Raw genomic sequence first — 72,089 nt, 5'->3', positions numbered from 1 at the left:
CAGACTGAGCATCTGTGAGTTGAGAGAGAAAGACAAGAGCTCAACCCTCCTACCTGGGCTATTTGAGAGTCCCTCTACCCGGCCTAGCTCAGTGAGAGACCCAGAACAGGGTTGCATTTTGGTCTCTTGGGGTCTCTGTCCAGCTTCTGAGCTTTGGATGTGCCCCACTGAGGCCAGCTTGTCCCCCAGCTCTTCTGCCAGCAGTTCACCCAAGGGCACCAGGTACTTGCTTAAGTGATGCTCCCTTGCCCACCTATGCAGGAGAAAGTGGCCTGGAGAGAAAGGGCAGCTGCATGGTTGTGGCCAGAGAAATAGCTGGTCTTGACTATATTGCCAGAAACCACCCAAGAGGGCAGAGGGACCCAGCAGCAGTGTCCTGGTGGCAACCTCGCCGAGCTATGTCTCTCATAGCAGGGAATGGTGTGGTCCCTTCTTCCCTACCTCCTCCCACACCACCAACTGGGAGGGTCTCAAAACTAAGTGAAGGAAGTAGGCCAGCATAAAATTCCGACTTAGATGTGAGAATGAGATTTTAAATTGGACTAACTAAAGGTTATTATCTGAAAATGACAAGAGAATAAAGGAATCTCCCCATAATCTGCTAAGTGGAAAGCATTTTGTTTTTGTTTGTTAGGAGCAAATCAAATTGGAAGGTAGTGATTGGAAAAAGTAAAGCCATTTTCTGTTTATGCTCCACAGAGTCGAGATTTCTCAGTAAATAATTCCACAGTCATAAGCAGTAAGGGGCCTATGAAGTTTGAACTCAATGAGCTTCCAGATCCTGTCCCTGTCTGCGATGCTGGATTTGATCTCAGCAGGCATCCATTCAAAAGAGGGCTGTGTCGCAGCCGGTGGAGATTCAGTTGCATGTGGGCTTGGAAGGTGGTGAGATGAGTGGCCCTGGGCCCCTGTCTGAGTCCTGAGGGGAAGATGGGAAGAAATACCAAAAGTAAAAGTAAAAGCTAAAGGAACTGCTTCTATTAAAACTGAGTAAAACAATGATGTTAAAACATTGGTCTAAAGTCACATGTATTTTAGTGCAAACTCTCCAGTCAAGAGAAAAGTTTTTGTTTGCCAACCACTGAATCTACAACTGTGTTATACAAGATGGAAGACAATAGTCACATGTGACTACCTAAATATAATTTAAAATTTCAAACCTAATGTCACACTAGTTACATTTCAAGTGCTCATTCGTAATATGTATAGCAGCTACTGCATTGAAAAGTGAAAATATAAAGCATTTCCATCTTCACAGAAAAATTCTATTAGCTCTATCAGAAAGAAAAGGCTATATGTTCCAATGATGGAAGAGAAAATGACCAAGTTGGACTTCCAAGACATCAAGAGTATGTACAAAATATATTCCAGCCAGGGATTTAGCTCAGTGGTTTTGCTGCCTGCTGTGAAAGCACAAGGACCAGAGTTCGATCCCTGGTACCAAAAGAAAGATTCAAAATCTATTCCAAACTTCACATGCTAGCCAAAGATTAAAGCTTTATAACAGAAGGAGGAAGAGAAGCCGTTCCATTACTGCAGAGGATCTATTAGGCATGAACTCTGCTTTGGGAACTTGGGGTTGCTTTGAAGGAGGTTTCAAGGGCAGGGGCTCTCCAGTCACTTGGCAGAGATGCTAACCCCTTAGGAAGAGAAGGCAGGACCTAGAGCGGTGATGGCAATATTCAGGGGAGGTGATGGCAAGGCTAAGAGGGATCCATCCCATGATGATAATCTGCCTCCCTCTGGAAACTCTCAGAAAGTGAGACTTGGAGGGACAAGAGCCTGGGAAGTGTGCATGATAATACCCTGTTTTCCCACCAGGGAGAGGATGAGATGTAGCAGAAGCTCCAGGCTTGTATCTCCAGTTTAAAAGGAGATTCTTTCCTGTTAGCACCAACAAATATCCTACTAGGGCTTTCACTGGCTAGAAGATTCATCTCTAAGCAAATCACCATGATCCTTTTAGGATATGTTGCTCTGATTGACCAGGCTGAAATTACATGCCTGACTCTGGACAGGAGTTCTGTTACCAAAAGAAGGATGAATGGTGGTAAACTGGCAAAATCAACTATTGTTCATGACAAAAGCACTTCCTTATCTGTTTGGTTTCATAGCATGGTATTACATTCATCACCCCATGATAAAGATGGTCAGTGCCAAACTTAGAACCCAGAAACACATCAGTCTTTTCCATTACCCTTCTTACAGAGCAAGAAGTAAATTTATTCCTCTGTGAAATTTGTTTTACACAGCCAAGAATAGAGATTTTTCCTGGGTAGACATGCATCTGTTATCTCCATATCTGGCTGGTCTCCAAGGAAATGTGGCTTTGGTTTATATTGTGATATCACTTACAATGTCCTCTACAGTGTCTCACCCAGGAGGTAGAAAGAATAACTTCCCAGCGAGACCTTACTGATATGTGATTAAAAGTACTTTATTAAAGTGGAACATGACTGTGTATATGCAGGGAGCAATAAGTACAGTAATAGCTCACTCACCTGGACTCTGCAGGGCTGGTTTATACTTTCAACTCTTTAAAACACAGACTCCAGCCTGGGTGAGGGAAAGGTCAGATAAGACAGCTATATATTTAACTGCTTACTTGGACTTGCACTGGTTCAAGTTGAGCACATGTAAACGTATAGTTCTAGACATGTTTAATTTTCTAGCTCCCTTGTCCATGGTACACAAGAAACAGGAGTCTGAGTAGGGGTCAGGCAGGGCACTGTTGGAGAAAGTCATTGTCCTACCAGCAGAGAAAGTATCTGAGTTTGACTTGCTAAGGCAGCAACACTGCTGTTATTTATTTAACACTGACATTGGATAAGGTGGTAAGCTGAGCACATTTACATGCTGTGTCTCCTTTGATCTTGACAACTTTTTAAAAATCAAGCATATTGTCTTCTCAGTTTACAGATGAGGAAACTGAAGTTCAAACATGACATCCAGGTGTTAAGAAAGGGATGACTTATATTAAGCACATTTTAATAGAAAGGTTAGTACATTACAGTTTAGAAATGCTTCCTTGAACAGAGAAGCTCCAGGCTTCTGTATTAGTCAGCCTTCCTATTACTGGTATACAACACCAGACACCCCCAAATTAAAGGAGGAGAGGTTTAATTTGGCTCAGTGTTTCAGGGGATTTAGTTCATGGTCTGCAGGCTCTAAGAGAGGAACATCATGGTGGAAGGGTATGGCAAAGGTGCTTAGTTCATGGCAGCCAGGAAGCAGAGCAGAGAAGCAGCATTAGAGAGGAAGAGGTGAGGGATTAGATATAGTATCCACATCTCCATGACTCACTCAGTCAGTCAGACATGTATTCTACCAATCCCCTGGGCAGCTCCTAAGCTGATCAAGTTGACACAATTGAGTTTAACCTTCACATTACTAGAGACTTTTGGGAGCTTAAAGAAATACATGGAAAGTTCACTTACAAGATCTATCTCATCCTATGACCAGACACAATAAGGTGACTTTGAGGGGTCTTCTAGATCCAAGATCCATATTCTTTAGAGGCCTCTAAGGTCATATAAATGGTACTGAAGAGGTTGTCTATTAAAATAGCTACTGTCTCTATTGGATGTTGTGATAGTTAATTGTGGTGTCAACTTGAATAAGAAATACCTAGCAGGTTGGTTTAGCACAGTTCTGGGTATGTCAGGATGATTGACTTACTGAAAGGGTAAGAGGCAGCCGGGATGTGGGTGGCACCAACCAAAAGGCTTGTGGCCTGAATGGAATAAGAAGAGAGAGAAGAATAAAGGCTTTTGCTTCTCAGAGGAGCTCCAGTCTCCACCATTACCTTTGGATGGTCCTGCACAGACCCTTCAGCCTTCCAGAGCAGACTCTTCCGCTTCCTGATATGGACTCGAACAGGACTCTGCGGTGACTTCCAGGCCTTTGACTTCTGACTGGATCCTTTGGGTCTCCAGCACACAGATGGCCCCTTTACATTCTTCCACACTTGACTCTGCAGGTAGCCACTGTAAGCCCTCCTTGTAAATTCTATATGTATCATTCATATATATATATGAACATATACTCATATATATGAATATATATTGTATTAAATCTGATCCTCTAGTGAACCTTAACTGATACACATGTCCTCAGAGTCCCTTCAGGCCCCAGGAGGGAAGTCTGTGACAAAGGTTAACTTCAGTCTCTTCTCAGAGTGATTGCCGATAATGCAACCCTGGGCATGTCTGATTCCTACAGGTGCATTTTCCTAGTCATCCTGGATGGAGGGACATAGATCACTCCCACTCTGAGTACCCATAGGCCTCAGCACCCTCATCCCTTGTCTCCAGAGTACAGAGACACACAAAGTACCCTTTAGATAAAGGCGTCATCTTTGGAATTGAGGTCAATGGAGACCTCATTTACTCTCCCTTGGTCCTTGAGGCTTGATTCTACTGGATGAGGGAAGAACCCACTGGCTTGAGTGTTTTTTTGGCCTTGATAAGCAAAAACTGGAGAAAAAATTGATATATGCTTTCTGCAATAGTGATGTAATAAGAGAGACCCTTCTGCCACCCTCTCAGTAGGGCTGATATAATATTGAGAAGAATAGAACATTCATAAAGGCTGTCGAGAGTCACCTAGATTGTGTGGTTATTATAGGTAGGCTGTGTAAGAGGGGTATGTAGAGTGATGGTTCATTTGTCGATTTTCACCACCCAGTGTATTCCCCAGAAGGCCTGAAATAAAGGTGAAATAATTCATCTTTTCCTGAATGCCAGTGTCCACAAAGAACTCTGGAATATGATGGTTTTCTGGAACTCAGACGCACAATGTGAAATGCTTCTGTTTCTGACCCTTGGCAGTTTGGATACATTCATTGTTCTTCCTGGCCGGGGACTGACTCTCACTTCCATTCAGCAAACACCAGGCGGGGCAAGGGAGAGGCAGCCAGGAAGAAAATCTGTATATCAGAATTGGCCTTTGAAAAATAGAATTGATTACTAGATTCAAATCCTCCACAGGAATGGAGGGCATGATGTTCTCTTTCAAAAAAATGTATTTCATTTTCAGACTTTATAATATGTAAAGATCAAATACATACTCATAAGTGTGTGATGCTGGCTGGTCCTGGAAGAAACTGGGAAGGAACGAACACTGGATCTTCCACCCTCCACTTCTGCAACCTTTGCCACACCACATTTAGTGACTCACCTGCAGCAGATGTTCCATACACTTAAAATATCCTCCCCCAATAGGGAAAAAAGCCTGGAATAAATCTAAAGAGGAAGAAGCAGGATTGTGTTGTAATGTTTATGCCACCCAGAGGCAGAATATTATAAAAGACAGTCTCTAAAGAGGGAAACTCTTTGGAGGAGGAAGTTGCTTTTTTGGACAGGGTATATAGGAGCCAGCAAATCGAGAAGAACTGGAGAATTTTCTAAATTTTCCTACCCATGAGAATTGCCTGAGGGTAAAACTTGGCTTTCCTTAGCCTTAACCCCACCTGATCTTTTTGTTGTTTATTGAGACAAGGTCTCATTATGTAGTTCAGACTTGCCTTGAACTCACTATGTAAACTCAGGCTGGCTTTGAACTTAAGGTGATCCTCCTGCCTCAGCCTCCTAGAATGCTGCGATTATAGGCCCATCCTTGTGTGCTTTTTAGCAGAGGAACCTAGCAGTCTGTGTTTGGTGTCATTTTTATGACCAGCTGAACTCAGGAATCATTGGTCTAGGTGACCACCCATTCTGGAGAGCTGAAGGGAGTGTGAGGTTGTGCTTCTCAAGGAAGGAGATCTGGGTTCCATCTTTTGCGGGGGAGTGACATTGAGGATTGAACCCAGAGCCTTTGCACAGAGCTACATTGCCAGCCCTTTTTAAATTTTATTTTTTCTTTTGAGACAGGGTGTCACTAAGTCGCTAAGTTGCCCAGGCTGGACTTGAACTTGTAATCCTTTGGCCTCAACTTCCCAGAGTGCTGGGGTTACAGGTGTGAGCCACCGTGCCCAAGCTTCCATTCTTGACCTTCTTATAAGACAAGTGACTTGAGCTAATTATTTAGCCTCCACTGAGTCTGACCTGTTGATTGGATTAATTATCCTGATATTTCAGGGTTGCTTTGAGTCCAAGAAACCATTCCTGGCACATAGAATATCCTCCACACTCTTGGTTAATGATCATTCTTAATAGTAGCTGAGTAAGGATGATAATTCTTAATACTAGTCAAGTTGAATAAAGGAATTGTCTTTCTATCATTTTAAGTGGATGTTCAGAATCTTTTTAAAGCATTTATTTTAATGCTTTTAAACATACATAAAAGTATAGAAAATAGTATAATAGTCCTCCACATACTTATTACCTCACTTCCAGAAACAGAGAGGAACATATTGCCCTGCCTTCTTGTAATTCTGTTCAATTTATTTAAGTGGTAAGAAATGTAATGATCCTTGTGGTAACTTATGCTTGGTATTTTTTAAAATTCTGAGAGATGATGCTAACTTTTTGTGGGTGAGAGGAAGGGAAAAAATCTTCAGGAAAGGCCAAGATAAGTCAGCACCTTGACTATGGGTACAGTGATTAACATCCTGATGACATTCTGCCTGTTCAAAATATCTCTGTTTCAGGGCCTTAAGCCTATTCATTGTGTTCACAAACAGGCCCACTGCCTGGACCAGACAGCTGTGATAATGTGGCATCAGTGGCACTGTGGGGTCAACTACAACTGTGACAGATGCGTTTTCAAAGAGAGCAGAAGAGCCCTGCTAGTCTGAGCCCAGCACAGTGACATAACTAGAAAACTAACCAGTGGTTTCCAGCCCACTGCATATCACGTGCAGAGACCTGGGCGTCTTTTGGAGTGAAGGACATCTTGAGGAGGCTGGAACTCCGGGCCCGGTGTGCTAGGTGATGAGGCTTCCCCTGGGAGTGCGAAGGGCATGCATTCATGACTGCTTCCTTCCCAGCAGACCTTGTGCTCATTACCACGTTGACAGTCTTTGCCGCTTCTAGTGCTCTTTGTTCATAAATCATTCCTCTCATGTACTAACAACTCCAGTGAGAACTCAGAGCTCCTCATGTTTATTATTCCTAAGTTAACCATTGCATGGAAAACAGATCAGCCTAATAAAGAATGACCCCCAGTCCAAACAAAATATGAAGAAAAAGAAGCAACCACCAGTGTAGTTAGAGTTCAGCTCTGCTGACTGTACAGAATAGAAATGAGGATTCGTCCGGCAACTAGTTTTTATGTTATGAATCTAGGGCAAAGGCAGCTCCTGGGGTGGGGAGGGAGGTGCGCTGCGGGGAACGGCGTGCTGGGGGCGGGGTAGGGCGCTGAGACACCACATGGGCGGGGGGAGCGCCTGGGACCCACAGAAAGAAGGCCCAAGGCCCGAGCTAATGGCAGCAGAGTGTTGTTGTTAATTTGTTCTTGCCCTGCGACCCCCGGGAATTCACCAGGAACTTCTGAGGACGGGTCACAAGAGGTCCGCGCAGCACCTGACCCCGTCGTGACTGCCGGTGCCTCCCAGGCCTTCCAGAAAGGGCAGCTCTCCCTCCACGGAAGGCTGCTTATTGTGAAACTGACCCAGAGCCCTGCTGTCACTTGCTCACTCGCATTCCTGCTGGGTCACTTGCATTCTCGCTGACTCCCTCCCTGGATGTCGATAATCCCTGAAACATGCCCTGTGACTGCAAAGTGGCGAGACTTATCTCTAGGGCCAGAACTGGAACTCAGTCTTGTTACTTTTCAGTCATCCTGGGCATGTGACACACTGGGAGCACCTAGGAGGAAAGAGAGAAGTCAGAAAGGTGTCAGTTTCTTAAACAACCCAAACCTGTTCGTTGTGGTTGGAAGCAGGGAAGGGGAAGAGAGGAGAGGAAGAAAGAAGGGAGGAAGGGTGAGCAGTCACAAATTAGCAAGAGGTCTGGCTCTTAATGTATCATTTGCTTAAACCAAAAGACTTGCTCCTTTGCCAGGATATCTTACCTTTCTTAGAATAAGCTTTTCATTCCTCCTGAGATGAGGAGGGATAACAAGTTGCCTAAAAAAGAATTTTCCTTTAAATTGTGGAAAGTCTTGAAGAAAGCATTGCTTAGCAACATTACATCTTGCCCTGACAGTCTTTGAAACTATGTTTTAACCTTAGAGTTTGCCTTTGCATTTTTGTTACTGTAATGACAACATGGCTTTTTCTCACTCCTTCAACTTTACAGTTGTTTTATTTATTATAAATCATGTTTTCCAAATATCTAGTATTTTCTTGAGTAAAGAAAAACACTGGGCTAAATGGGAGATAGGAATGTAACCATTAAATTCTATCTTCCCCCAACTTTCAGCAGCCACCAGGATGAAATCCAGTGTATCTTCCATAGCCTGCTTGGTACAATGAATTGCATCACCATATTACATAATGTGCTGGGGGTAATTCAGGTTTCTACCTAAAGTACCTGGCCAAGTGCCTGCAGCCACTGGGTACCCGTGGCTTCTCAGAAAATAAACACCCCCAGGGGTAACTTTTTGTTTCCTTTTGTATGAGTGAAACTCACTAATCCTGGAAACTTCCCACACTTGCCTGGTCCTACAGGGATCTGAGTAAGGTAGCAGGGAAAAGGGCACCTTCTCTCCTAAAGCCTGCCAGTTGTGTCATTCCTGGCCACCTGGATCCCCTCAGCCTTGTACCTTTGCACAGCTGGTATTGACATCAAGTTAATTACACGGTCCTGTGTTTACATGCAGGTCTCTTGAAAGGCTAGCAGTAAATTAGCTGCATGGAGGCAGGCTATACATCTCATTTCATCTACTTCCCCTTTCCCCTGAAATAGACTTTCTAAACACTGGCTGGTGGGGTTTCACATACACCCAGACCCATAGTATCATCCCTGTTTGTCAATGAAGAAATGGGCCAGGGTGGGGCTGCTGGTCTAGGGCCACACACAATTGTCTTAGCCTCAGGGCCAAATAGTACTCTTAAGGTTATGCTCACGTTCCTCTGCTCTCATGGTGGGTAGCTCTGCCAACACATATTCTTGCATACTTGATAAAGGAAGAAAAAACATTAATGCACATTTAAAAATGCAACAATGGATAGGAAAGAAGGGAAAGAAAAAATGAGAAAAGGAAGAAATGGAAACAAAGCTTTTGTAAATAAGGAGGGGTGAAGGGGTTGAAGGGAGGGAAGAGGAATGGGAAAAAATAAGAACCAAGATATATCATGTAAAGGTACAAATTCTCTATGACGAATGTGATCATAATGCATACCTAAAATGTACCAATAACCTTAATTAATAAAAATTGTTTTTTAAATGTTTCAGTGGTTGAGTGCTTGCATGTTAGCTTTCCAAAGGCCTCTGGCTCGCTATGTATAAGAATTATGGCGAACTAGCTTTTTGGTGCAATATGCAAATGAAGCATCATGAAGGCAAGGAGCGTAGATGTTTCTTGGTTGTTATATCTCCAGTGCCTGAAGCAGTGTAGATGAATGGTAATTAAATCTTGACTGCATTCTGTGTAGCTTTTGGGGTTGCACTTCTTGTACCTACCTCAGTGATCAAGGGCATTTCAATAGGCTTTTGATTTCTTCTCTGATGAAATCAAAGATGATCAGATCTGTAATGGCCTCTACGGGACAGGCAAGAAATCACAAACATAGAGATCAGATGATTTGTTGACATTCCCTCAGCTGGGGCAAAACCTCAAATCTCCTGACTTAATAACCCACACTGGCTTTTCTAATGCAGCTTTGCCTCAGGGCACGGCTTCAGTCACAGTTCAGCTGCTTGTCCACAGGTCTTGGACAGAACAGTTTACATAGAAGTCTTGGAAACTCAAAAGACCTCTGTATCCTCGCCTTTAAGAGCTGATAGCCAAGTTCCTTTGAGGTATTCATTTGAAGGGCAGACATTGTTAAGACTCTAAGCCAAGCAGGGCAAAACCAGCCTTTCTAAGGGTCAGCTCTTTTAATTAGAGGACGTTTTGTTTCAGAAACAATCTTGGCGGATCATATGAATGGGAATCATAACAGAACTCCCCATTCCACATTCTAGGAAGTATGTGTTCCTCTCTACCTTGCCTCCTGGGGTACTTAAATTACTTTGGGTAAATTCTTAGGCACATTCCAAAGCAGGCACATAACCTATAAGAAAATATGTGGAGAAATCTTAAGTGGAACATAATTCTAGTATTACCTCTTTTCAAAATCTTGTACATTTCTTTAAAAAAAAAACATGTAGTGCATTTTTCTTTACAGAGTATTTTTTAAATGTCTAGAAAATATTTTATGAAAAGCAGCAGCATCTGGAAGCCTTTAGATTCATTTTGATCTTTATATCTTTGATACTAGGTCATTCAAACAAACCCTGATGCCTGTGATCATCCTCAGTTCTGGACTGAATTTTATTTCCAGTTTTAGAGAAGGCACCTGCTCAAGTGTGCAAGTCTAGAGGAGCCAGAGCTTTGCACATCCCCTAAGTGAAGGTCCTTCCGTTTTGCTCAGTGTTAATATTTGGAAGTTTCTACTTGCAGAGTCTGGGCCTAAGAAAGAACCACTTGGCAGGCTCTGAGAGGTTCTCTTGAGGTAGGTGCTGCTGGTCTGTCCCACACAGGGCCACCCAGTCCCCCTATATTCTTACAGAGTCAGAAGCTCACTGAGGCCCCTGGGGCCCACGGGATGCTGAGGGAGCCCTAAGAAAGGGCAGGAAGATGAATTCCCTGGGATGATGTCTGACCGGGAAGAAGCTGAGAGCTGACAAATAAAAGTTGATTACACAGGGCCGGGGATTTAGCTCAGTGGTTTTGCCGCCTGCCTTGTGAGCGCAAGCACCCAAGTTCGATCCCCGGTACCAAGAAAAAAGTTGATTACACAGACAGCCCTGTGATGGCTGCTTTCTCCCGGGTCATCACATTCTGGATGACTATGCCCAGGGATGGAGTGATAATTTCTCAGTAAGGGTATTTAGAGTAAGCAGCCTGGCTGGAAGTGGGGGCTAGCAAAACTTTGAAGATGCTTGAGAAATCAGTAATTGTCCATATTAAAGAATTGGGTAAGGTGACCCTAATGAGGATAAGAGCTCTAAGGTCCCAAAAGCCACCCTTTGGCATGGCGCTGATGCATGAAAGCCTACATGGAATTTCTTTTTTTCTTTGGTACTGGGGATCGAACTTGTGTCCTTGCGCTTGCGAGGTAGGCGGCAGAACCACTGAGCTAAATCCCCAGCCCAACCTACATGGAATTTCTAAATAAGTAACTGAACAATGGACTTCTGAGAAATGCACATTCTTTGGAAATAAAGAGGAGCCTTCTTCATATATTTAATTAATCAAGACTGAGAAATATTTTCCAATGGGAAAACTCTGTTGGTGTCCTCTGTATCTTCTAGATATATAACATCTAGAAAGCTCAAATGACATTTTCATGTCTTCCTGGTGCCAAGTCAGTGAATTGGTGGCATGAAATGTTTATACCAGCAGCCATTACTAAAGTTTCCCACATGGCTGGACCCAATTAATTAGGTCTAGCCAGACTTGTGAGCCATACCTGGGACCCAGCCAAATAACCCTTAGAGGATTTAGGAATACCCCTTCAACAAACACTCATTTAAACTACCTGCATTCAGTGAATCACCCTGTAGCAGATCCTGCCTGACAGAACTTCCTCAAAGCAAAGCCCTCAGAGATGCAGTCCAAGATCTCCACTTTGTTTTTCATTTAGAAATGTTATTCTTCAAACCACCTTACAAATATTAATTTCTATTTCACTTTGCCCTTATAATTTGCTCTGAGCCAAAGACAATGAAATTTATTTGTCTTCAGATTCAAATAAAAGGACTGGATATTTTCTGGCAGCCCCATTTGTCTCCCTGAGGTTGATATGAACCTCATTTTCTCCCTAAACCCAGAATATTCCAGAATGTTTTAGAAATTCCTCTGAACACCTAAATTTGTCTTTTGTAGCAATGTCTGGAGCATTATTCCAGAGCAAACTCATATTCTTGGATATCTAAAGTCTGTCTAGATACAGCATTTCATTCGATACACGTTTATTGAATACTGATTAATGCTCAGTATTCTTCAAAGTGCTGGGTGGTGAAAAGTATTGATGGCTGTGTTTCCTTTCTCAAGGTTTACCTTCCTGTGGGGATAGATGACCAGGGGAAGAAATAAACAAAGAAGTAAGGTGATTTCTGATAGTGTCAAGGGATATTAAGACAACATATTGGGTCAGGGATTTAGCTCAGTGGTTCCACCGCCTGTCTGGCAAGACCAAGGACCCAAGTTCAATCCCTGGTACCAAAAAAAAAAAAAAAAAAAAAAAATATTGAACTACAGAGTGAATTAGAGTGTGTGTTGAGGTAATTGGGGAAATTTTGCTGAGGGAATAGATCGGAATAATGATATTGTGCTGTGTCACATTCTGTTAGCTATACTTACTTATTCATTTGTGCTTTTTTAAATATTTAACTATTTAACTTTTACATTTTTTTATTTTTGCAGTGCTAGGTATCAAACCCAAGGCTTTGCACATGCTAGGGAAGTGCTGTACCACAGAGCTACATCCCTAGCCCCATACTTGTCTATTGACTCCACAAAGTCATAAACTCAAGTAGAACAAAAAAGACTGATTAGAAGATCACTGTCCTCTCAAAGTAGTGGGGAAAGCTGAAAAATTTGTTTAATCTCTGAGGGCAACATTGCAGTACACATCCAAATTAAAAATGTACTATCCTTCAGCTCAACAACCCCAATCCTAGGAATTTAATCTATATAAGTAATGGTACATGTGCATGAAGATATATATATATAGAATCATAGATATAGATATTCACCACAGCATAGTTTGTAGTAGCAATACACTGTGTGAACAACCCAAAAGCTCAATAGGAGATTAGTTAATTATGGAACATTCATATGAGGGAATATTTTGTAGCAGTTACAAACAATGAAGTTGAGCTTCAGGATAAATTGCCTAGTGGGGGAAAAAAAGGGTTCAAGAACTGTATGTTTAATGCTATTGTCTTTGAAGTGTACATATTATCTTTGTAAGGATATATAAGAAACGTAACAGTTTTTGTCTTGGGAGGGAAACTATACATATTTTTGGATAATGTTTGCATTCTTATTTATCATTAGCTATTTAAAGAAAGATTTTGAAAAAGAAAGCATAATCTAAATAATTATATATGTAACTCTCATGCAAAGTTCTTTTCTTATGAACTCACACATTACAGTTTCAGAAGGAATGAATTTTAAATGTTAATAGTGGACAAGCTCCTATAACCATTTGTGTAGTCCCCTTTGGAATGGCCTAATAAATGAGTACTTCTCAGCTAGGGTTGAGTATGGTCTCTGAAAGATCAAGTTTAGAAAATATTTTGGGAAAGGCATTTTCTTTTAGATTGGACATCTTTTTTGGAAGACAGTGCCCTCATCTTTAATCTCTTCAGAATTTTTAACTACTACCATGACCCATGTTCACGTAGAAAATTGAAAAACAAAAGGCTTTTCTTGAAAAATACTTTCTAAGACGCATATGCTATTATAATCTCCCCCTTCTATGTTGGAACAGGCCTTGGTTTCTAACAATGAACCTGTTCAGACAAGAATGTTTTTCTCAGCTCTCACAGCTACTTCATCGCTGGACCACTTATGATGATAGACTGATAAGAGCCTTCAGCCACCAGTAAAATGTGAAGAAATAGGATGGAAGTCAAATGTTTTTCAGATCTCTGTGTTCTGAGCACAACCTTTATGGTTTCCTGCATTGCTGTCCCAAGGAAGGACAGCAAATAATGCTTATAACTCCTACTCTTCATGGGAATAAAATCTGTTCCATGTTAAATAAAACATGCATGCATATATAAAAGTTTTATTTAAAAGAAAATTTGCTATCAATAGTCTGAAATAGCCTTGGAAAAGACTTGCAGCATCTATTTTTAAAATGCATTAAATATGTATCTAGTGGAGTTGTGAGAAATTAACTTGCTATTAGGCAAACTTTCCATGAGCTGCAGGGTGGCTGTGAGAATTCACATGGGGAGAGCTTGGGGAATTGGCAGAGCAGCCTATGGTTTGAGTCTCATGGGGCCTGCAGGAAGGAGAAATGGCTCATTAGAAAATGCTGCGGTATCACCCCAAGAGCAGCTGCATGTGAAGCTGAGTCAGAATTCACAACCTGACCATGGAGGGTGATGAGGAAAGAAACTGCTCACTGTCAACACGTGTACAGCAGTGGCGCTTGCTCCACTTAGGAGCTGAATGTCATTAAGTCTGCTCACTCTGCGAAGCCTGATGTGGATGAAAGGTGTTGCTGGATGGTTGTTCACAGGTCACTGGTCTTGCTCTGTAGCCTGAACCCCAGGGGAGAAAGCCAGAGTCAATATTTCAGGAAGCCTTTCCAGGCTTATTATATGTACCAACAAAACCTGACCACAGAGGAGGAAGTTAGGAAAAAGTGGGTCACTGGAGATGGCTGGGCTAACTATGCATAAGGGTCCCTCGTCAAGATAGAGCAGAGAGGGCCAAGGATTTAGCTCAGTGGTTTTGCCGCCTGCTGCACAAGCGCAAGGACCCGAGTTCGATCCCCGGTACCAAAAACAACAACAAAAAAACCAACAAAAAAAGATAGAGCAGAGAGAGAGAAAATTCGGATAGAATCTAGAACTAAAGACTCTGAAAGTGATATACCCTGAGAGGGAATGCTCTATTATAGGCAGCAAATATGTTTGAAATATGCCTGAGAGTCCTACAGAGATTTCAGTGACAAATGAATTTTGACTTGTATTTTCCATCTTCTCTTTCTTAAGATCTTTCTTTGGAGTCACTCAACCTAGAATCAGTTGATTTTCTTCATGAAGTTTATTTCTTTAAGTTTCTAAGGCCTGTATTATTAATGATTCAACTTATCAATTTACTTTTTCTTAATTTGTCTTAGAATCATGGAGTTGGGATGGTAGAGATCTGAGCCACACATTTTACAGATGAAAAAACTGAGGTCTAGAAGGGTTAACTTGATTGACCCTCTCAGGAAATCAAGCTTTCTTTGTCCAGAGTTCTTCACTGCTTGAGGAGTAACGTTAATTTTCTACTTTTACATGCTACTCATGCTTCCATTCACTGTTTCAAACTGTGTACACCATTTTCCTGTTCCCAAAAGAACTGAATATGTTGATTTAGAAGGGAGAGAGAGAGAGAGAGGGAAAGAGATCCAAGCCTATATATATATAAGGGCCTGTGAAGCTGAATGTGATTAAAGGAATCTTAATTGACAAATAATGTCCAGATTTAATAAGACTTGAGATGTATAAATTGACCTCAGCTCAGACAAATGAAATAAGATAGGGTCAGTCTTTGTCTTCAGGGGAAGTGGTGCCTGCTAAGGACTATTCGCCATCAGCTGGCTATTGTCTTGATGTGGTTTGGGATTCTGAACTTAGTCATTTTAGGTAACACTTATGTGGTGCCAAGTGAAAAGGAATTTGCCATTTTCTACTTAAGTCTTTTCAAACTATGTAATTTGACATCAAGTGCGTTGTGTCTCACCAGAATTTTCTAGTTTGACAGTCAACCTTCATCAAATCAAACAAATTATTGCCACTCTGGCTACCTTCATAAAAACATAATTTAAAAATTTGGTACCCATGTATTGCCCCACATACCAAAACTCCTACCGCTGATGGCAGATCCCATTTGTGTGAGCAAGAGGAATTTCCTCTGTCCCTCACTTGGGTTGGGCCTACAGTGACACTGTAGGGCCATATATTGCCTTATATTTTTAGTTGCCTATCTTAATCTTAAATTAACCTTAGGTTAACCAATGGGTTTCAAATCACTTGCACCTTACCTGGCTTCCGCAGTCATCCAGTCAAGGAATCTTATTGTTTCAGACACACGGTTTCTAAAGTGATCAAGTCTACAATGGTACCTTTAGGCCACTGGCTATTCTGAAACAGAGAACTTCAAAGTCTGAACAGTTTTCTATCCACTTGGCACCCTGGTAAGAGACTGACCTTCACCACTCTTGGTGCCTGTCTCACCTACTCTGCCTCCTGATGGGAACAGCAGGGATAGGATTGCCTTTCATCTGGAGGCTGTGTCCATGCGGAGGTAAGCACCTGCTCACAGTACTCTCTTGATCCACCTCTGCCTTCAGAGTGGAAAATACAACACCGAGGCATGACTTCCCAGATAACACTGGCTGCAAAGGCTGAGCCTTCTTAAAGGATTCCAATTTTCTTTTTGAAAGTAGTCTAAGATAGGACATAGAAGGAAAGGAAATCAGGTTTTAAAAACAATGCTCTCTGGTAGAACTAGAAACAAAAATCTGAAACAATGCCTGGACATCTCAACTAACAAATGAAATAAACTAACTTTTGGTTCAGTTTTCTACATTGAATGAAAGTGGCATTATGTACATAGTATAGGTGACAGGAGGCTATAGTGAGTATAAGAACAACTTCTAGAACCAAACAGCCACTGGCAGTCTTCTCCCTTAGAATTGCACACGATCTTTTAGATTTTCAACAAGCATTGGAAGATTTTTACATTAGAAGTGCTCTTTTGAATTATTAATTTACATTAGAGTTAATTCCTGATAATTCTCTATATAATTACTATTCTTACTCTTTGCTTTAGCTTCCTATTGCTGTTGTTATAAGTTATCGTAAATTTAGCAACAACACAAATTTATTATCTTATAGTTTTGGAGGTCACCGTTCTAAAATCAAGATGTTGGCGAACTGTATTCTTTTTGGAGGCTCAAGTGGGAAATTTATTTCCTTTGCGTTCCTGGCTTCTAGAGGCCACCTGTCAACCTCTGTCTTTGAAGCTTGCAATATAGCACCTTCCACTCTCTTTCTCTCTCTGACTTTTATCTCCTTATAAACATCCTTGTGGGCCGGGGATTTAGCTCAGTGGTTCCCCCGCCTGCCTCACAAGCAGAAGGACCTGAGTTCAATCCCTGGTACCAAAAAATAAAATAAAATAAATTAAAATAAAATAAGCCATCCTCCTGATTATGTTGGGCCCAAAGGATAATCTCTTGCTCTAATTCCAGTAAGGCTTGTCCTTAGTAGAACTCAAGCTGACTTGGTCACTGACTGTGGCAGTGTTAGGTGGTGGGGCCTGATTCGGGGTGTGTAGATCATGGGGCCAGAGCTGTATGAATGTTTGCTTATCTCGCAGGAATGGGTTATCATGGAGTTTGGCCCTTTCTCTATTTGCACATGTTCACTTACTCTTCTCTTTCCCACCATACACTAATGACATAACATGAAGCCCTTGCCAGATGTAGCTTTCCAGCCCTGAACTTCCCAGCCACCAGAATCTTGCTTGAGTGAAATAAACCTTTTCTTTAAAAACATTGTCTCATGTATTGTACAACAACAAAAATAGACCAAGACATCTTCCATCTTAAGTTCCTTAATCAAATGTGTAAGTTACAAGTGTAAACTTTTTTCCTTATAAATCATATTGACAGGCTCCTGGGATTAGGATTTGGACACCTCAGTGGCCATAGTCAGTTTAATATCCACTATTCTTACTGTTGGTATCATTATTGCTATTACTAAAACTGTATAAAATGTGATTGTATACCATGAGCCAGACACTGCTAACCTGCTTTACATTATCTCAATTTACCCTCATGCCAAATATTAAAATTGTATAAAAAATTTAGTGAGACCCTGTCTCAAATATTTAAAAAAAGGGCTGGGGGTGTAGTTCTCTGGTAGACCATGTGCCTTGAATGTGCGAAGCCCTGAGTTCAATTCCCAGTACTGTAAAACAAAACGAAACTTTCTTGTACAGGCTTGTAAGTAAGCCATTACTTTCTGATAGTAATTTATCATATAATTGAGTAATAATTCACAAAAATTTACATTCCCACAGTTGTCTAGCACTGACTTACATTATGTCTACAAGTTAATTTTAAGACTGCAAAAGTTGTAATTTTAGGAAAATGTAGTCATACATCTACATCATATGGGTAGAAATCTACATTTAGGAGGAATCCAGCTATATTTATAAATGACTAGAGCTGAAGTTTATAGAGAACTGGGTTCAATTAGCTTAACTCCTTGAGACCAATACTAATTAGATTTATGGTTGTTACCCGTAAATAGAAGTTAACTGCCCCTAGCTTAGAAAGTATGATTTAAACCCCTGAACAAGACACTATAAAATGCCTAAACTTCAAGTGGAATTTTTTTGTCAGAAATGTCTCAGTTAATAACCAAAATCCATCACTACTACTCAAAACAATTTATAAATTAATGGTTGTGCAAGAATTTATAGTGGAGTACATTAGCATGTAGGCAGGTGGCACCTCTATAGCTAGCATATTCTTGCCACTACTTCTTTAAAAGATAGCCCTTAATGATCTGTGAAACATTTGGAAATGTAATTCTGCCGTATCTAACATAGGACCTATTAAATGATAATTCAGCAACTAAGAATTGTTAAGCATTAGAAGGGTTAGACTTGGTTGAACCTGTTGGGTAATTTACAGCTATTTTAAAATTGGATATAATTAAGGAACTATATCTAGTTATAAATTATTTGAACTTGAATATAGAAAGTCTAGTCTGGTGGTTCTCAGCCTAACTAGACCCCAGCAGCATACGAGAATTACCACAGGAGTCCATTAACCCATTTGAGCACCAAATGCCTGTATCCCACAAAGCAAATGTAAACATACATGGTTGTGATGAGTAATATAATTTTGCTTTAAAAATCATTGAATTCATAGTAGCTTTTGGTCATTCTTCACTTCATTACTTAGTTACTTAAGCACAAGTAAGTACTGTTATTAAGATCTGTGAAATTCTGACATACTTAAAATGGTTGGACAGTGTTCCATTAGCTTGAAGAATTTAGCAAGAATTCACAGAACATTTTTTTTTCTTGGTATCAGGGATTGAACTCGGGACCTTGCACTTGTGAGGCAGGCGCTGGAACCACTGAGCTAAATCTCTGGCCCTCACAGAACATTTCTAACAAACATTTTGATTCACATACAATTAACTACTTGAATATCTTCTGGGGTATTTGTGTTGAATTATCAGATAATAGCTCTTTGAAAGCTTTAACCAATAAAATACAATCAACAAGTATGCTGATGAACTGGATGTGGTGGAACATGCCTGTATTCCCAGCACTCAGGAGGCTGAGGCAGGAGGACTGATGGGAGTTCAAGGCCAGTCTGAGCTACGTAGCGAGACCCTGTCTCAAAAAAACAAAACCAAACCAACAAAAACAATGCTGATGAAACCTTTCAATAATGACAGCCTAAGAGTAAGTATGGTTAGCAAGCTAAAGAAGGTAAAAAGCAAGCACTGTTTCACTTCTTTAAATGAACTTACCTGCAGTGAGTATGTAAACCAATAAACTGGATGTACCTATTATTTACTTTTCTTGTTTTTTAGTTTTGTGAGACATGGTCTTGCTTTGTAGCCTTGGCTGGCCTTGAACTCATAGCAATACTCCTGCCTCAGCCTCCCAACTGCTGGGATTACAGGCCTGCACCACCTCAGCCGATGGGACCTATTATTAAAACCAACACTATCCAAAGGAAAATGTATCTGGGTTTTAATTTGTAAATAAATGCTATCAGGTGTTTGCATAAAACTTTACAAAATTTTTTTGCATTGTAGGGTCTCAAAGTTGGAACATAAAAATAAAAGTCTACTTCAAAGATGAGAAAACTATGTGGAAGGTGATGTTCAAGAGCATAGTTCAGTTATCAGCGTTAAATTATTTTAAAAATAATAGTAATAGCAAAGATTAGTGTGGGGTACATTCTATACAAGTGCCATGCAGAATGTTCTTTGTTGGATTCCAGTTAAGGAAAAGAAGAAACATTTTATAGCCATCTTACTATGCTTAAATGAAACTCACCTTTTTACAATATACTATTGAACTGATGGCATGGAAGTGGGTATTGAGTGTATTTTTCGTCATTTTCAAATGATGTAAAATAAAAATTTCTCTTTAAAAGTATTTCAGTACCTAATGACTATTTTTATAACTAAATAATTTAAACAGGTAACGGGGATGGATTTTTGACCCATAATTGTAATGGGTTCAGAATCTGTAAACTCTGCACACATTAAAACAAAAACTTGCTGAGTGTAGGATTCTATAACCCTGAAGTAGCTCAGAGTTTGCAGACTTTTCCTAGAAATCTTAACCAAGTTTAAATGAAGAATAAGTTCCAGCTTTCTGAAACTACAGAATTTTTTGAATTACAGCTGTGGTGGTAGGAAGTACCAAATGCCTTTTAGTATGTTTTAAATCCATGGAACCATTATAAAATTTAGCCTAACTTCATAGTTATTCTCACTTAGAAACGTACCGTTACAGGAATTTAGAGGTCATTACATTAGGGGAAAGATCCTCACATGTACTAGTCAGATGACTTTTAGTTTGCCAAACTCTAAGGTGACTGAAAGAATACAATTCCTTTTAAAATTTCCTTCATGTGGTTGAAGGGGACACATTGGGTCATACTTTTTTCTACCATTGAGTCCCTTTCCCCCAAATATGTAGCTAATAAAAATATTCTTCCTTGTGACTTACAGTTGACTGCTGCAATACATACTTTCTGTAGATTCCCAGAGCAGAAAAGTTTAAGCAACACATTTCTGATAGGTCTGTTCATTCCATCACATACACATTCAACCAACCAAACAACACAGCCACCCACTCACCCACTGTCAGCCTACCTGCCTACCAGCCAACATTTACAGCTCAACTATATGGTAAACTGTTACTGTAAATGGAAACAAAACACCACCAAGTTTTAAAGAATTACCATAACTTTTATTTTTGCTTAGTTTTATTAAAAAAATAAATATGTCATAAAGCTTTTGTTTCCTTTAGGGAGAAAAAATGGAACAACTTTCATAAAATCAAATAAGCAATGGTAAGGTGTCTTAACTTGAAAAGATTGGAAATCACTGGTTTACAAGTTGTAACTGAATGAAAGAACAACTGCCACAGTTGCCCGTTTCATGCCAATGGCAGCAAACAACAGGATGAACTAAGGCAAAAATAAATAACTGTGGAAGCCCTGGTAAGTGCTTAAACAGACGGATTCACTGACACACCAGTATAGCTCTATCTTGCCTTAAACAACACAGAAATTCCTGAAAAGTTTTGGGTAAATGACATAACCACAAACATACTAGGAGACTTGATATCTGAAGGAATTCTGTGGTAAACAACCACTTCCACTTTAGTAAATCCAGGTATTTGCTTTGTTTAAGTGAGGGATATCCAGCTACTACCTCTATGAACTGAGGCAATATAGCACATTCACCTAACAGAGCTCCAGCTGGGTCAGTGGCACAATTTCTAGTTTGTGTTTCTATTAAGTAGTGTAAGGTACAGAATCAGCCAGGGAACCCAGCTGCATCCGGAAAAGCAGGCATAAGGGGTGGGATTACCACCTTTAACAATAATTTCAACCCAACAATTACTTTTGAGAATCTGCTTTGTGCAAAGCATGTAATAAACCTTATAAATTTGGTTGAAGATGTATTTCCTTTCTCTAAAACTGTCAGGGCTAGGTCTAGCACCCTGAAAGAAAGTAATACTGTACTTCTAATCCTGATGACTGGCTTTAACCAAATTATCTGCCCAATTCCTTCAAACTAAGGTGGATGATAATGGAAGAGACTAAGTTTCCCAAGGCCAAAGTTTAACAATATAAGAATCATGTTTCATATGACTGGTAAGTGGAGGATTTTGTTGCTGACAAAAATTTTTCAAAAAATTTTCTAAATCCTTAAAGCTTTGTCTAACAGAACATTGAATTCCCAAGCAAATTGCAAAACAGTTAAAGTCACTGATGTTCTCTCATTAAGTGATATATTTCAGTTCTGCTGGTAGAAATAAAAATTTCTTTGTACCTACCAAAATTTCATGAATTTATACTACATCAAAGCAGTGATGCTCTGAGTAGGAAATAAGCGTGGTAGTGTCAGATCCAGTCAGTTTCATCAATGTAAGGAAACAGAATCCCCACTTTGCTGATAGCCTCTATTTGATTTGGCCAAACTTCTAACAGACCCAAAAAACCATTAAATTCAGTTACGCTGTTAAGTTTTTCTTGCTTTTTTCTCAAATGCTTCTAACATTGCTGCCTATATGTACAAGTGTGAATGAAGAGTATGCAAACTTTAGTCTTTCCCACACTGAGTACACTAACAACAATTAGTAAATAATTAAAGAATCATTTTAAAACCTGCTTTTCTTAAAAAAAATTACACTTTCTAGCATTTAAAAAAATGGGTCTGAAAAGTGACCTATCTCTGTCCATTGCTGTTCCCCACACAGTCCCACCCATTCAAAACCTGCTACAAAAGCTGGCTTGTGTTTATACCAAATAATTTAGCAGTACCAAGACTTTTCAAATGGAAACAGTGTTACTGACTTCTTCATACTGGATAACAAAATAAGGGTAACTCTGGTCATCATTAAAAATGACAAAAATCTGAGGCTCAAAGAAATTATCCACACAAGAGTCATATAGGTCACTGGTGACACTGCCAGGATTGACAGGAGGGGGCCTTCTCATGCCATGACTGCCCATTGTGTATCTGCCAGTCAGCACTTTGGCCAAAAACATGAAATGGACTCCTTTGGAGGACTTCTTAGAAAAGTTATGAGAGTAGCTTGCTTTCTTTGCAAAATAACTGCCTTGTCCAAACATTGTAGCATGCTTTCCACAGACTCGAGGATCAAAGTTGTGCTTGCAGATTCCGTCTACCACATCCTGGGATGTTCCATGAAATAAATGTCTCTCATTGATTATTCTGTCACGGCCAAACATTTTCCTGTTCATATATTCCTTTTTCCTAAAGCAAAAGCAAACAGGGGCCAATTTAATAAGCATGTTATAGTCATCTCTTCATGGTTGGGGGCAATATTAAGGTAGGTGTCAAGGGAAAAATGCCATCAAAGATCATACTAAAAGTTTACATTTATCCTTTTCATTCCACAAGAACCTTTTTTCTTCCTTCTCCACCACTACTTACCTTATCTTTCATTACAAATCTAGTTCTCATATTCACCTTCCTCAGGATCCCCCTTCTCCTTGTCCAATTTCTCCGATCTAAATATTCTTTAATTCTGAGCTTCCTCAAATCTGAACTTCCCTTTGTGCTACATTAATCTGTGCATTTGAAGGGCAGCACAGTGGAGTGATTAAGAGCAAGAGGTCTGGTGCCACACTGCCTAGGTTCAAAGTCCAGCACCTTATCTTATTAGCAGCATGACTTACGGCAAGTTACCAAACTGTTCTATGACTCAGTTTCTTCTTTGAAAAATGTAAATTGTTATAATCCTACTCACAGGTCTGTTGTGTATGTGAATTAATATGAACATATTAAACTTTATACAAGCATTTATTATGTTTTGCATTTGACATTAGCTACATTAAGAAAAGCTCTTTTGAACTTTTCACATCTGACTCACCTTTTATATTTCTCCCAAAGAAACTGGTTTTGGACTCTCAATATTTGTAAAATTCTGTATTTAAACTCAGGCACAGTCTTATGAAAAAGATTGTAAATGATTCGGTAACTTTTGTCCTCTGCAGAAACAGGCACTTGAATAAAGTCCTGAGATGGATGCATATAAACCCAAGTTTCAGGATAAAAGTTTGCTGAGGTGACGCCATCTGGGCAGATAATTTGTGATGATGTAGTTGCTTCAAGAGGTGGAGGAGCCTGAGTGGGAACCCCACCAAGTGTCCTTAAAATGGAGAAGGAACATCAATGTAAAACAGTCAGAAATAAGTACATTTCATGTTATAATTCTCTATCAAAGTGTCCAATATAACTTGTATAGTTTGAATGCGTTTAAAAATTAAGATAAAAAAATCTTAGCGCAAATACTGCCTGTACACAAACAACCTATTATTAGCTTTCTAGCCTCCTCCCTGTGGAGAAAACTCTGGAATGTATTGCTGCAAGGCAAATAAAGAAGAAGCAATTTATAAATATCTTTACTTTTGAATCCACCTAGAGCCCTCTTTGCCTATATAGTTCAAAAAGCTATTTCAAGGGAGCAATAATAATTTATATACTTTCTTCAAACTCTTGCTGATCCTAAGCAGAAAAGATATTATCACTAAAGGCTGTGTGGTATGGAAAAGTAGGGCAGGTGGTAAAGGGGAGTTTACAGGGAGAAATAAAAAACCTTTATTTCTGTATAAAAAGAAACAAAAATCATTAAGCAGGGACTGAAAGCAGACAAATATTTATTTACTTCACTTTCCATGGCCAAAATATTAATACAACTCAAATTTTACAGATTTGGGTGTGATTGAGATAGAGCTGATTAGTATAAACTCTGGACAACTGAATGCATATAACTAAACTTTTAAACTCAGGAGTGTTACTTTTGAAGGATGAATTTAGATAAGCAACAGCTTTGATAAATTATTTGTTCCAGCCTGATTAAATAATTTTTTCTTATCTAATTTTATTCAAATAAGAGTAAAAGAGAAGGATAAAGAATAGAAATCCTGAAACTCAGACCCAGAATCAGGGTCAGAATACTGTACCACTCACTGCCACAGTGGTCACAAGGAAGCAATGATGTCTGCCAAAATGGATTAGGAAACTGAAATTTTCAAAAAGAGCTTGGTGACACAGAGGTTATAACTGTGTGTGTTCATCCATCTAATCTCTAAAAAGCATATCCCACGATCAACCTCTTTAGAACCACGGTCATCTAATATTCAACACATACCATGAACCAGGCATTTTACAGTGTTGCTAACTATCACCATTAACATTGCAAGATGGTTTAGTTATCCCCACTTTTCAAATAAAGAAACCAAAGTTCAGAAAGGTTAAATAACTTGACCCAACACAGTTAGCAAAGAGCATAGATAGAATTTGAATCTAGGACCACATATAGTTTCTAAATTCATACTCTTTCCATTTCCATATATTTTACAGTTTGTACAAATGAAACAAAACATTACAAAGTGATAGATGGAAGTCTAGAATCCTAACTTGAGTTTACCTGACTCTTATTACTACCACTACTACTATTACTACTCCTACTTCTAATATTATTATACTTTCAAGAGATGGCTTGTTAAGAAGGTAAAAGCTACAGAGGCACAATTGTCTTCTCTACCCTTTGCCTCCTTCAACTAAGTGGTTGTGCCCTCAATTTAATGAATATCAAAGTCCTATGTGAGACAGAGTTCTGAGTGAGTACATCCCCCAGATCTTTGAAGTTCAGGAGTAGATTCAAAATGATCATTTTTCCAGCCTTCATGACCAAAGGCATATAGTTCTTGTCTTCTGGAGCATTTTCTGAGTCCTGACAAACTCCTTTGGAGGCTCATTACAGGTGTATTTTTCTGGTATAATGGTACATTTTTCTGAAGAGAAGTTCCATTGCTTTCATCAGATTCCCAAAGATCTGTAACCCTTTAAAAAGCCACCATAATTCTGAAGGAATGGCAGGAAAGCACAGAATATAAATCCTTTATTTTTAGTTCCTTCTTTTTTTCCTCTCTGCAAACTCTCAGTCTACCAGGTTTCCATTATTATTGGGAACTGAAGTTAGCAATAAAGGTTTCTGGGTTGAGGAAGGGTAATGAATCTGGCTAAGATTCTCCCCTACACACTTTGCTCAAGACAGATTTTGGACTGTCTTAGCCTGTACTGAAAATTTTACACTAACAATGGAAAGAGAATCTGCTCCTTTTCTTCCTGATAACTTGTTCCCATTTCACAAATATATTCTTTCTTTTTGGAGGGGATGGAAGTGTGTTACTTACTCATACAAGCTGAAGATGAGCCTGGAAAAATAAATCCTATTAATCCTAAAATATTAAATTGGATTCTATGGATGACTAGCATCCATTCCCAGTCACAGATGCTTACTTTTAAATCAACATTCTAATTGGGCTGAATCATAGATGCACATAGACATGTCTGATAAACTTCTACATTCTTGTGAGGCAGGTGGTAGAACCACTGAGCTAAATCCCCAGCCCTACTTCTACATTCTTGTTGCCATGGAATTTGAAAAAAATATATATTCCAAAGTTACAAATGTGCCTTTATTTTCTGAAAATGCTGAGTTTTTATTCAGCTCATGGTATTCCAATAACATAGGCTTACAAGCCTATTTCCCACTGCTGTGCCTGTCTTCTCCAGAGAGGCAAAGTGGAAAGGTTATCAGGCTTGTACAAGGACCTCTGAAGAATGGGTTTTCAGAATCCAAAGTCACTTTTTATCATTCTCTTTTTCTCCCTTTACCATTCTGAAAGATATTTCCTAAACCAACTTCAGTAATGAAAAAATTAGTTCATTTTACCCTTCTGGGGAAGGATTCAAAGAAACGATGTTAAATCTTTTCATGACTGTGAGGTGACTGTACAGGACAGATGTCCTTTCAGCTGCAAGAAATGGACCTCCCCATTTGAGATTTGCTGCTTATGTGACCTCGACTCAAGTATTTTAAGACTATTTTTTTAAAAGCCCCCTTTTTATTAGCTCCATTAAAAAGGGAAAACCTTTTTAAAACACACAGGTTTGTAGGAAATTTATGAATTAAGTCAGCCCCCAACCCCCACCCCACTCCCTGCCACCATTCCCAATTTTTAGACATCTCTGATTCCTTGACAATTGCGGCCTCTTTCATACTTATATTTTTCTTTGATCCTTTGCATTTGATAACACTTAAAGAAGCAAACAAAACTTTCTCTCTGGCTAAGGTCATGGTGTCTGGTCATGATCATTTATTTATTTTTTTTCTTTTATTAGACAAGGTCTCATTTTGTAATTCAGGCTGGCCTTGAACTCATGGCGATCCTCCTGGCTCAGCCTCTGGAGTGCTGGGATTATAGACATGCATCATTACACCTGGCTTTGTAATCTTCTGAAATCTGCTTTTTGAGACTATTCACCCTCTTCCCCCCCATTAGGCTGGTTTGAGGGTCCTATAGGCCCAGACTTGAGGGAAGACAGGACTGCTGCATCTACCCATTCCACCCTGGTGAATGAACCTGCTGTTTCTCTGCTCTTTTTCAGCTGAAGTATCTGCTTTACTCCCTTTGGTTTGCTGACCTCTTACTATATACATTAGTATTATTTCAGACAGGAAGACTAAAATCTGAAATTTTTAAAATAAAAAGAGTAAAGTAACTATTTCTCTGTAAGCCTATATTATAAATGTAGTAAAGTCATTTTGTTGCACTGATTTTACTATTGCTTATTTTTGTAGTTTATACTTTTTTAAAATCTAACTTTTAAAAAAGGAAGTATTACATAATTATGTCTTAGGATTGAAACACATTGATTTTCACCATTTACTAAACCCACCCACTAATACAGCAATTGAATGTACATTCTCACATAGATGTTATATCTTGCTTGATTGGCTCAGAATGCCAAGTTGCTGGTCTCAATGATAAGTTCCACTGTCTCACCAGGACAATATGTTCCTAACTACTGGATGCTGACACTAGCTCCAGCTGTGTGCTAGTGAAATCCCAAAAGGGGCATTTTTATTAATTCTAAAACAAAACAAAACAGAACAACCCACAAAAGGTAAAAATGCCCACATTTTGACTTGGAAGAAGAGCAGATATATATTTCTAAAATCAGCCTTAATACAAAATTTCTTTTGAGTACTGATCTTATCAGGAAATGGTGGTGGAAGGGGGTGTAGAACCCAGGGCCCTTGAGTATGCTAGCCAAATGATTTAACACTGAGCTATAGCCCCAAATTTTTTAACTTTGTTTTGAGATAGGGTTTTGCTGTGTTGCTTAGGCTGAGGTGGAATTTGTGATCCTCCTACCTCAATCTCCCAAAGAGTGGGATTAAAGACGTGTGCCATCACGCCTGGCTTGTATTTTGTTTTTAATGTTCCCCTTACAATTCCAGAACTAAGATTAAGATTCTGTCATAACAACTTGAGGAAACTACAGTTTGAGCTTGAAATAAAAATATTAGGAATATAAAAACAACATCTGTAACCTCAAAGATCAGGAAACCAGTATTATTTTAGACCCCATGTTCATAAAATCAAGTAAACTTAGAGCTTTTTAAAAAGTCAAGCTCTATAAATGGCATATCTAACTGGAGGATAGCCATACTAATGGTAATGTGCCCCACCTTTTAGAATCTATGAAGCTAAGATGTGTCAGTGGGCTGTCTAGAGGGGAGAAAGAAATGGCACTTGGAAAAAATGGAAGAAAATCTTACCTACAATGCAAAAGGGTGAGTTCAGACTTACCCTTTTATTAAGAAACTGTATTCTTAGGAAATATGATACATACTTTTTTGTGAGTATCCCAAGAAAATATGCCTTACTTAGCAAATGACAATGTAGATTTGAAAAGGTGAATTTTTCCAATTCAAATTCACTCAAGGAAGAATAGAGTATCACTTTGTGGGATTCCACTCAATTGCCAGGGCAGCTTATCTGGGCTGAGAAGTCTGATAACATGGAAAGGTCTCACCTCTGAAGCAGATCTTCATGGAAAGGAAAACTCAATCTTCCATGAAGGAAACAAATGCAAATTCTGCACCTCATTCCAAATATAATTCCTTTCAGTTTTGGAAAAATGTTAACTTTTACTTTGCATCTCACTTCAAATAATCCAATAGGATAATACTCTCTTAGTATTGTGTTAATTGTAGCTTACTGTAACTCAATTTATTGAAGAACTAAATCCAAAGAATAATTCAGAATTCCACATTCTAGAGGTAATAGCCAAGATAGTGTCTTAATTTAAAATCTTTTTCTCTCTAGCATTCAGTAGTGCACTCACATAAAATGAGAGTAAAGACAAAATCTTCCCCTGGACACTTACTGTAAATATGGGAGTAGTATAAAACAAGAGCGGAAGAGAGGTCTCCTTTTTATTTCTCTGCTGAAAAATGAGTTGTGGAGGATGTAGTGGTTATTCCACATCATAAATCGGACCTCTGTCAGACCCCGAGAATTGGCTTCTTCAATCAATCGAATAACAGACTACAGAATGGAAAGTAAAGGAGAAAAGCAGGTTAATAAACAATCATAAAATGCAAAAATGTAACTAAAGGCAAAAATAGCAAACCTCACTAAAACTTGCATAACATCAGAGGAATTTCAATAAAGTACAGTGAGTCACATTAATTCCTTTTATATGTACCATTCCCCCGCCCCAAAGATGTTTCCTATTCAGATCATGGATATCCACCTTATGAAACACGTGAGGCTCAGAATTACTATATTCTATTTTCAATCTTAACAATGTCCTGGAGATTTTTTTGGTTTACATTTCTTAGCTTTTTTTGGTACTGGGAATTCAACTCAGGATGTTGTGCTTGCAAGGCAGGTGCGGTGCCACTGAGCTAAATCCCTGGCCCTGGTTTATATTTCTTAAAGGGAGTCTTCAGAATGGAAATAAAGGTGAGAGTGAACAAAGTTAAACAGCAACAGAAAAACCAAGTTCTGTACCTGAGAAACCTCTGAGAGGATAAAGTGATAGTCTAAATTTTCTGAGAATACATTTTAAACAGTTTCTTATTTGTTTGGAAAGTAGATACTAGTGATTACTTAAGAGAAAATTGGGTCTGATGAGGTATGCTTCTTATCCCAGCTACTTGGGACACTTAGAACTGTCTGCCTGGGCAACTTGGTGAGACTGGCTCAAAAAAGTAAAAAGCCTTGGGGGTGTTGCTCAGTGGTACAGCACTTGCCTAACATGCTCAAGGTCCTGGGTTCAATCTCCAGTACCACCTTCACTGAAAGGGGAGGTATTTAACATTGTATTTTATAGCAGTTAAGATACGAGGTCACATTCTTTCTTGCTAATGCCTTTAAAAATAACAAGGTAGAAAAGCTCTCCCTTTTGGAATGCTAGAAATGAATTTAATCATATTGAAGAAGTCAAGTTTTTGAAATGTGAAATTAATCTTGAAAGTCCATTTCAGGGTGTTTAATTTGACTAAGGACTGCCATTTGGAAACAAAGTAAACCATCATTTTAAAACTTTACTTTGCAACAGAAGAGCTATTCTCAACATTTCAGAATAAGGATACATGGGTACATATGACAAAATCCTAAATAAATGATTTGCCTAACCACATCTTAATAAACATTTTCAAGGACTTCTGGAGATGAGTGATTCTATTACACTTCTGAAATGGTTAAGCGTAACATATACACAGGACCAAATCTCCATAAGCCCAAGGAGCCAGGCATCGACAAAAGTTAAACCAGTTCTCATCTTCGTAAAATTATGCCAAAGATGGGCCAGGGATTTAGCTCAGTTGTTCTGCCGCTTGCCTTGCAAGTGCAAAGACCCGAGTTTGATCCCCAGTACAAAAAAAAAAGAAGTAAAATTATTCCAAAGGCAAAGGCTGGGGCTATAGCTCAGAGGTAGAGTACTTGCCTAGCATGTGCCAGGCCCTGGGTTTGATCCCCAGCACCACATAAAAAAAGTTAAATTAGAAAATTATTCCAAAAGCAGAGTTAATCCTAAGCACTTTACCTCTACAGTGTAAGAGTTTCAGGAAGACATTTTAGTTCTCAAATAATAGTGGTATTCTGTTAATAGATTTTATATTAATGGAAAAAATCATTTTCAGAAAAATGGAAAAAGTTTTACCTGTATCAATTTTACATCTTGTAAGCTCTTTGTGATATGCAGTTCTGCCTAGTCATTGTCAAAAGGGAAGAATGCACAGCGATATAAGCACACCCATGTTCATAGCAGCCCAGTTTGTAATAGCTAAATCTTGGAAATAGCCCAAATACCCCATCAACTGGTGACTGGATAAAGATGTGGTTTTTTAAAATAAAATAGAGTACTACTCAGCTATAAAGAATGAGAAACTAGAGACATTTAAAGCTAAATGGATGCACACTGAGGTGATACTCTTAATTGAAATAAATAGGATACACGTGTAAATACTGAATAGTTTCTCTGGTGTGAGAAACTAAAAGTGTAAATGGGGATCAAAATGTACAATAGAAAAAAATGTATAATAGATAATGTGAAACAGAAAGAAAAGGTCCAAAGGGGAAGGGGAAAGGAAAAAATATGAGAAAAGGAAAAAATGGAAACAAAGTCTCTGTATACAGGGAGGAGTGGAAAGGTTGAAGGGAGGGCAGGGGAATGGAGAAAAAAATTAGAGCCAAGATATATCATGTAAAGGTACAAACTCTCAATAATGAATGTCATCAAGTTGTATATCTAAAATGTAACAATAAACAGTGAATTAAAAAAAAGGAAGAATGACAGAACACAGAAAGACAAAAACTTTAAACGTACTTAAAAAAAAGGAATGTGTAAATACCTCAGGATACTCTCTCCATCCAAAGTGCTCTCTACAGAAGAATTTCCAAACTGTATGGTAAATAGAGTTGACATTGCTAGAGGGTGGAGTGGATAGCCTTCGTAATTGATCAAATTCAGTTGTCTCGAACACATTCATGGCATTCAAATCTGCCCAAAATTCTTGTCCTCTAAAAAGATCAAAGAAAAAAATTGGTAAATGAATATATCTAAATATCATACATTAAAAGTATCTACAGGCTGGGGATATAGCTCAGTGGTTCTGCCGCCTGCCTCACAAGCACAAGGTCCCGAGTTCAATCCCTGCTACCAAAAAAGAAAAAAGAAAAGAAAAAGTATCTAGTATTGCCTGTTATAGAATTTTCAAAGCTTACTTTACTTGGAATAAAAGGTCATTATTGATTGATTGCCCTGCACCCATTCCTTTTCTTAAAAAGACCAAAATTCTCAGGTCATGGAGTTATGGCAGAAATAGTACAAACTCACACCATCCCTGGTCTAAGTCAATCAATGTAATCCACTTTTCCCTCTCCACTGGGATAAGGCAAATCCTGGCTCAGCCAATCAGGAGGTCAGACTGAGGATGAAGCTGATATATAAATCAGCCATAGAGAGAAAAGAACTTTCTCTTTATATTTGCCCTTTCTTCAGAGGCATCAAGTTACCTGGGCCAATAGAGGAAAATACAATTACCCCAACTGAAGCCAGTATAGCTAATTCACCCCACATCATGTTTTACACTGGGAGTGGAAAAATGTTGGCAAAACATGAAGAGGAAAAATAATTTGGATTTAAGAGTGTCAGTTATGAGAATATTTTGTCATTTTGTTATCTGGTCTACTGCTGCTCAATCAGCCCTTTCCAGAGTTTTTGGGGGGAGTCTCACTATATGAAGCAGACTCACTTAAAAATTCATTGAATAAAGTGTGGTCTAATTAAAACGTGTATATTTCCTTTTCAGTGAAACTTTATCATCAAATGCTATCAAATGTTTGAAACATTTGAAGCACTGGTTTAAATAACTGAAAATGTCCATCATATTCTTTTTTATGTCTGAAAATTTCCTTGAGAAAATATAAAAATAAAACATGACATATTAGCAGAAAACCAAGCCCCTCAATTTTTTCCTGCATACTTCTTCCTACTTCCAGTGCAGATTTCTAAATGGATGTCTACAAGACATGAGATATTCCAGATATAGTGACACTCACAATAATCAGTACTCTGAAACTAAAGTGTTAGGACAGAGTTTCCCAATAACTAACTTATTTCCTTGCCATAAATTAGGATTTTGAAAAGGGTGTTAACTTTTACCTATTTGTTGGTTAGTACATTTTCTTAAACTCTGCTCTTGATATACTTGTTTCAAGGACTGTTAACAGATATTTTGTACAGCAAGAACTATGGTCAAATGTTTGAAAAATACGTGATTACACAAATTAAATTACTTACTGCAGCTTCCTCTTAGTCCTTTAACCTGCTAAGGAAGATACTGAAGTACTATAGGAAGTTTATAAAATCTCTCTCCAAACCTATGGCAATGCTCTCTCACTTTTGCTCATGAGTGCCTATTCATATCTTTCAAATTCAAGGTTTCTACCTCTCACCCTCCATCCTGATGTTATTAACTTGTGAATTAGGTTCCACTCTATGAAAAAAACTCTAGTCATATACCCAACTGATGCTGACAAAAAGTGCATAATTTGTAAAATCAGTTTGTTCCTTTAAAAATTCCTAAAGTTTTACCCCTAGCCCCAAACTTCTTGATTAGAAAGAGTGTAACAGTCTTAAAAAATAAGATATAATTTATTTTAATTAGGCATGAAATGGAAATAAAATAAAATGTAGCTTACAATCACTTTTGGTCACTTGTCTTAAAAGATGTAAGATAAAAAGTAATATTTAATTTTTTTTTTGTTTTTTTGGTACCAGGGATGGAACTCGGGTCCTTGCAGTAATATTTAATTTAAAAGGAAAACTGGGCCAGGGATTTAGCTCAGTGGTTTCGCAGCCTGTTGCACAAGCACAAGGACCAGAGTTCGATCCCTGGTACCAAAAAAAAAAGTATGTAAAAGGAAAACTGTCCAGAAAATCCTAAAATAAAGATAAAAATCCCTGGAAACTGGAACTCTTCTGCCTAAATTAAACTGCGTATCAAATTGCTTTAAACAATTTTTATTTAACTTTAGGAGAATCTAACATTATATTTGAGAAGAAAAATACAAATCTTTCCCCCACTTAAGACCATTTCAAGTTTCTAATTTCCCCTTTAAGCTTACTTCCCAGTTATGAATTAACAAAACGTTAGTTATTTTCTTTAAGGAGATTTTATTTTATTTTATTTTATTTTTTTGGTACCAGGGATTGAACTCGGGTCCTTATGCTTGCGCAGCAGGTGGCAAAACCACTGAGCTAAATCCCTGGCCCTTTAAGGAGTTTTTAGAAGAGCAGACATTAAGACATTATGCTAACATGCATTAAGACAGCCAAGGCTTTTTGCTATTTATTTTTATTTATTTATTTATTTTTTGCTTTTTGCTATTTAAATGTCAAATTTTTTTGGACTTCACTCTAGGGGTATCTGTGTAAACCTGTATTATTAAAACTTCACAGATAATGACTTGCATGAGAAAGACATCTACAACTGCAGCTTTTGCTACATTCTCTGTGCATTTCAGTCCTTTGGGCATTATGAAATTTCTATGACAAATCCTAATTTATTACAATCAACTGTTCTTTGGATTGATGTATCAAAGTACTGTTTAGCTATATTTGATTTTTTTCAATATGCTTTTCTAGACTTGACAAAAATAACAAATTTGAAAAACATTATCTTTTATAAGATTAATTTTTACCACCTGCTCTCCCTTCAACAAGGAATTCTTTAAAACTCCAAAGCCAAGAATTTCTTTGCTCCACAATCTGTATCAGTATGTGTGGAATACAGTTGCCAAATGATCAACATCCACCCCTCTTCTTTATCAAACCATTGTTCCCTATTATCAGAAAACAGTTATAAGTCATCTATGTGTGGTAAAGATAATGGTGGGCTGAATTAGGCAACACACAAAGAATTAAACAGATATAGCCCTTGTTTTCTAGGGGCTTCAACAGAGTTATAACTAGTACAGTATCAAACCAAACAAATAGTTCATCAGCCTAATTAAATTCATCAATGGAAAACAGATTCAGGGAATTAGAGGACAAAGAATAGACACACAGCATTATGGGAGAGAAAGTGGTGAATGGCATCCAGGAATGGGTAAAGGTCAGGAAAAATAAAATGCTTTATCAAACCAAGATAGCTTTGTGTAAAAGAAAGAATTTTAGGAGTAGTTTAAGTATCAGGAAACATCAGTGGTGAGCAAAGGGTTGTGTTGAGAGAACAAGAAAAAAAGAGCTCTCCGAGCACTTTGCTTCTTAGATGGGAGCAGTTCACATAATTTGAAGCAACATTTTCAAGAGGATACATAGATGAAGAATTGTGAACCAGGATGTAAAAGGCCAGGGAGAACTGTGAGGCCATGAGCTGAGGAAGTCAGTTCAAGGGCTCAGAGCCTTAAGGTATAAGGGTGCAAATTTACTACAGAGTACTGATAAAGGCAGGGATAAAAGGTCAAAGTAGTAAATACAAAATGTGTAAGAACAGACCACGAGAGGGCTGGGGATTTAGCTCAGTGGTTCTGCCACCTGCCTCGCAAGCGCAAGGACCTAAGTTCAATCCCTGGAACCCAAAAAAAAGAACAGACCATAAGAATCAGTGCTAGAGACAGATGGGGGGGGGGGGTCTCTATAAACACAAGATACTATAATCTTGGTGGATGAGAACCTTACCTGGCCTAAAAGCATCCCTCCTGAAGGATGGCCAGAAGGGAGTGAAAGAGGTAAACATTGTATAGCAGGATTTAACTTTTGCTAAATATATCATGTGGCTAAATCACTATTCTTATACCTAGTATACTATCATGAAAAAGAAAAAAAAATCTAGATACTTTATAATAATGGTTCTCTTACTCAACAAATATTTTCATATACTTATTAAGCCAAAAATTTCCAACATATATTACTAATGTAAAGCACCAACACCCACAAAGTCAGAAAGTATGGTCCACAAAGCATTTTTCTGTATGTATTTCAGATGCTAAAAAGAAAACAAAAAGCCTACATTGTGAATGCTAAACACATTTACACCAGAATCAAAACCAATAAAGAGGTGTCAAATGAAACAGAAATTAGTACATCATTTTAGATATATAGTTTTGTTTTGTTTTGTTTGGTACCAGGGATCGAACTTGGGACCTTGTGCTTGCAAGGCAGGCGGCAGAACCACTGAGCTAAATCTCCAGCCCCAGATATACAGTTCTTGAGGTTACACATTTAGGAACTCAGTAAAGAGCCTAGTACGTTAGGGAATATTTCTATTTATAAAGCATTTGAAACCAAAAAGGCAATGTGACAATTTGTAAAAAACAAAACAATCTTAAGTAGATATACTAATTAGTTACTGGCCTATGCACTTGGGATAAGATAAAAAAGGCAAAATGGCACAAAATACCAATTGGGGAAAGCAAATCCTGTGGCATAGTGTGAAACGTGGCATAAAGGAGGTCTGGGGACAGACAACTCAGAATGGATGAAATGCCAAATGAAATGCCATGGGAGGCAGGACACCACAGGGAAAGTGAATAATGTATAGTAGCTAACCAAGCAAGGCATAAGAGTGCAAGAAGCACATGCAGGTTCATGTGGAAGGTCAGGGTATGTGTATGAGAGAGGTGATAAGAGATAAGCCTGGACTGGAGAGGTTGGCTGGGGCCAGATAATGAAAAGCTTTGTATGCTGGGTTAAGAGGTTACTGTTTGATCCTGTGAGCAGTAAGAATCACTGGTGGATTTTCAGCAAGGTCCAGACTTACCTTTTTCTTATATTTTTTTTTATTAGTACATGTTTTCGGTACATAATGTTTACATTCTAGTATGTTCTCAAGAGTTAAAGTCATCATACCACAGTTACACACACATACCCACATTTATAGCAGTACAACTTGCCTTTTATAAAGTCCACTCCAACAGTGGTATAAAAGACTGATTTATTTTTGGTAGGGGAGGATAAAGAAAGAGACTGGCATTTATTTGTTAGAGATTTCTTAGCATATTTATTATTCTATGCTTAGCTATTTACAACTACTAGAATTGCACATGAGACAAATGATGACAGTAGGGGTTACCTGAGAGGCATTTGAAAGTTAGGATCAAACGACATAAAGGAAAATTATACATGGAGAAGAGAACGTGAAGAGTCTAGGATGTGTCCTATGTTTTGACTTGGGTGACTGGATAATTGTGCTATTAAATAAGGTAAAACATGTTTAAATTGGAAAGTGATGTAAATAAAATATAGAACTCAGATTTTAGCAGCAACGCTTCAAATTAAGTATCAACTTTTCTGAATACTACTTTGGTTAGTTTTAACCAGATCAGTTAAGACTTCAGAACCATGGCTTCCAGTCTGTAAAAGTTAACTGGTTTCTACAAGGACAAACCTGTGACCGCAATCTATTGACACCTATCCTAGTCACTAACCAGTCACAATTAGTGAGCCTTTTTATTTTACTGCTGTATCATAAAGTGAAAATACTGAAGGTCATAATGATGGATAAAGATTAAGTGCAGTTTTGAGAGTACTTAGGCTCTTTTGCTCCTGGATTGAGGCTAGCTTGACAGATGGGGTATGTTTGTTGCTGCTAAAGAAATTTCACAGGCACATAAAATATAGCTGGCTTTTGATATCTGGCTTTGATGTTTCCAGGACTCGTTTCGTAATGCTAGAATACCCAGTAGCTTATATATGACTTCAAATATGTTACAAAGTGATAAGAATCAAAGCCATGACATACACAACACCAACATATTTTGTGAAAGCAGTGTAGTTATTAAGCTACAGTGTAGTTATTAAGTTTCACAGAACTATGTACTTGTAACTTTCTGCTTGGGAAGGACAGTAACTGTCCCTGGGTTACTAATTAAGATTTTGCTACCATTGCTTCAAATAGCACAGAGCTGTTCAGGGAGGCAATAAAACTAACCTATAAATGCTTAAATCCAATTCAAGATCTTTTAATACCAGAGGTTACGGTTCTATATTTAATTTCTACAGAATGACACTTGGTATCAACTGAACTTTCCCTTTTGTATTAGGAAGCAGCTATAGACAAATACTCATAAATCAAAGTTGGGCGTTTACATTATTATGCACACATATGGACTTCAGTAGTTAAAGGGCAGACTAAGAACCAAAGGTTGACTCTGAATTAAATCTGCCTACTTCTAAGGAGATCCTGTCCTGAGGCAAAATCACTGAGGCTTAGATAACTCCATGAACTATTAACACAAAACTGTTATCACAGATTTACCTAATCATTCTAAATACCTCAAAAGAGTCTGGGGTAGGTAAATACAATGCATTTTTCAGGATCAATTCTTTACAAATATCTTAATTATAGAGAAAATTCTGGCTATGTATGCTGTTCCCTTGGTCCCACTTGGGACATTATACAAACAGCTGAATTTCTAAGAAAGCAGTCCATTATTGAGTAGGATACTGTCTGGAATCACATTTATCTGTGTACCCAACCATAAGTCTGATTTACAAAATCTTAAATATCTAATCTGTGGTCTTAACGTCATTCTAAAACAGAACAGAGTAAAATGTAAAAGGCAGCCAAAGGGAAGCAGGCAAATTTCCTAAATTAAAGAATAATTTGTTTCAAAGTTTTTAATTGTATATTCCACAAAATAATATGGGGGAACTAAACAAACACAAAACACATCTTACTTGCCTCAGAAAGCTTTGATTGCAAGACATGGCTGTTTGAATTCATCTGTTCTGCTAAACTAATAAATAAGATCATATGTTGAAGCCCCTAGTCTCCACCTCCACCAATGCAACCAATAAAAACAAATTACAATATCCACTTTAGGAAAAAAAGCTAACAAAGTATTATTAAGCTTTTTTTAATTACAAAACTACAGGACAAAGGAAAGAACATAAACTTTCTAGTAAAATGTGGATAAACCTAAAATCTTTCATAAATAAATATTACACTTACGAGATCAGAAGATCTCACTGCAATCTACTTATGGAGGCACAGGATTAAATTCTGTGCCCTAAAGATACCACAAATGTCATACAGCGTTAACTTCAACCCAAGTTCAATCACATGTCCTGAGACCTTATAGAAGATAACTATAAGTGAGACATAATTCTCAATTGGAGTCTCATCAGGAAGTGAAACTTAATTTCTATAAAAACAGCTAGTATAGAAAGCACAGACTAGTTTTTCACAAACTGTGCTTAAAAACTGTATTATGCCCTATATTACCTTAAATTATGTAGTTATAAAAATGAGTAAATATTCCTTTAAGTGAAATTTTTTTTCTTTCGGTACTGGGGATTGAAATCAGAACCTTGTGCTTTCAAGGCAGGCACAGTGCCACTGAGCTAAATCCTCAGCCCTTAAATCCAGTTCTTTATTTTTTTGGTACCAGGGATTGAATAAGTGAAATATTTTTAAAGACCAAGAGGTTCCTATTTTACTTTAAAGTTGACAAAAAGTTTGTTCTGTATTAAAGGCATACATAGTGGTTAATTTATTTTTTAAACTGACAGTATTTAAAGCATATAAAATTTGTTTATAAAACTGTTCTAAACAAATATAAACTACATATAAAATACTATATGTAAATGATACTGTTTAATAATGTATTTTCAAACAATCTTTTAATTCAGAAGTCATTTTCACATAAATTAAATACTAATTATAATTACCACAAATACATTCTCTAATAATCTCCAGTAAGATATAATCTATTAGCTTATTTTGAGTTTAATATTTAAATTATAAACAACTCCTCTTAAAAAGGGTTTTATTTAGAATTTTCTCTTACTTAGACCTGTCTTTTTTCCCATGTTGTCCAAATAAACTTAACTGATAAATAAAAGAACTGAAAACATACTCCTTTGATGGCTTATTATGTATTTGGTGCTAAGAACCTAGAGATGAATAAGGACCTTTTAACTGTTTTGGATTCAAAGATACAAAACTATATGGAGAATTTACCAGTTTGATAGTTTTTTAAGCAAATTTCTCAAAACTTTTTTATTGAAAAGAGAAAATTTCTTTTATTATCTAGGCTTTGTAATCACAAAACCTTTCACCATAATCTTAATATTAGTAATTTTTTCTGGGAGAGAAGGAGTCTACAAAACCAAGTTTTTCTGACAGATTCAATTTCATTGATTAATCTAAAACTTTTTTAGTAACAATTTACAAAATGCTGATTTCTGGCAGCATTTGAATAATCCATATATCACAAAGCAAAGAAGAAAAGCTCCTTCTGTTTCACATACTTTACCCAGATTCAAGGATATCTTTCTTTACTAGGATGAGTAATTAAACTCTGAAAGGCAAACCAAGTTATTTCTTCAGTGCTTATTTTTATTCTCTCAATGCCTGGAAATGAAAGAGCTCAGCCAGGTGACAGTCAGAAACCGAAGACCAACCGCAGCAGGAAATTATTTAGGGTATTGTGTGCTTTTTGCCCTCTCAACACCCTGATCAGCTGCAGGAGCTGTGAAGATCACAGGGTGCAGGCAAGAGTCTGAAAGTACACACCCTCCTGCAAGCAAAGTTCACCCATGGGCTCTCCTCCCTGCCATTCTTTACTATTTAGTGCTGGTAAAACACCAAAGAACGCTATACCTGTATGTCTAATGAGAAGGGACAGTATAAGAATCCTTTAGTTAATGGAAAAAGAAAAAAAAAAAGCTAATGTAACAAAGAGAAATTCCTGTATGCATAAGCTAATCATTATAAGAAGTGTTGTTTCAACCAACATAACACAAACCCTTCGTTATGTTGAGGAGTAATGGCACCAAAACAAAGGACTTCCATTTGTATAAAGAATACAAATTTACTTCTCATGAGAAGCAAATTTTTTGTGACACACATACTGGAAAGTCACTAGTTTCTGTAGACTGTGAAAGAGAACAGTCACTTTAGCATTCTCACTCTTGTAAGAATTTATCCTTTCATTGTGATGATTATGCAAAGGTTCTTTACTGGTCAAGTGGGTGTTACCAGTAAGTAAACAGCATAGAGCAGAGAAAGAATGAAGAGCCAGACACATTTTGTTGTGTGGAAACAGCAAACAGGAACACTTAGTTAACTCTCTACCATGCCTGTCTTAGTAACAGTAACTGGATAAGTCAGTAAGGAAAATAGGAAGTTTCATACTTTATTTATTAATATCATCAGCTTCTAAAATGAGTTCCTGATCACAGAATTGGTTATATCAAATCTGTAACATTATCTTTTGCATGGATTGACTATAAAAGTTTTCAAAATACCAAATTATGTTATTTTCCATAAAATCCTTAATTTTTAAAAATTTCAAAATGTATTTCAGAACTTACCACTTATAATTTCAAATTCCACTATTAACAAAGATTTATCTTTATTAAAAATTTGAGGTGTTAATGTTTCAGAGATTGGGCTGGATTAAGTTTACTACTTTAAATAAGGTTGAGTCTGTATACAGTATAATTCCTGGTCCCTAGAAAGCACTGACATAAACAACTTAAATGTAAAAATATTTATATATAAAAAGTAGGATTTAGTTTAAGAAACTCCTTCATTGGGGCCGGGGATTTAGCTTAGTGGTGCCGCAGCCTGCCTCAAAAGCACAAGGTCCTGGATTCGATCCCTGGCACAAAAAACAAAACAAAACAAAAAAACAGGAAACAGGGGCTGGGAATTTAGCTCAGAGACACTGCACCTGCCTCGCAAGCGCAAGGTCCTGAGTTTGATCCCCAGTACCAAAAAAGAAAAAAAAGAAGGAAACTCCTTCATATATAAAATGTAGTTTATGCTGGGTGTGGTGGTGCATGCCTGTAATCCTAGCATTCTGGAGGTTGAAGCAGGAGATCGTCATGAATTTGAGGCCTGGCTACATAGTGAGTTCAAAGCCAGCCTGAACTACACAGTGAGACCCTGTCACACACATAAAAAAAACCAAAAAACAGGGATGGGGATTTAGCTCAGTGGTTTCACCACCTGCCTCACAAGCACAAGGTCCTGAGTTCGATCCCTGGTACCAAAAAAAAAAAAAAGAAAACAAATAAATAGATACAAAGGTGGTAATTTGCTCCTAGAAATGGCAAACTTTAGATGTATTTTATTCCTTTGTACGGTCTATATTTAGGGTGTTGCAAAGTACAGTTCAACTCAAGATCAGACTATTACCTAACAATTTCAAACCCAGAATGATACAGAAAATAGCTCAATCTTCAGCATTCTGCTGTTTTTCAAAGATACAAAATCTCTTATACTCACTTTATATTAAGACTCCCAAGCTTAAAAAGAGAAACCACTTTTACCAAGCAAAGTTTCTTGCCAGGTGTGGTGGCACACACCTGTGATCTCAGTGCCCAGGAGATTGAGGCAGGAGGACTGCTGCCCAGTTCAAGGCTATCCTGGGCTACAGTGAGTTTAAGGCCAACCTGAACTAAAGAGCAAGACCCCCATCTCAAAAAATAAACAAAACAAAACACAACACCACACACACACACAAAAAAGCAAAAACCAAATCAAGTTTTTCAAAATTTATCAGTATCCAATTTGAACCAATGTTCAGAAAGCTGTAGTTGAACAATCATCACATTACTTGAAACTTATTTTCCTTGTAAAAATAAGTGCTATACACATGCACAGAACTTAAGTTTTCCTTCTATGACTCAAAATAAGAGACTGATAATTATTAAAAGAGGCTAACCCAGGTTAAGAGGATCTGATGTCTTAATTTAAATGAAATCCAGAATCATCATCAAAGAATAGAGAATCTTGTGGTCTCAAATCAGGGGATAAGAAATAAAAGAGGCCATAAGAATATAATCACAGTCTCAAATGGCTGGATTTTAGCAGCATTCCTTGAGTAGTTAAGGTTTTTATGTACTACATACTGCTTCACATTTTAGAAAGAGCTTCCAACAAATTAAAAATCACAGACCATGATCAGAAACTCACAGAAGAATTTATGAATTTACCTTTGCTTTATGGTACAATGTAAATCTAGAATCTAGAAATTCTAGTGCAACAAGAAATAGGAAATGAGATTTACAGGGGCACACAGCCCTGTTAGTCAAAAACAGCATTGTTTGCATACCCACTACGTGCAGAATGAAGATTTGTGCAGAATGAAGATTTTTTAAACTGTTGAATGCAGTTATACTATTCTTTTTCTTATTTATAATAAAAATTAAACGATCTGGACTTAATAATAAAATACATAATATATTATGCAATTATTTTTATGCGCTACTAGATAATCTTATGGGCTATTTCCTCCAAATGTCTGATTTGAAAATTGTAAATCTTTGCTTTTTGGAAGGTTCATTTCACTAACACAAATACATCAGAAAATAACTGACCTCAACCTGAAGCCAGGTGACAGCTGCTTCAAAAAGTCTAATCTGCTTATTGATGAAAAGCCAGAAAAGGAATAAATGAATGATTGCTATTGATTCCCATGATAGCTCTACACAGACCCAGTAACTTCCCTAGATTAGTACAGATAGGAGGCAATTAGTTTTATTTCATATGTAAATAGCAGTATAAAGAGGTACAAAAAATAATTCATTGGGCGGCTTTATCTGTAAAGCATAAGGCACACATTTTGAAAGTCACTTCAAATACAGTTCTTGCTTATGGAGCTCTGTCATTCTTAGGCAGGAATTTTTTTAATAAATTCAAACTCATACAGCTGTGTATATTCAAGAACTACCAAAAAGTCACAAGGCATAGTGAGTTTCAGCTGTTCTCCCCTTGCCAGTGTTATCAATAACACATAATGAATTAGTTCATACATCATCACAGCTGTGCAGGCCAGAGCTAACTTGGCTAATTTAACTATTCTAGTACAGTTCAGTCAAGAGCTTGCTCTAGTTTAGATAATTCACTCTGTAAGTCATACAGACAATATAGGCTTTCTACTCTCATTAATATGCATTTTTCTGCATTCTCTTACATATAGTTTCTGTGAAGTCATCTAAAGGTATTGTTCCTGGAACAGATTTTTTTTTTAAAAAAGACTCCTAAAAGCAATTAGCAATTAAAATCACTCAGTAATTCAGCTACGGCAATACTCTAGGCTTCAGTCTTAAGCAAGTAAAATTCCCTCTTCTATCCATAAACACTAATTTCAAAAGAATTGTCCTCTGAAAAAAATTACACATATATTCAGGGTCTGTAATTTTTTTCTTCACCCCTACCTTCTTCAACAAATTCAGAATTAGAAATAATCACTGGTCATATTATCAGCAGCAGGTAACCTCTACAATATGATTTGTATAAAATGTCTCCCCTCTTTCTTGTTGGATGGCAATAACTAGAAGTTGATTCTGGCACACTCCAATATGAATGAAACATTAAACTAATGGTGATCTTAGCTGCTAAAGAGAGATGTGCACTATCTCCACAATTTCAATTATCCATGTAGTATTCTGGTTAGCGAGGCTCTTTTAAAATTGGTTAGTTATGCCATTCAACATCATCTTCTACTAAAGGTAAGAGCTTAAACTATTAGAGACTGTGTTTTCTTCATTTAAAAAAATCCTACATTCAGTGTTGTTTTCTCAACAGCACATTTGGAATTTAGAAATTCTTCAATGCCCATCCAATGTACAAAAGCCTCAACATCAAATCTGGGCAGTTCATGCATAGAGCCAGTCTCCAGCTGATGGTGGCACTAAATATCTGCAGAAGTACAAAAGTAGAGTGAGAAACCAAAGTGGATTATATCATAATTTCATTACAATGAACCAAATACACATTTATTATTATTGAAATACAGTTAAAATGTGTTTTCCTATTTAAGCATCCTGACCAAAGAGCTGGAAGGGAACTGAACTATCTCATTAAATTTCCTTTCTAATTTCATTCTTAAGAACAAAATGAACACTACAACTAATTTAGATAAATTCAGAGTTAAATCCTCACATTTACAAATTAAAAAATCAAGGATTTTACCTGTATAATGTGAAACTATGAACTTTTCTCTCTGCTAGAGACTCAGAACTGTGTACTTTCTCCAAGTTCCACACAATGAAGATATCATGGATATAGTGTATAATAATGATTTACCAAGTCCTCTAAATGACTGAAAACAAGTAGAATAAACCAAATGCCATTCATTATTCACTATTCTTGAATCTAAAGACTATCAGAACCAACTTGGACATATACACAGCTGAACACACACTTCCTGGTATGTGCAATCTGCACAGATAGACCAGCTTTACAGGCCTGACCACAGAGATTAATAGCTTTAGCCAAATAATGTGGTAACCATGTGAACCTGGGCTGCTCCAGCTTGTTTGTGAATCTCTCAGCAAGGCTCAACATGCCGTTATCTGCATCTTGTTGCCAGGAAACACAACATCGCTTTGGAATACAAGGAAATCCAGGTTGCAATGACCACAGGTCAGCTTCCCCAAAGCCTAATTTTTGACACTTTGCTATTTACAATCTTACATTTCTTCTTGTAGTTCACCAAGAATTTCACTTTACTAGTACTTAACAGTTCATACTATTTTATCAGAGGAGGACCAATATGATGTAGTAGCAGCAGTATTAATTATGACAATAGTAATTCACTCCTACTTTCCCCAAGTGTCAGACAAATACTAGTTTACTTAATTAAAACTGATTTGGAAATCAAGCACCCACTTGTAATTGATCCAACAATGTATGTATATGGGCCTATATCTATGTAGGGATAAATATACACAATATATTGCTGACATAAGAATTCCTGGATCTTCTGGGATCAAAATAACTTTCTTGTCTTGCTTATGATAACACAATGTAATGTGTTCGACAATAATCCTGCTAGTTGCTTCCTAATTCAAACAGAAACGTAATGTACCAAGATGCTCAAATACTCAGTGGACTGGAAATTTGCTTTATGAGAATACAGTGGCAGACCACTATTCTGTAGAGTCTTACAAGCTGGAGATGGAAGAATCAAAGTGGTTTTAAGAGTATATAAAATCAATTGCCTTTAACTTAGCAACTAGAATTGCTAGCTCAGGGCAACAGAGATTTTGGGCAAAACTTATTTTTAAAAATTTTAAGAAAAACAAATACTTTTCCTTTCCAGTGCTAGCTCTAAAAAAGAAGTTAAAAGAACTGAGCTTTTAGTGTTATTGTTTTTGCAAACTTGGCAAGGTAGAATCTCAATACATTGCATTATCAAGACAATACACTCATAGTTAGGAAAATTATATTGTTGATATGACCTTACTTTCATCTCAAGGAGTCTTCTATACTCCTTTGAACATGGGTCTTACATTATTTGTTGTCTTGCTCCTTGTTTCCATTCTGAAAAACAAGACTAAAACTTCTAGTTTCGTGATAAATTGCTAAGACACTATGTGAGTGAAATACTACAAGAAAACTAGTTACTCAATACTAAATGTGAACAAGAGAAAAAAAACGACCAGAGGGCTGGGGATTTAGCTCAGTGGTGCTGCCGCCTGCCCCGCAAGCCCAAGGACCCAAGTTCGATCCCTGGTACCAAAAAAATAAAGACCAGATTTTTGTAATATCAACATTCTAGCATCATGTCAGAATACAGAAAACTGGCATCAAAACTCACAAAATCAGAAAACTTGTAAATGGTTTACTGCCACCATATGCTGACTCTCTAAATACTTGAGTAACTTATCTGTGAACAAAGATGACTCTCAAGGAAATTTTTCTCCTGATTTCTGAGTTAGGATATTCAGAACTGTATATTTTTTCTCACTACATGTCATGCTTTTCAGTACTACACAGTCTATTCATATCTGTGATGGTACCAAATTGCCCTCATGATCTTCAAAGTCAGGTGGCATGGATGGAAGCCCTTCATAATTTCAATTCTATACTCTTACCCATATACAAATAGGTTATTAACATCACAGACTTTAATTGGAGAAGCAACTTAGAAACAAAGATTAATGTTTTCTATACAACCACTTTTACACTAGCAACTTTACATGTGGCACCTATAATTTTCTCATTTTACATAAAATTCAAATGAAGAAAACCTGAGATGTGGAAATGTCAGCTTCCTGTCAATGAATCTTGCTTAGGCAATCATACTAAGAGTACTTAATTGTGTGTGTATATCTTGCAACCCAAAATTCAAGGACAGTTGCTAGCTTAAGTCCTCCTTTTACTTACTGGGAAAATTCTTTCAGAATTAAAAAAAATTACCCTGAATTGTGCAAAAATTTATCTATAAATTGAATGATAAAAGCTTTAAGGAAACTAGCAAGATTTAATGCATTTTGGAATGATTCATAAGTAGGGAGGAACTTCTGAAACATTCATAATGTTTATATCATTCAAAATAGAGGGCCACAAAAATCTCCAAGTATTATTTTTCTTTAAAAAAAAATAACTAGGTACTCAACATGCAAAGCTATAGACGTAAATAAATCAGGTGTTCATTACGTTGTAAGATTCACCACGGACTTTCCTTCAAAAGCAAGTTCTCTTGTGTGATTAAAGTAGTACTTGATTTACAGCATTAAATATAGGTGCAACTTCTCAGTCACATGCATATTGAATAGAATGACAACTGAATTTTTCAAATCATAAAACGTTCATTGTCTGGGTGGGTAAACAGCCTGCATTCAACCAATATGAAATATCAGGATAGCATAAAGCCAAAAGAATGACAGACGAAAAAAGAAAACCTGTTACTACTGAAAGAAAGCTTCTTTTAGTTTCTTTACCTTCTCTAGAGCATTTAACAGTCTTAAAAATTGTTTTAATACATACCCATACTTCACTCTCATTCTATCGTTTTCTGGGTTACAATAAAATCTTTCCAAGTGCTCCTGAGAATCATTGGATACACTCTGCCACTTTTGAGTAGTTGTCCTCTTGATCTGCCAATGATATGGCAAGACTGTGTGATGCTTCAAACAATCCCTGCCATAAACACAAGTGCCTTGGAGAAAGTCCATGCAAATTTCAATTCCGTTCTCTTGGTGAGTATGATACTGTAGCTGGTTTACCAGCTCAAACACGAGGTCAAGGGAAGCCTCTTCACTTTTATCCTGGAAGAGCTCAGTACTCAACTTATCGCTGGTGTCCAAAATGTACTGGATTGTAAAACTGTTGTCTTGGAAAACCCCTGGAACATAATCCATTACTTTGTCTATGCAATCAGGACTAGCTGGAACATCACTTGAAACTGAGTGCAAAAGGTCAGTCTGGAAGTGCCCTGCTGTAGAGTCTGCCACTGTTCCACTGATGGTTTCTGATGAAAAGCTGTGACCCTGGATTGGAACCACTTGTTCTGGAGAATCAGTGGAAGGATGGGCTTCTGGTATTTGGCTCCCGACATCTGTCCCATCAGGAATCAGAACAGACATACTGTTTTCTGTAGGTGAACACGATGGATTGATCTCCAGGGGTTTTTTCACCATAGGTTCATGTAAGGTGCTCTCATCTGCATTCTGGTCTCTAGATCTAAAAACCTCATCAAGCGAGCCAGACTCTAACAAAGTGTTTAATATTGGCCTCAAAGACCTCAGGGTTCCAGTTCCCAATCTCTTCTGATCCTGCTTTTTCTTAAAACAAGTCTTCAGTGGACTGATCTTCTCAGAGAGTCTCATTTGGCATGCAAAGCCATCAGGAGAGGAAGGCTGTACTACACAGTCTGGCTCAGGTTCAGTGGTTTCCATTTCCATGATGTAGGTTAGCTCCAATTGCTCCTCAAAGTCTAAAAATCCTACCAGGAAAGGAAGAAAGACAGTCATTTACAAACTGAATCCCATTCATTCACTAAAATGTTTTGTGATGTTACTAAGTTCCTGAAACCACTCTTCTTGCACTAGTCTTTACAGTTCAATTTAACTTTTACTGAGAAATGACAGCTCCAAAGCAGCTATAGAGCTATTCAAAAGCTTGTAACAGGTAAAAGCAGACAAGACAGAGTGGCGTTCAACATGCCTTTGGCATTTATTTGTAGATTTAATATACAACAGTTTGTTAATTCAGCTGGGATATGAATTTTCACTGTAGGGGTAGAGCAGGGTGGGAGATGAACGGTACAAATAATTGTGTCTAAATAACAGCAAGGAAACTACATTCTCACTAGGCTTTGTGGTTCTCCTTACAGCAGTTTACCTATTATTTGTCTCATGAGTTGAACAAAATTTAGTTTCTTAATGGGGAAAAGAAATTATCAAATGAAGGATAAACTTCAAAGTTAATGAATGACTTTGGAGTGTGAAGGTATGTATAGGAAACAGGGGCTCTCAACTGAAATGTTATATATGGGAGACAAGCCAGAGGCCTGTTAAGCATTTCTATATTCAGATAGTTCCAATATATTTCCCCAAGAATGGTAAGGGCTTACTTTTGCAATTGCTAAAAGCACTGCTGCTCCACGTTTAGCTTTAGCACTAACCACTGGACACTGTGTTACAAACCAAACACAATTCCATAATACAGAAAGGGCCTCCCAGTCCTTATCTTCAAAAAAGTTACACATAGGGCCGGGGATTTAGCTCAGTGGTTCCGTCGCTTAGCGCAAGGACCAGAGTTCGATCCCTGGTACCAATAAAAAAAAAAAAAAATTACATATATTCATTTTTTAAAGCAAAGCCATCTTTATTGAAAAAATCACACACTAGATTTCAAATTCTCAATGAACTACTGAAAGAAACAAAAAAGTGCGTTGTTGGAAGAATAAGACCCTTGGGGAAAAAAAATGAAATTTCAAAATATTTACTCATAGTGTGCCAAGTGAAAAAGAATGGTGATGAGCAATTAACCTTCTTTTGTCCATCAGAATGAAAAAAATCTCTGATGCAAGGGCCTATGACTGAATTAAGTAATACATCCTGGATGTCAGTACAGTGCCTGGCACAATGAACACTGTGGCTATTCCATAAATATTTTGCTGACTGAATTACTGAAGAGAAGGCACACATTAAACGCCTAACTCTTGGTTGGTTGTGGGTCAAAAACAAAACAAAAAAACCCAGGATCAGAAAAATGAGTGTTGAAGATCTAATTGTAGAGATTCACTAATCTCTAAAGAGTGCATAATAATCAAACTCAAAAAATAAGCATAGCATATAAGAAAGTGTTAGTCCAAGTACAAAAGAAAGAAGTAGAAAAAAGAGTTCAGTGTGAGCTGGCATTGTTAGGGAAAGCTTCACGAAGGAAAGATCTGACATGAGACATACATCAACTGGAAAGCAGCCAAGCCAGGCGTTATTATTCATCATTCGGTGCTCTTGCCTCAAGGCACAATTGGCACAGATTGTGGTATTCCCTTCTTCACCACACCAAACCGGCCTGTGCCTTCCCCCACGCACACACATTAACCACTGCTATCACACCCTGTATCAAGGCAAACAGACACTGAACCAATTTAACTTATACGTGTCTACACACGCGCGCGTACACGCGCGCAGGCACGCACGCACACACGCACGCGCACACACACACACGTACAGACCGTTTCCTATTACTGTCCTTCGTCAAACTCGGAAACAAAACTGGGGAGAAGCAGCAGAGAAATGGAGCGGGTAGCCTACTAGAACCTAGTTCCTCAATTATTTTGCATAGCAGAAAAATAAAGATTGGAAGGACACTTCCTCCGGTCGCTTGCAGCAAGCGACACAACCGCGCCACCCTTCACACCTCGTGACGCTTGGGTTGTCTGGCACTCCCCGCCGATCACACCTTCCAAGGAAACCGCCTGCTCTAAACTCTGCTCTCCAGCCGCCCAGCGACTCCCGGGCGTCCAGCCCGAGTCCGAGCGACGCCTCCTGCCGGCCGCGGCGGTTGGCGCAGCCGCAGCCACAGCCACAGACGCCGGCCGCGCCAACTCGGCTGCAGTGCCAGCCTAACCGCGGTACTTAGCGTTCCCGAGCATCCCCGCCCCCGCCCTCCTCTCTGCGGGCGCCCGGGAGACCCGAGCCCACCGTCCACCCTCCGTCGCGAGCGCGACCCGGGGACGGCGTCCCGGGGGCCGCCCAAGGCGCCGTCCACATTTGATTTCTTCTTAACTCCTCCACCTACCTCCCGAGCACCGTCCTGCGGGTCTCCGGACTCGCGGACCCGAGCCGCGCAGCGGCGGGGAGACGCGGTGGGCGCTCCGCGGGCGGCAGGCAGGAAGGCGAGAGCTCGCGCGTCCGCAAAGTTAACATGAAAGCAGCCGGCAAACTTCTGGGCTGTAGCCAGACCCTGAACGCGGGGCGGCCAGGAGGCTCTCGCAGCCGCCCTCCCTGTCCCCGGCTCTGCCCGCACTGACGCGCCGCGCCTTCCCAAGGAAGAGCCGGGGGCAGACGCCCGCGACCCCGCCGCGGGTCAGGCAGCGTCTCGCTCCCACTTATACACCTGCCGGACTCCAAAGTGCCTAAGAAGTGCGAGCCAATTCTACCGCGATACTGACGGGATCCCTGTGAATTCCGTATCTAAAGGCTTGAGAATCAGTAGCCCCGATTCTCGAGAGCCTGCACTCTCCTGGCGAGGGGTCGGGGTCGCGAGGCCGGAGTCCGCCTTCTAGGCTGGGGTCCCTCAGCCCCCCGCTGACCACCCAGAGCCCTTTACCTCAGCGGGAGGCTGAGAACGGACGACAGAAGCCACGTCGCGGGCAGCGTCCGTGGCAGGGTGCACCACAGGGTTCAGCACAGACCGGCGTCTAGGGGCCACGGACTGGCGACGTGACGAGCCGTGCACTGGCCATTCCGCCGACCAGAGCCCAGAAACCTGCGGACGCGCTTCGGTCCAGCAAGCCCGCCTGTCACCTCGAGCTCTGCTTTAAGTGGCTTCCGGTCGCCTCCTCCCGGCGGCCCCGTCGCGGAGGCGGAGCCTGGGCAACTAGGAGGTGGGGTGGGGTGAGGGGGCCGGGCGCTCAGTGGGTGCCGGGAAAAAGGCCCGGCCCCCGCGCGCGCACGCGCGCTCGGGCGTTCGTTTGCTCGCTCGCGCTCAGGCAGGCGCGCGGAGTGTGCACGCGGCGGGGAGAGCTCCCGTGAGGGGGCGTGTCCTTTCGTGGGCCGGCTGAGTCTGTGAAGGTCCGCGTCTCCGCGCGGCGTGGTGCTCACGGCTGTGGGGAAGCAGGGCGCGCGCCCTGTGGGGCGGGCTCTTGCCTGCGGACAGATGGAGGGTCACCTTGTTCCGAGGAGAGTCAGGCACCCGATGTGAGGGAGGATGTGAAACGGAACGACCCGTTTAGGTGCGGTTGGCTTTGTTTATTTGCCTCCTCACCAGACGCCTCCAGCCCCTGACGCCGCCAGACCGGGAGAGGAAGCAAACGGCTGCCACCGCCGTTGCCGCCAGACGGGGTCGCCTGCCCCGCGCCTGACGGGCGGAAAGGCTGGACGCCCCCAACGGCCGGCGGCCTGAGCCCGGCGACCTGAGTGCAACCGTCAGTGCAGAAACCTGGCGTTGGGGTTTGGACGACAGAACCACGTAATTCGTGTATTTCAAAGTCCGCAAACATTGTAGTGACTTAATTAACAAATATTTATCTTAGCGCTTGTTCCCTGCCGGGCACAGACAGCCACTGGAGAGCCATGCCTATCTTCGTGGAGTTTGTAGAGCACCGTGTATTAACCTCTAAAATATACACTTGCGAAATTGCTGCGTGTTTTGCATTGCAAAGTGCCTTCCCTTGTAACTCCATATATTGAATAGATTTTCAGTTTTGAGGAAAGAAATAGTACGTGAATTTCATATAATCCCTACAAAGGAAAAAGAGAATAAAAAGGCCCTAGTAATTCCAGACATAGAAGCGTAGAAAAATAGAAGAGGTAATAATAGATGTTATGGTTATGAGCCATTATTACATTGCTCTAGGCCTGATTAAGGTTGGCATCTCCCCAACAGATTTATCATTTCACATTGCAGGACCATTAAACCAAGTTGGAAATGATAAGGGTGGAATTCAAACCAACATGTGAAAAGCAAAGAGCTACAGGCTTAAGACCTATATTGAGACAAGATTGTGGACCATATCTACTCATACAGAGAATTGTGTAGAAGCAAATAATTGGGTTTAAGTTACTGTTCTATGGTTTGATTTCTATTTGTCGCATCTCTTCTATATTTCTTTTGGTTTCTTTTGATGCCTTCTCTTGGACTATTTAATTTCCATTTTCTTCCATCAGTTAGGTTGCTATACATTCATTATACTTTTAGTAGTGTTTAAGTTACAGTTACATACAAATCATTCCACAATAAAATGACCTAAAGCCATAATTATTTACTCATGAATCCAGATTTTTCTGGCTCAGAAATTCAGTCGGCATAGTACAGGTGGCTCATCTCTACTGCAAAATCTTTGGGGCCTGGCTAGGATGGCTCAGATAGGGCCATATGTTATGGGACGCGAGGATGAAGTTGGAGCCACGTGACAAAAGTAAGATGACCATGGTGTGGAAAATATGTAGATAGAAGCTAGGACTGCTGGAGCAGAAAGAAGGCTATTGAGAGGTATGGTTCACTAGGGATCACTTAGATCAGGGGTGCATTACCTTTATCCAATTAGAGATTAATAATAATTAAAAGTTACTTCCAGAGGCAGGTGCAATGGCACATGCCTGTAGTCCCAGATGCTTGGAAGGTTGAGGCAGGAAGATTGCTTGAGTTCAGGTTTCCCAGGCCAGCCTAAGGCCTAAGCAACATGGCAAGACCATCGAGAGAGAGAGAGAGAGAGAGAGAGAGAGAGAGAGAGAGAGAGAAAGGAAGGTTACTTCTAGGGAGTAACCTACTTAGGATAAAAGCTTTTGGGATTCTAAAAATCTTTCTTCCTTAGGCCCTGAACTCAAACTTTTTTACCCCTCACCCAAAACCCCTAAGGCAATTGAAAGCTAGTTTATTTCCCAATCTCTACTACTTCTGTACTTTCTGAAAGTCAGTTGCCTCAAAAGGAAAAATGGCACCAAGTTATGCACTAAACATTGTTGGATTTAGGTTCCTTGGACTTACAGAATTTTAGTTGTTCCAGAAAAAGTAGCCTCTGTGATGTCTACCTCAGGTGTGACCCATGGAAGATAATGAAATAGGAAGATCTTACAAAGCCAGAAACTAACAGGTTAATTGACCAAGGGCTTAGAATTGTTGCTATGATTATCCAACAGAATTTGATATGTTTCATGGAGCAGTGACCACTGTGTTTTTCATTTTCTCCTTTACAGGCATTTTACCAATATCCTGTTCCTTGTCCGCTAGGCAATACTTAATAGGCAGTACTGAGTGAAGTAACTTTTCTTCAAATTTTGGTTGCTAGAACATGGGGATCGACACTCTTGATGAGGACTACTAACTCCTAATGTCAGGAGTCATGGGCCCTGGGCTCTGAGATCATTGTAGCAATTGGATGAGGCTTTGAGATTCCCTAGGGTGGAGAAGAGTATATTCCTTGAGTGAGAAGAGGGATGGGCTAGGGTGGACACTGCTTGTTTCCCTTTTCCTCCTTGTGAGAAAGATTCTGACACCCTCCCCCGATCTGGAGAATGAGTGACAGTGTGCCTAGCTGAAATTTTCATTTCCCTAGATTCCATGCAGTTATGAGTTACCATAAGATACAGTTCTAGACATATGCTCAAAATTTCTAGAAAACGTTTCCTAATATAGAGCCACCCCTACCATTTCTTCTCTTCCTCTTTCCTAGAATACTGACATGGGGATGGAGATAGAGTCTCATGACAAAAATAGAGGTGAACGTGTTGTGGAAAATATAAAGATGGAAGTCAGAAGCTGAGAAAGCTGAGACAGAAAGATAAGAAACTTGGTTCATTCATGACATCCTGAAGTTGCTGCAGAAGTCCTAGAATGACTACATCTGGACTTAAATGTCAAAAATAAATACCTGTTTAAACAGTTTTTTGGCTTTATAGCTGAACATAGGCTTGGCTAATACAGAAACTATCATGTTATCTCCTAACTAGTCTTCTTGCTTGTAGGCTTTACAAGTCAAATAGTAACATGACTTAGTATGTCAGAAATATAAGAGCTGTTACAAAGCAGTGCATCAACTCTTATAGCAAAATTTCCCACTAATTCCACAGAAAAACCACATTATAAGATTAAGAAACATTTACTAAAGAAAAAATAGGAAATAGAAGAAATAACAAAATATCCATAGTTTAATCCTTTAAAGTCTCATTTTAATATTTTTATATAATTACATCTTTCTTTGTATTAGTCACCTTTCCTTTTGCTGGACAAAATATCTGATAACTTGCAACTTGAAGAGAAGTTTATTTGGCTCATGGTTTCAGATGTTTCAGTCCATGACTGGGTGGCTCCAATGCAGAAACATGGTAGAAAAGTGAGGCAGAGCTGCTTAGTTCATGGCAGGTAGTAGGCAGAACAACACAGAGGAAGAGAGTCAGGGAGAGATGTACCCTTCAAAGGCACTCTTCCAATGACCTACCTCCTCCAATTGGGCCACACTTCATAATAGGACATTCAGCTATGAACATCAGTGGATTAATCCACTGATGAGTGGAGCACCTTCATGACCCATTCACCTTTCCATGAGTCTCATAATCCAGCAAATTGACAATTAGGCTTGCCTGGCACAATCTTATTTTATTTAGTTTTTTTCTATGATAACATTACTGTATATATTATTTTGCCTAAAATTATATCATAAATAGCTTTCCATGTTAACACAATCTTTTAAATAAGTAGCTATGTAATGGTCCAAGTAACAATAACGTATTGTTTATCTATTCTCTTGTCATTTAACATGTCAGTTCACTATTTTTTCTTTCTGGTACTGGGTATTGAACCCAGGGCCTTTGCACAAAGCTACATCCTCTGCCCTTTCAAAGTATTTTTATTTTGATACAGAATTTTGCTAAGTTCCCCAGGCTGGGCTCGAACTTGAGATCCTCCTGCCTCAGTCTCCCAGAGTCCTGGGATTAGGGTATGCACCACTATGCCTGGCTCAGTTCTGTTTTTTAAGAAAATAGAACTGAATATCTACTACATTCAAGTCACTGGATTAAATACTAAAGTGCACAGAAATAAGATAAATGAGATGTGGCTACTTCCTGAATGTTCTTGAAAAAAACAAAAGATACATGCATGCAAATAAATCTCACACACACATATACTTTTATATAAGCCATTTAATTCTCTTGGAATATGCTTTAGAATGAAAATATTTTAATTTTTCAAGTATTCTTTTCATTGCTAATTTCTTATCCTTGTCTGCTGCTTTTTTGGGGGGTTTTTTTTTTGGTACCAGGGATCAAACTCAGGACCTTGCACTTGCCAGTCAGGTGCCGTGCTGTTGAGCTACATCCCCAGGCCTTGTCTGCTGCATTTGCTTTAGCACAGCTAATCAGTGCATTAGAATACTTCCAGTGAGTTAATTTACAAAGGTAAAAGCCAAGAGTTCTTTCTCAAAATTTCAAGTGACCAAAGGCTTCTAGTTTTTATTTTCATTAATAGCAAGTGTTATCAACTGTAAATATTCTGTTGCTTTCTGTTTTCACAATTATTAGTATATAATAATTTCCCAGCATCATTCTGCTGGGAAATACAATTGCTTTTGGTTACCACACCAAAAAGGAATCAGTGACCATCATAACTAAGAGCACAATGAAAGACCTGAAATTTGAAAACAGAAGCTTGTCTTTTACTATTGCTGTACAGAAATCACATAGAGAATACAGTCAATTTGCATAAATGATAGACTAGCAACGCCTTATCCACGAGTGCTAAATTTGAGCTGTAATGTTTTCTATGACTGTGTATAAATGGGCACAAGCTTCAAAAAAAGTTCATATGTGCAGTTAGTTGATATATCCACAGTGACAAAAAACCAAATTGTTATTATCTAGGCAACTAAATTACAGTTGCTTTTAAATATGTAAAATCTATTATTGAAAAATTTCCCACCTGTCCTGCAAGCTCAAGGACCTGAGTTCGATCCCCGGTACCAAAAAAGAATTTTCTCTAGCAATTGTTAATGGCTAATTTCTAGAACTTACGGAAGAAAGATTTCCTATTTTCCTGAGAGGGAGTTCTGTACTCTTGGGGTCAGGGTCATACAGCAATACAAGATTTTGGCTGAAATACATTTACTTCAAGTGGGTTTCAAATTGGGTGTTGGTGGGAAAAGATTGGACAATGCCACCCAGGAATGTCAGAATAACTAAAGGTAGGGGATTTAATCAGCATGAACTAAGGATGCATTAATTAAATGCTCAGTGATAGACTGCTTTATAGACTGTCTTAAATATGTTGATAATTTTAAATTTCAAAATCATATTTCCCATAAGGTTATGGAATATCCATTTTGCAAACCGCTTCCAAGTACTAAAAATATTTCTCAGTTATAATCTCTTCTCTCCTGAACTCACCTTTATCTTTGTCTCTAGTAAGACTGCAAATTACATCTGCCTGAGAAAGGTGACAGTACAAAGCCTAGTAGAAGATGAACTATAAAATATGAATAGCAGAAATTATAAAATGCATAATCAAGTTCACAAACTAGTCTGGTTATCTGAGATTTGCATTTGTAAATTGCCTAATTATCTGCTGAACTATTTATTTTCATAGTATCTGGAAAGTCAAGTATGTGTTTCAGTTTCCTCGCTTTAGACCTATTGAGTAAGTCTTACTGCATATACTGAAAGTGCTGTCTGATGTAACTGGTTTTGAGTCCATATGAGATGATTCCCTTAGAGAAGTCCTCAAATGTTTTTCTGACCATTCACTTGATCAATACATTTATCATGTGTGTACGTTCCAGCCACTAGTTGTGCAATGGTGACTAAGACAGTCTCCACTCTTTTAGTTTATTTCAGTGAAGTTTGTAAATTGGCCATCCCAAATCACTGGGAAAGTATGCTGCAGATTCCCCAACCCCATTCTAGACCTCCTGAGTCAGAATCTCAGAGGAAAGGGGAGAAGAGTATGTACTTGAAATTCCCTTGTTGCTGCTGTTTTAGGATCTCTTGGTCTTTTAGAACAATTGAGGGTAGGAGGTGGTTTGGAGGTATGGCTTAACCTGAAAACAAATAAGTATACTGTGGTAACATAACAGAGATATACAAGTAAGGTGCTAAGAATATATAGATTTCTTGAAGTATCTAGAAGTAAGAAAGTTGTTTCTACTGGAAGCACATCTAAAATTTAATGGATACCAAAAAATAAATAAATATAAAATAAAAGAAACCATCTACTTTTAAAAAAATGAATTCCCAAGTAACATGATAGACTTTGATAATTGTTTACAGAAGTCATCTGCGTTAAAAGTACTTTTTTTTTGGTACCGAGGATCAAACTTGGGTCCTTGCGCTTGTGCAGCAGACTGCAAAACCACTGAGCTAAATCCCCGGCCCACAAGTACTTTTGTTCCTGTGAGTTTATCCTAAGGATATAATTAGGGTTATGAACATAGATATGGTTACAAAGCAAATAAATTGGGTCTGAGTAGTCATTTTCATCAGTTCCAAACCCAGTTGTCTGTGGGACATCTTTCCCTTCTCACTTCTTACACTATTGTGAGACATTCTGGGCCCTAAATAGCTTCCATTTTTTGCTGTTTACCCTCTGCAAAGCCAATATTCTCTTTGCAGTAAAGACTTCTTTCCAGCACAGTAATAAAATTTAGGAATTGAATTTGTTGGTAGCCCTGGCCAACCGAACCATGCAGGCTCATTTACACAGCTTAAATTTTCATGATGATGTCTAATCTCAGTATGGTGAATTTGGAAGTCTGGAGAGATCATTCTGATGCCCATCTGCCTTTCATCTCTGATTCCTCCATCAGGGAGCTAGTGCTTAGGGTGTCCAATCTTTTAGCCTGCCTGAGCAGCACTGAATGAAGAGGAATTGTCTTGGGCCACATATAAAATCTATAATATAGTTAATGTATATAAATAGCAAAAGTCCCTTCATTTTTTGTATTTTATTAAATTATTTTACAAAATAACAAGCTCAATTAAATAAGAAATCTTACATATCTGCTTAATAACAATAAACACCTGTCTTCATAGGCACACAGACATGTAAGTAAGTTGAAGCATTAACATTGCTAATCATTGCATTTTACTCAGCGAGTCACAAGAGTGAGTGTAATGTCTGATACACAAAGGGTTTTTTTTGGTACCTGGGATAGGAACTTGAGACCTCGAGCTTGCGATGCAGGCACCAGAATCACTGAGCTAAATCCCCAGCCTGATACACAAAGTTTTTTAATTCCACTTATTCTGTGCGGTGGGCACAGGAGGCAGAGTTAGCATTGCACCATGTTCCCCTAGACAGCCTGTTGCCTACAGTTTGCATTCAAGCACCATTCAATTGAATCATGAAAAATCACATAATAATATTAAAAGTTTATGATCTTGTGGTGTTGCATTACTAGCTGCTTAGGGCTATGTGTGACTCATGGGCTACAGGTTGACATGTCTGGCTTTGCCCAAAAGCTTCAACCTGGCCTGTACATGAGAATCACTTGAGCCCCTTCAAAAGTGTGTGTGGGGCTGGGGATTTAGCTCAGTGTTTTCGCCTCCTGCTGTGCAAGCACAAGGACCCAAGTTTGATCCCCGGTACCAGAAAAAAAAAAGAAAGCCTTCAGACAAAAGAGTGTGTGTGTATATACTTGTATATCTGTTTCCAGTCACTGTATAAGACCAATTAAATTAGAATTTCTCAGAGGAGGCCTGTGCACGGAATAGGGACTGTGTCTTATTTATCTTGTCCTCCTCAAGTGTCCTAGCAGGACACTTGACATACATCAGGTGGTCAACAATCCCATTTATTTATTCAACATATATTTATTGAAGATTTGTGTTCTGGGCATCTTTTCTTTTTCTTTCCTTTTTGTTTCTTTTTTTCTTTTCTTTATTCCTTTTTTTCCAGTGCTGGGACTGAACCCATGTTCCAGGCATTTCTAAATCCTACATAGTACAGAATAAAACAAATGATCAACTCTTACTAACATTCTAGTGTGGGGAAGCAGGTGGTATTAGATGGCAATGAAAGTTGTAAAAATAAAACATAGTAAAGATAGGACAACCACATATTTTATCAAATAAGGACACATTGAGAATTATTCATAATTATGTCAGAACAATACAGATGAAACCAGACCTGTCCTAGATAAATTAAGATGTATGGTAATCCTACAGAAAGTGATAGAAAGTGATGTGGGAAAGGGAATGAGGTGCGCTTTTTTTGTTGGGTATTTTTGGGGTTTTTTTGTTTTGTTTTTTTGGTACCGGGGATTGAACTTGGGTCCTTGAGCTTGAGCAGCAGGCAGCGAAACCACTGAGCTAAATCCCTGGCCCTAGGTGCTTTTTTTTTTTTTTTTTTAAAGATAAAGATATGCTATTTAGAGAATGCCTCCCTTTAAAGGACACATGTAAGCAGAAACCTGAGGAAATTGAAGGAGAAAGCCACAAGAACACTAGAGGAAGAGTATTATAACTAGATAGACCATCATGTGCAAAAGCTCTGAGGTAGGAGAGAGCTTGATAGTTACAGGCAAACCACAGAGCCAGTTTGACTGGAGTGTAATGAACAAAAGAGTGCTATTGATGAGGTCAAAGAGATGGCCAGAAAACAGATCTCATAAGATAGTTTAAGCTTATATTGAGAACTTTGGAGTTTACCTTGAGACAAAAATTAAAATCAATGTCATTTAAATTTTAAAAGAATTGGGCCAGGGATTTAGCTCAGTGGTTTCACCGCCTGCTGCGCAAGTGCAAGGACCCAAGTTCAATCCCCGGTACCAAAAGAAAAAAAAAATTAAAAGAATTACTTTGGGGGCCAGGGATTTAGCTCAGTGGTTTTGGTACCTGCCTCAAAAGTTCAAGGTCCTGAGTTTGATCCCTGGTACCAAGAAAAAAAAAAGAATTACTTTGGCTGTTGCTTGAAAAAGAACCTTTTAGGATAGAAAAAGTGAAAACAGGAAGATTAATTAATAGTCAAGCAAGGGACTATGGTGGCTTGGACTAGTGTGATAGCTGTGACAGCGGTAAAAGGTGATTATACTGTGGACACATGCTGAAGATGGAGCTGAGAGGATTTGCTGTTGAATTGAATATAAGCTGTGAGAGAGACTGCAGAGTCAGGTACAACTCTTCAGGTTTTAGCTTGAGCAAAGGAATGGAGTTATTTATTGAGATGATGAAGATTGTGGGAAGAATAGGCTTTTGAGAGTAAGTGGAACAGGAGTATAGCTCTGGCCATGTTACAATTGCAATAGATGTAATACAAGTGAAGAATTTAGAAGGTGATTAGATAATGAAGTCCAGAATTTAGGGGAGATATTGAACTGCTTGCTACTGCAACTAAGAATGTCCCCATTTCTAAACCTGCATAGCAAGCACATTGGTTCCTACATTTGACATGTAGGTCAGTTATAAAGGCTTAATTGTGTGTGTTTTAAAAGAAGAGTAGTGGGCTGTATTCTACATTTGTAGAGGAGAGAGATTTATTCTCATAAAGCCTGGAAATGAGCTGTTGCCTCATGGTATGCCCACTCATTTTGTTAGTGAGTGCAATGGGGCTGCCTCTTGGTAAGTGCAAAGTCAATAACACAACCAGGATATAAAAGAGTGAAGAAAAATCAATTACTTGCAGCAAGTAAGGAGCACACTGGGGATAATTCCCACAGCAGTGTCTCTCTGAGTAAACAAAACAAAGGGAGTTTTGTTAGGGAATTCATACATATTCATACAAGAAAGATCATCACAGGTAGAAGTAGGCATGTCCTTGAGCATGCTCAGTTTGAAATCATGCTCAAAAAATGGCAACACAGAGCCAGGCATGGTGGTTCATGTCTGTAATTCTAGCACTCTGGGAGGATGAGATAGGAAGATCCCAAATTTGAGCCCAGTTAGGCAGTTTAGTGACTTAGCAAGGCCCTGTCTTAAAATTAAAATTCAAAGGGCTTGGGATATAGCTTAGTTCAATCCTCAGTACCCTCCCCGCAAAGTAACTGCTTAGTAGCTAACAATTTCATATTTCTGCAGTAGAGGCAAATGGCAATCCCTCTAAACATGAGCTAATTTAAAGTTTCCATTACCCAGTTGTGACCTGGAGATCCTATTCAGGGAAGCTAACTGAATAAGAAATGACTTGGAGGCTAAAGAAGTGATACAGTTGACATTTATGTGCTCTTTAAGTCTAAGAAAGAAAAGTAGCCAGGCTTAGCACATTAAAATATGAAAATAAAAATAATTTGTACAGGCTTATGTAAGTTTTAGTAATGTAAGCTAAGTCTGTCTTTAAAATAAAAAATTATAGTATTGGGGCGGGGATTTAGCTCAGTGGTTCCACCACCTGCCTTGCAAGAGCAAGGTCCTGAGTTCAATCCCTGGTATAGTATCAGTTAGAGTTCCCATTATTTTTTGGCTTTTTGCCTATGGACTTTAAAGTAGCAGCCGTCTCCCACTTTTAAATGTAAAGTGGATGGAAATTTACTATACCAGGGAAGTCTACATTAAGCAAAAGAAAGTATTTGGAACATTATTTATTGTATGTGTTATTTTCACTTCATCACACCCTGAGACGCTCTGGTTTTTAATTTTCTGAGAAGTTAGTCAAATTAGAAGTCAAGGATCTAAATAGCCTCTTCTCCAGGATCAGTGAGTGTGTTTACATCGAAACTAAGGTAATATCTTGGTTTAAAAGTTTTGCAGTTACCAAAAAATAATGTTTTTTTGGTTAAAAATAACTCTATACTGAAATTAAATCAATGTGACCAAAAGGAGATGGAAACTGAAACTGTTTTTATTAAACTTGAAGATAAAAGCCAGGAAATGTTAGTTACATTAGCAGCGTCCTAGGACAGATCTGTTGGTGGAAATAAACAGGCTAGTTGTGTAGAGAAGTGACCCAGAAAAGAACCTGTTGATTAACAATTTTTATTCATTCTTTTATTTTGTTAAATGCCTTAAAAGCAATCATTAAACTTTATAATGATAGACTGATTTGAGTGATTATTTGAGTAATATGTCCTCTTCCACATGCTACATAAAGCCAAGGATCCTGTCTGTTTTGTTCAAATATTGCATCCCAGCAACTACTTATATCAAGCATTCAACAAAATAGAGGAATGAATAAAAATTATGTTAATCAACAAGTTCTTTTCTGGGTCACTTATCTATAAAACTAGCCCATTTATTTCGACCAACAGATCTGTCCTAGGACTCTGTTTTGTTTTTTGTTTTTTTGTTTTTTTTGGTATCAGGGCTCAAACTTGGGTCCTTGCCCTTGCGCAGCAGGCAGCAAAACCACTGAGTCAAATCCCCAGCCCCTAGGACTCTGTTAATGAAACTAGATTGTTAATTGAATTGATCACTAAATGAGGAAATGTATATAATATGTACATCACAATATTCAGAAGAAAGAAATGGTCAAAGGAAACTCCAACTTGATGACTTTGCTTTTATTTGCATAACTCTTACATGCAGTACTGTAATGTATAACAGAACAAAAAACTACAGTACTTTACAGTACAATCAGCAAAAATTACAGTACTGGGTGTACTGTACAAAAAAGACATGGGGGCTTTATAAACAAGATGTACAGAACTATAAAAAAAAAAAAAAATGGGTCAAAAGCCAGAGTGGCAGGTTGTGAGTCCAAACAGCATGCCTCTATCATAAGTCCAAACAATCTTTAAATAAGTCTTTCAGCTAGGAATATGTGTACTCTTTGGAGAATGATAATATTCTTTTAGATCTTAAACTATTTTTAAGATTATCTAAATGCAAAATCTGACACTCACTGAAAAATAACCAGATAAACATTCACAAGCTGATGGGACAAGTCAGGGGACATAGAATCCAAACTGAATGTCCTCTTATGGGGCAAATAGGGAAGTTTGAATGATAGAATAATTATGGTAATTTTATTACAAAATATTGAATTAAGAGGAAATCCATCAGTCTACAAAAATACTTAGAAAGGGCAAAGGTCACAAGAGAAAAGAAAGTTCCTCCTCATAAAAAAAAAATGCTAGGTAATAAATGTAGATAGACTGATAGAATTAGAAAATCATTTGCAAATACCAAAATAAAAATTGATAAGGAAATAATTATCAATGGATGCTAATACCATGTGGTGAAAAGTTAGAAAATACTCATATAGTATCAAACTATAACCTCATGTATTTGCTCACTAATAACAAAAAAAGGTAACCAACAGTACTGAAATCTGACACACACATCAACTAAATGACTTAATTTAAAACGACTGTTAATGGGACTAACAGACATTATGTGCCTTGTGATATTGATGAACAGAGGACAAATCATTGTCTATATAGTATTGTTGCCAAAAAGATTTTGTCTAAACCTAAGCATGAAAGAACAATCAGACAATCCAGATAGTGATATATTCTACAGAGCCCTTTAAAAAATATCCATGTATGGCAAGAAAAACAAAAAAAGTAGTGGCACTGTACTAGATTATAAACTAAAGGCTATGTCTGACCTTTCTATTTAGATACTACAGTGCTCACTTCGGCAGCACATATATTTGGATACTACAATGGATATTATTTAGACAATTGGGTAAATTTGCATATGTGATGAATATTAGATATAGTAGGATATGAGTATTAAATTTCTTGAGCTCAATAAGAGTGGGAGAATGCCATTGTTCTTACAAGACAGAGGTACAGGTTAAAATATTTAAGGGATAAAACATCATTTTACATGTAAAGTATGTTCGAATGATTTGAGGATATCTGTATCTTCGTAGAGAATAGATATATGTGCACAGTCCTCACTTTGCATGACTATAAAAATGGTATTGTAGTATAAGACCATAAAAATGAGCATGCAAAGTGAAACTGTACTAAGTAATCTTAATATTTGATGGGGAAATTACAATTGTTCTGTGATGTTTAAAAAATTTGTTAAAACATTAACTCTCTTATTGTCAAGTATAAATGTAGAAAAATTTAAAAATAATATAACAGGTGAGGGGATTTAGCTCAGTGGCACCGTGCCTGCCTCACAAGGTCCTGAGTTCAATCCCTGGTACCAAAAAAAAAGATCATATAACAAATTCTTACTGGGCCAGGGATTTAGCTCAGTGGTTCCGCCGCCTGACTTGCAAGCGCAAGGACCGGAGTTCGATCCCTGGTACCAAAAAACAAAACAAACAAACAAACAAACAAACAAATTCTTACTTAGTACACTAAAAAAAATTAGAAAAACTGAGAACTAAAGTATTCAATTTCTTTGTAAAACACTTACAAAGAGTAGTTTGAACAGTGTGATTCTTCGGATCATAAAACTTACCATATGGTACAAGCATCTTTTCTATGCCTTCAGGAATTGTCATACTCCTTTCTAAGTTTGGACTAACTAGCATTATTTTATCCTTTGCACTTTCAATGTTGTGAAATATCTTTAAAGAGATTTTCTAATTCTATCAATCTGTCCACATTTACATGAAGTTTTCTGTTGATGTCACTTCCTCTGAGATGCCTTTGTCTTTTTTGTCACAAGCATTTTTCTCATTAATATTGGTAGATTCACTGTCACGAAGTTCCTGTGGCTGCATATTTAGAGCCTTTCTTTCTTTCTTTCTTTCTTTCTTTTAATTTTTAAGACAGGGTCTCACTATGTAGTTCATCCTAGCCTTGAACTCACTATGCAGCCCAGGCTGGCCTCAAACTCACAGCAATCCTCTTGCCTCAGCCTCCTGAGTGCTGGGACTACAGGCATGCATCACCATGCCTGATCTATTTAGAGTCTTTCTAATGGTGGCAGCATCAACATTCCCACAAGCATCTATCTGTCCCCTAATTCCATTTATGTTTGATTTGAATTTCACTTTCAGGGTTAGCACTTTTCATTTCTTTCCTACATTTTTGTCTTGGCAAATTTTCTCTTTCAACTATCCCTGTTTACAAAGCGGCATGCAACATGTGTTTATTACTGAGACAACTTCATGCTTTGCTGTCTGTGCATAAACTAAACAACAGATGTTCAGTGACCAGCCATTGACAGATTTTGAAAGAAATGATTGGTCAGTGTCACTAACCATAATGTGCATTCATTAATTCTATTGATTTGCAGGTGGAAATTCTGGCGCACTTTATACTTTATACAATTACAGTTAGTATAGCATGATAAGTGAAATTTGAATCATGTTGTTGGGTAACTGTCCATATATATATACCCAGATATGTATGTGAATCTTGATAATGGGTATCTATGTACCTAGTGTACTATTCTTACAGATTATCAATAAATTTTAGATTTATAATAAAAATTATGGAGGAAGTAAATTATAAGAAGATAAGGCAATGCAAAAGAAAATTTAGAGAAATAAATAAAAATGGACCAACAGGGAATTCAGAAACTAGAAAAGGCTACAGAATTAGACTGCCTAGGTTTGAGTCTCACAGTAGTGAGTAAACACCAGCCCTGTGCTCTTGGGCAAATTATGTAATCTCTCTCCTTTTATTTATTTATTTTTATTTTTTTATTTTTTGGTACCGGGGATCGAACTCGGGTCCTTGCGCTTGCAAGGCAGGCGGCTTCTCTCCTTTTAAAAAGTAGGGGGAAAATACTACCTACCTCAAAGGATAATATAGGTGATTAAATAAGTTGCATATATGAATCACTGTGAACAATAGTGGTATGTAATTTCTTTATAAATGTAAGCTTTTACGGGTTTGTTAAGATAGTGGATACTTTAGTATCTTTAGATACAAGAATCTAGAAGAAAGAACTTGAAGATAGATGAGATAATTAGTGGTGTACGGTTAAGAACTTGGAGGGGATGGGATCCAAAGAAGAAACAAAGGAGTTGATCTTACACTAAAGAAAGAGCATCTCTATTTTAGCAGGAAGGGAAGAGAATAGAATAGGTACTGGTGTGGGTTGGGTGGTAAACTGGCTATTGAGATGGAGTTAACAGTATGCTCTCTACATTCTTCAAGAAATAAGAGGTAAGGTACAGTATTTTCCAAGAGTGAGCATTGCAATAGCACATTTGATGTTGAGAAGAATGTTGAAGGCTCGAAATGGCCCTTGCAGAGAGTGAGAAAGCCAGTTGACCAGTGAAATATCACAGGGTTCTTAGCAGTGTTGAGGGCCCAAAGTTAGTGACCTTAAAATTATAGTCTTATCAACCTGTCCTTTTGTGTTTCTTGTAGTGCTCAGCTGTCTTTGTGCAAGGGTGGAGAACATGGGCTGTTGAGTCCTTCTGAGGTTTTCCCAGACTAATGTGATCATGGGAAAGATAGAGACAATTAAATTTGTAGTTTTGGCAAAGATGTTACTGAAAGTATGAACTATGAAATTTATTACTGAAATGTGAAGTAAGGGAATTAAAGGATATTATGAAAGTATGAATCCAGGAGGGAATTTAAAAATCAGGAGAGGGCTAGGGATGAGAGTAAAAGTAAAGGGGATCATAAATAGTGGAAAGGCTCTCTTGAGGTCAATGTAATGATCTTCGTGAACAAAGTTTAATAAGCAAGCTAACCATTTTCTAAATTGGGGAGCAATGTGCTATACGAAAAGGATGTTCAGTTGGAGCTGTTTCTGTTTTCAGAACAGGTGAAAAATTAAGAGAAAAAAGAGGGAGCCAAACTGATTTTGTGATCTTTAATCCATCACTTGCCTAGAGTATGTATATAAGTGCTGGAGTTGAAAACTTGACAGAACAAGATTTTGTTTGTTTGTATTAGTTTTGGTTTTTATTTTTTAGAATTGTTGGAATGCCTTGACTCTTTTCTCCTTCTCTCCTAAAATCAACCATGAAGAGCATTAAGGACTGGTAGGAGTACCTTGGAGTACATGGTAGCAGAAAGGAGGGGCACCAAGTGCAAGCTGTACACCCACCAGCAGTGGGACAAGTGTGGGTGTTTCTCCTGGGCCACGGATGGTCTGTGGGGGGACAAGTCTTGGGCCATCTCAGATTCTAAAGCTGACTAGAGGGAGAATATGACCATGGAGGAAGGAGTGGCGGCAGATGGCTAGGTAGTCAGAGATGGGTGTAACATGAGTAGGTCAGAGAGCATGGAGAGGAAAGAGAAGCAACCAACTACATTCCCCTCTCGATATTGGTTCTCTGGTCTGCTACAGTAACAAGATGAGGGGGAGTTTTCAAATTTTATGATGAGTGTGGATCAAATTTTATTGAACATTTTAATTACTGAACAGAGACTATTCTTATGAGTGTAAGTTACTAGAAGAAATTTTATGACGTGAAAATAGCCAGAAAAGTTAGTGGTCTGCCCTAGGGATAAGGAAAAAAACAAAAAAGAAGTAGCCTATAGAGGGTTGAAAAGGGCAATTGGTAGGAAAAACAAACAAACAATGTGTTATAATTCTGCCCTGTAGAATACAGCTCATTCACTATAATACTGGTTACACTAGATTAGTGAAGTAGTGATGACCAGGTTCAGAGTGTGGCTATGGGAGTGGCTAGCTCAGATGGAGCACATGATAAAGAGGTCATTGATGATAAAGAGGTCAAGGTATAAGAGGACTTCCTGATGGTTGAGTCATCTTTACCATGAGCTCTTCCATGGTGGTATTAAAGATTAGGTTAGAAAGACTTGTAAGCCATGTGCTCAAGCTCAGTGGTTCTCCAACTTTGGAGTGTATTAACTCCAAAAGAGCTAACGAGCCACTAGAAGCTGGAGAGGCCCAGGTTTGTGAAGTAGGATAGGACCTGAGCTTCTGTCTATTTTTACTACATTCCCAGGTGGTCTGAAATATACAACAAAATTAGAGACCATTCCCTCAATATTTAATGGAGAGAAGTAATTACTCAATCAGTAGATACATAACAATATCTACTATAATAAAAGAAGAGGGTAATTTAGCCAAACAGTGGGAACACCAGGGAAGCAATTTTTTTAAGAAGTGAGAAAGTAGTGGTGTGGAAATGGCACAGTAATGAGGACAACTAGATTTCTAACCCATTATCCATAACTATGACTTTTCCTTCCTTTTTGTGAAAATAAGTGCTATAAGTGGAACTGTGTCTCCTCCAAAAGATATGTTGAAAGTCCTAATCTAAGTACCCCTAAATGTGAACTTATTTGGAAATAGGGTCACAAAAGTTTGAAAATATATGTAATTAGTTAAAATGAGGGTATACTGGAATAGGGTTGGCCCCGATCCAATATAATTGGTGTCATTATAAAAAGATGGCCATATAGAAACTCAGACACACTCAGGGAGAATGCCACATGATGATACAGACAGAGATTAGGGTTCTGCAGCCACAAGCTGAGGAATGTCAGGACTTATGTCTGGCAGAGGGTCCACCAGAAGCTAGGAAAGGAGGAAGGAAGAATTCTCCTATAGGCTTCAGAAGACCCATGGCTCTGTTGACATCTTAATTTCAGACTCCTAACCTCCAGAAGTGTGAGATAGTACATTTGTGCTGCTTTAGGTCACCAAACTTGTGGTACTTTGTTACAGCAGCCCTGGGAAATTAATACGAAGTTGAAAGACTCCTTTTTTAGTGTGCTATAAATCATCTCTCCTATATTCTGTTCAAGTTGTTTCCTTGTTCCCTTTACACTGAACTGACAGTCTCTCTCAGGACAGAGAAACTTTATGAAAGTCAATGGATATCATTGGCACAACAGAAAAAAAAAGTTCATTACTTTCCAATAGTTTAAGCTGAAAACAATACACTTTATGTCCTCTTGATGAGGTGGTCAGCCACCACACTGGGTTCTGCACTTACTATAGATAAATGAGTTGGTTCACGTGAGACTGGTAGCTTATTTGAGTAGGTGTATGTTAAGTTATTTTGAAAAAAAGAAAAAGAAGCATGTAAAATATACTTGCATGCTACTCTCACAAGGAAACATTTCCCATTAAGAGTATTAAAACAATCTTCATGAAAGTGCTGAAAACATGTCTCTATGGTCACACATAATAAATTCCCCTCCCCAAAGCCCTATGACTTTCATAACTGCTCTTTTTCCCCCCAATACTGAAGGAAAGTCTTAGGCCACAGAATGGCCTAAGAGACCATACTAACAGACCCTTGGAAAAGTCCACAGAAGCTAATCAGAAGTGAAATGCCATTCAGAGCAGGAACAGAGAAACACAGTGTATCTCTCACTCAACTTTCTCCAGCCTACAGTGGCCTTTAAAATACTTCATTGCTAGGGCTGGGGATTTAGCTCAGTGGTTTCCCTGCCTGCTGCGCAAGCGCAAGGAGCTGAGTTCGATCCCTGGTACCAACAAAAACAAAAGAATTTTAGGTTTTAACAAAAATAAATAAATAAATAAATAAAATACTTCATTGCTGCCTCCGACATGCCCAGTCAAGGAATACTTTTTGGTCCAGAAATGCTACTTCTAGAAATTTACCTTGCAAGAAAAAAACCTTCAAGGTCTGAATAAAGGACACCATTCTGGGGAGAGGATGGAGTTAGTGGTTGCTAGCTCAGCTGAGTAGTCCAGGACTTATGTCTAGAAGAGAGTTATGCACTAAGTCTCCTCTTAAATGCCAGGAACTTGAGCATGGACTGTGGAAGGAAATGATATGTTAAAAGGGCATCTGGGGGCTGGGGATTTAGCTCACTTGTTCCACCACCTGCCTCGCATGCACAAGGTACCAAGTTCAATCCCCAATACCAAAAAAAAAGACATCTGGGCTAGAAATTCTTATGGTAGATTTGGCTGCACATGCAGACTTGTAAAGGTCTCTGTCTAGTTATAATTGAACCTTCTGTAATATATTTTCCCTCAGATGCTTTGCAGCTATCTGAAGCTCATGGTACCTAAAAATTTAATTCATCCAAAGGCCAGGGATGTAGCTCAGTGACACTGTCCCTGCCTGGCAGACGAAAGGTCTTAAATTTAATCACTGGTAATGGAAAACAGAAAACAAAGTTTAATTCATTCCCTTGGGCCCACATTCCTCCCTAAGTCTATCTCCTTTTCTTTTTTTTCATTATTTTAGTTCTTTTATTGGTACATTTTAGGTATACAATACTTTTACATTTATCATTGGGTGCTTGTACCTGTGTACATGATATATCTTGGTTCTTTTTTTTCCCCCATTACCTGTGCACCCTTCGCCCCCTCCACCCTACATCCTTTTCTTGAATTTCTTTTTTATGTGCTCTCTTAAACTCCCAAAAGATTTTCTGGTTGTGCTGACTCAGAATTCTCACCTCTTCTGTTTTCATTCTGTCTTTAGTATCCTTCCTATTCCTGAAACCACCTGGTTTTAAGGTCTCTAGTAACCCAGGAGGCAGCCAATATAACAATTTCTTTGGCTGCCTTCATGCTTATTTCTCACCAGCATTCAAACTGAATGCTTCTCAGCTTGCCATTCTTCTGTTTTGACCTCTGTACATTACACATCCTAGCTTACCTTCTGCTTCTTTATCTGTACCTTCTGAATTTCTTTACAATCTCCTCTCTCTTCCTCTGACATTTCTTTAAACACCATCAATATACACTGATAAACCATATCTCTAGTAAGTTCCAGAATTGTAAATGGGATTACTAACTACATCTCTCTGACCTCCTGTCTCTCAGACATCTCAAATATAACACACCTTCAACTAAACTCTTGATTTACTTCAAAGCTTAAACTGTCATTCTGAAGTTATTCTAACTCAGTAAATGGCACTCCACTTTATACAAGTCAGAAATCTCAGGCTGGGGATTTAGCTCAGTGGTTCTGTTGCCTGCCTTGCAAGTGCAAAGTCCTGAGTTCAATCCCCAGTACAAAAAAAAAAAAACACCTCTTCCTTTTCCTCATCTCTCACATCTAAACCACTTGTAAGTCCAGTGACTTTCTACAATAACTCTCAATTCTGTCTACTCTTTATTTTCTTTCTTTTTTTAAAGTTTTATTTTATTGGTACATTTTAGGTATACAATATAATGGCATTCATCATTGGAAATTTGCACCTTTACATAATCTCTCTTGGTTCTTATTTTTTCTTTATTTTCTTTCTACCACTTTGCTCATAGTTTTTTTGTTTTGGTACTGGGGATCGAACTCAGGTACTTTTACCTGTGCTTGTGACTGGACTAAATCCCCAGCCCTCTACCACTTTGGTTTAAGTCAATACTTAGATTCTGGCAATGCCCTCTAAACTGATCTCTGTGATACACTTCTTGCCACTGCCCCTGCCTCAATGTCTTTACCTAGAATGGAAAAGCATAAACTTTTAAGAACTTCTTACTGTGCCCCACGTAGTCTCACATGATTTGGCTTTCACTATTCTTTTCTTTTTCTTTCTTTTTTTTTGGTACCAGGGATCGAACGTGGGACGTTGCACTTGCAAGGCAGGTACCGGAACCACTGAGCTAAATCCCCAGCCCTTGGCTTTCACTATTCTAAGGTCATCTCTCTCATTCTGTTCTATTCTTCCCCCACAGAATTTAATCTTGCTGTCCTTTCAGTTCCTGGAACCAGCCCAGGTCTTTCCCACCTCAGGGCTTTGCATAAATACTTCTCTTTTCCTTGAACACTATCTGCCTACCTCTTTTATATATAGTTTCTTCTCCTGATTGCACTTGACTTTTGGTACAGTGATTGGCACAAAGTAGGTTCTCAGTAAATATTTTTTGAGTGCAAGCAAATAGAACTGATTGAAAAATTCTACCAACAACCTATAAGATGATGAAGAGGGAACCAATCACTGTATGTCAGAAAATGTCTGTTAGAAATACAGGATGAGCAGTGTAATCAATCCCTGGAGCCTGAGGCAGGAGGATCACCACAAGTTCAAGGCCAGC

General features: G+C 38.5%; 1 protein-coding gene and 1 long non-coding RNA gene across 2 annotated transcripts; one reads left to right on the top strand and one right to left on the bottom strand.

Annotated features, from left to right (window-relative positions):
- Nucleotides 1-20,756: 20,756 nt before the first annotated feature.
- On the bottom strand, nucleotides 20,757-51,174 carry Tiparp (TCDD inducible poly(ADP-ribose) polymerase). Its single transcript, XM_004834504.4, has 6 exons — nucleotides 50,965-51,174; nucleotides 47,170-48,127; nucleotides 31,285-31,453; nucleotides 28,812-28,972; nucleotides 23,437-23,715; nucleotides 20,757-22,817 (listed from the first exon to the last, which is right to left on the bottom strand). The coding sequence occupies exons 2-6, from the start codon at nucleotides 48,084-48,086 to the stop codon at nucleotides 22,370-22,372; spliced, it is 1,974 nt and encodes a 657-aa protein (XP_004834561.1). The 5' UTR covers nucleotides 48,087-48,127; nucleotides 50,965-51,174; the 3' UTR covers nucleotides 20,757-22,369.
- A 107-nt stretch (nucleotides 51,175-51,281) lies between these two features.
- On the top strand, nucleotides 51,282-54,240 carry LOC110347867 (uncharacterized). Its single transcript, XR_002392737.1, has 2 exons — nucleotides 51,282-51,825; nucleotides 54,029-54,240. It is a non-coding gene; the product is annotated as an uncharacterized LOC110347867 (long non-coding RNA).
- The last annotated feature ends 17,849 nt before the right edge of the window (nucleotides 54,241-72,089 follow it).

This window comes from Heterocephalus glaber, unplaced genomic scaffold, assembly GCF_053883595.1.
Source record: "Heterocephalus glaber isolate CG9 unplaced genomic scaffold, H.glaber_assembly_v1.0 deba00001504, whole genome shotgun sequence".
Lineage (NCBI taxonomy): Eukaryota > Metazoa > Chordata > Mammalia > Rodentia > Bathyergidae > Heterocephalus > Heterocephalus glaber.
Note: the sequence above shows the minus strand (reverse complement) of the source record. Positions and strands in the feature narration are given on the sequence as shown.

Coding starts and splice junctions, on each gene's coding strand:
- Tiparp (XM_004834504.4), bottom strand. CDS start 48,086: ATGGAAATGGAAACCACTGAACCTGAGCCAGACTGTGTAGTACAGCCT. Junction 31,454..47,169: donor AGAATGAGAGTGAAGTATGG/GTATGTATTAAA, acceptor TGATCTTTTTAG/AGGACAAGAATTTTGGGCAG. Junction 23,716..28,811: donor ATACTACTCCCATATTTACA/GTAAGTGTCCAG, acceptor CTCCATTTTAAG/GACACTTGGTGGGGTTCCCA.